Below are 55047 nucleotides of genomic sequence, written 5' to 3'. Positions count from 1 at the left end.
CAATTATGCAAACCTCCTATTCTACCAACCTCCTTCTAATTCTAACATTTAACAAACTCTTTCTAATTCTACCAACCCATTTCCAATTCTACCTAATTCTACCTACTTCTAATTCTAACAACCTCCTTCTGATTCTGCCAACATCTTTCTAATTCTCTTACCCTTCTTAAGGGATACTAACAAAAGGAAGGTCAGAATCACTGATATCAAAATATTTTTTTCCACTTCAGCAGCAAGAAAAGAAAATATTCTTTGTAATCATGCTATCTTAATGGGAGTCTTTATACATATACTGGGTGCCCCACAAAAAGTTTCTCTCTTTAAAGTTGATTTCTCAAGGCCTAAAAATTTCAAAAGAACCATCCCTTTTTCATTGGAGAGAAAAAAGATAAACTTAAAATTTTGATGGGTCATTTATTAAATTCTGTTTGTTATAAGATCAAAAATTATGCTCAATTGAATGAAAGTTACATTCAGAAAGTGCTCAAAAACGTTGAAAATCACTGTGTGTTTGGTATATTTCGATAATACTTTTCAGCATCAAACAAAAACATCAAACAGTCGAAGGGTCAGCAGTTGTGGTCAATTTTTGTCCAAACGTAATCGATGATCAACCCAGTTGAATCAAATTGAACCTACCTACAGCACTAATGTGACCTCGGATACTTGGCTAACAAGAATGCAAAATTTCTCCAACCAGGTTACTGAGTTGGAGTGTTGAATATATAATTATGTATAATTATAAGAAGTATAATTATAAAAATATTAGTTCCTTTTTATACTTAATCTTTTTTTAATCTCTCACTACTAACCCGATCACCATTCCTCACAGACATCTCCATTCCTCAACATTCCTCAGCGTTCCTCAAACGTTCCTCAGGAGTGGGAATATTTCAAAACTTTGTTTTAGCATTCTTAGATGATGAAAATGTTAATTTCATTAAAAAGTGCTGGTTAATTTTTTCATGAATCCCTTAAGTTTTGCGGCGCATTTTTTGCTTGTGAGTCAAGCAAACGATATAGGGCTTTCGCAGCATTAATCTTTTATACACATTTTTCGGCAGTACGCTACAGTGTGACTGACTGTTAAATGTAACAAAAAATGTATGACAAAAATTTGGGGAGACTTTCCCTTTAATTCATTCAACACAAAAGGTCTTTACAAATAGCCTGGAGATCCATGCTATGATTTCTGATGAAATGAATGAATAGCATGGTTTCTGTGATTTTTCTGTGAGTTTGAACTCACCAGCTGTAAACGAACTTGTTTTAATCTTAGTAAAGTGAGGACAGTGCTAAATTCGAATTTCTTACTGTAAATTTTTTAAGGCAGATCAGCCTCACAGCCCAAACCTGTCCTGTATACATCAGTTTATAAAAATGCAGGATATCGACAGGTCTCTCCTCTTCTCTTCCAAGCGGTGTCAACCGAACCCTATTGAACCGATTTTCGTAATTGAACCATCGAATTTTGTTGAACAAAATCGAACGATAGCTGTTCGATTACCAAACCCGATCGAACAGCTATCAAGCTTTACGAAAATTTCTTGATAATTTCGATTTAGTTTGATGACTGTTCTTTGTTCGATGAAGTTCGATTGATGTTCGATAGGGTTCGATTGATGTTCGATGAGTTTGATTTAAGTTCGATGTGGTTCGATGTTTGTGTCGGATTGATTTGACTTTTCTTTAACTTTCAGAAAATTACGAGGTTGTTTAATCAAAACGCAGGCGCCGTAATGTGCAGTGGAAATTAATCTTGTCGTCCAAAATAAGGATTCCCAGCCAGACAGTGATATAATTCGCATGGCAATTATGTACCTTCGCACGGGCCAACTCATATGACTGGGGGAATTGAGTAGACACAAAATCAAATCAAGAAGCTGTCAGTGATTGTGCTACATTTCCAAAACCTATTTTGGTTATTTTAGAGATACGGCACAGCCTATAGACCGCTCAATATAAACGGAAATTATCGCGTGGACGATAATTCAAGAGAGAAGTGCAAATCGCGAGAATGGCCCGTTAGCGGCCGCGAATACCGTAAGTTGGTCTATATATCGACATCCCTTGTCTAATTCCGACACCCTTCTTTAGAGAAAGGAATAATATGAAAGCTTGAATCACTGATTGGAAAAGGATTTTTCCTCTCTGACCACTAAGCAAAGAAAAACAGTTTCAAAGTTTCTATAAATTTCAGCTGATAAAAAGGGTGTCAGAATTAGACGAGGGATGATTCGAACTGATCGAACCTCAATCGGATTCATATCGAACTGCGATCAAACTTTATTGAACTATAATTGTATAATCGAATAGTCATCGAACTTTACGAAAGTTTTCCCGGTTCGATAGGTGTTCGATTGGGTTAGGTAATCGAACAGCCATCGTTCGATAGGGTTTGATTAAGTTTGATTAGTTCGATAATCAAACAGTTCGATTGACACCCACAAGTGTTACGCGCAAGCCAAATCGCGTATTACAAACAACCTCTAAATTGCCGAGTACAGGAGAAAAAAATCAAAATTCAAAATGGCGGCCAAGTCCACCCTGATAACTATCAAAAATCTTCGTTTTTCAATCAGCTATTGCAGCTCAATAAATCAATGAAATAATTTGAAATAAAAAGTAAACAAACCTTGAACCTTTCATGAATCCAAATAAATAAAATTATTCATTTAAAGTGAAGATTGCATTTCAAAATAAAATGATTTCCAAACCAACCTAAAGTCAGTGTCTGCCAACTAAAGATTTCTCTGCGGGGTCACTGGCAAGGAGTTACGACTTCAGACTTTAGATTCCAATTCTTGTATAGGCTGCAACTACACTGCCAAATGATCTTTATTACAAATACTTCCAAATGGGTCCATAAGTTAAGAACAGCGGTCAAAGCAAGATTTTCGTCTGAAAAATTAGCACATATTCTTGAAATTTTGGTGAATTATGTCGAATTTTGAGACGGAAAAGTCTCTCTATATACTTCTCTGAGACGGAAATCCGTCTGAGGCGGAAGAACTTTTAACACTGTAAGAAAATGAAATTATCATCTAGCACGGGGGTTTTGTTTTTAAAAACAAACTTCAAAATAAAATTGTTAAGGAACTTGTTACTTAAAATATCACTTACTTACATAATTTATTCATGATATAACACCCCTTTCTTAAATAAATGGCCTCTTAAAGTCTTTTATGTTTGCCGCAAGAAGGGAGAAAAATTTAATTTAATTATTAATTACGAGCGTGCTCATTTAGAATTGTTACGTAATCAAGCCTGGTTTTTATTACTTTACACTGGCACTTGGCTTGATTGCGGGCCTTCCGTAAATAAACATCCGGACTTATGGGTGGTAAAGAGGGCGTTGATAGTTGCCGCCTCATTGATTCGATGTTTGTTATTCAAATTAAGTGCTACCGCATCCGCAGTGAGGATATTATCACGATTCTCAGATTTACGGAAAACACCAGCTTTTTGCTGATTTTTGCCTTGATTGCCCAAAACCCGTAACCCATTTAGCTTGAGGGAAGAAAAAAATTAGAGTTTTTGGCTTTGCCAAAAAAACGCCTAGTCAAAATTTTTTCATCTTTGCAGGATCCATTCCAAACCTCAAAATACATCTTTTTTGTCTAGGGGTTTGTTTGGCAAGTTCTTCCTTCGAAGAATATCGATCACTTTCGTTTTCCCCTGAAGACCGTGAGAGAAAAAATATTAGGGCCCGCGCTCTAGGCGGGCGGATTAGACTCGCTTTCGTTTTGTATAATTTTATAATGACATATAAGGTAGGGTGAAATTCATGCAAAAATAATATGATAATCTTTTTGTTTTTATTTTCAGGTTTGCCGCCAAACATTGACGTCATCGTGTATGGATTTAGCATGAACAATAGGACCGACAGACTCGAAAAAAGGAACAAACAATAAGACGACCCGAGAATCTTACGATGAGGGCGTTTTGTCTCTGCCTGATATCACGCCCACAGAAGACGCTGTTTAGAAAGCGGGGGTAAAAATAGTAAGTAATGGCTTTTGTAAGTGTTTATTTTGCGAAATATATAACCATTTTCTAATATGGTCTACAAACTAGCATTTCTAGAATTTTGATAATGGAAACTTAAATATATAATGAAGAAAAAAACAAACCATTTCAATTTTATTTATACGTTTAACCCCCGGAAAAATCATGTATTACCTATTACGTAACTTTACATTTCCCGACTCACTAACTCCCAGAGGAATTCCGATTGTAAACCCGATTGGTCAATTTCGGAACATCTCCATAATGGCAGATAATTTAGAAGTGTCTAGTGGAAAGGTCGTGTGAATTTTTTGATGTCAGTATTGATTTTGTTGGTTGATGGCTTGTTGAATCTGGCAAGAAAAAAGTAAACAGGTATAGCTTTTTCTAACCAAGGATCTGAGGGATTCGAGCAACACTGATCCTCCCTTTTTTCAACTTCACGCCATTTTTGCAATTTAGTCTGTTTGTTTCTTGATGAAAACCGGCCCAAGTTGCTTCGTATTTTTCCCGCACAAGTCACTTTTATTACAAAACTGTTATCGTTTTAAACATGAGCAACTGACAGTTAGTCACACTAGCGTCCCGCCAAAATGCATTTCAAAGATTAATGCTGCAAAAGCGCTATATCGTTTACTCGACACTCAAGCAAAAAAATGCGCCGCAAAACTTCTAAAGGGATTCATGAAAAAATAACCCGGCGCTTTTTAATGAAATGAATATTTTCAAAAGCTTTGAGAAATTGCCTAAAATTTGAGCCATAGATGAAAAAATTTGAGCCAAGCCAATCTTGAAAACTAATTTGAAGATCAACTTTCCAAGAAAAAGATCTACGGGGGAAGCGGAACCCACCTAGATCCGCGCACCGCCGGATAGGCTGTTTCTCAGAAATTTTGTCGGACCTCAATATCATGATAATGTACGTTAGCGTATTATGTGATCACTTAATAGAACTAGAACTCAAACAATGACCCATTTACATGTGCGGAATTAATTTTACTTTAGCGTATAAACAAGGCCTTATAAATCGAAGCACTGTCTTGGGAATTGAATGACAAAATCTGGTTGGTTGATATTTGGCTGCTGCACGTTCGCAATCTGTGATTTTGTCTCATTTTAAGTTTTCAAGTTTTAATTGATTGTCTTGGGATCTTGAACTTGATTCAGGCAACTCTCATCCTTGTTGTTGCAAATACATCCTGTAGATGACTGATGTTGTTTTTTCTGAAAGCTTGATAATTCCTAGTGTGACTAACTGACTGATCCAGTAATTATTTTTACAACTCACACTTTTCAATTACATTAATTGACATCTTGGCATTACAGCTACCGTGAGTGGTCCTAAATCCGACATCCCTGCCTAAATCCGATGGGGTCTTTCAAAGATACCGTAAACGGCCATAACTTGCAACACGGACTTAACTTGCAACAGCTTTGTTTATTTACGTTTTCTCCACGTTGATTGCTTCGTTTTCTTTCATTTTTTCAGGGAATGTTCGAAATGTTAAACTACACGTTAATCAAGCAAAACAAGCCCGATTGAATAATTTGTTGCGAAGATGAAGATGAAAAAGTGAAAATAATTAGGTCACTCCAATAAACCCCCACGCATGGGAGATTGACGTTCTCTTACGATGCGATTTCTAGAAAGTTCGAAAGAAGAAAGACGAGGCCTTGCTGGGTCGAAATCCGCAGCTCGTACAGTTTTCCTTTCTTCCGTATTCTTCGATTGAAGTTGCTAGATTACATTTCACAACGAAGAGACGTTTCGATGCATAAATTGGATAATTACCAATGCTTACATGTTAAATCAATCAACCATGTAACTGAAGGATCTCAGCTGAAGTTCTGCTTCCTAATGTCCCATACGAAAACTAATCATGTTAATAACAAGACTGGTGTCATAAAAGTGCCTCACAAGAAATCAATAAAATCATTCGTCGTTAAACTGTAATCATCAATTTTACGATCAGGGGGTCAAGGATTGTTCAAGTGCGTTTCTTTTATAAGAAAAATTTAATTGAAATAAGTTCTACAACTCGTTGAATTTACGGAAGAAAAATGACCAAAAGACAGGATGGATAAAAAAAAGCAACTCTTCAGGAATGAGGAGTAAATATCAGAGCCAATTTTGTAAGAGTATAAGAAATGCAAGAAGGATAAGAGCTTCGGAAAAGAAAAACACCCTGTACACGCTAATTTTGAATTTTTCTTAAGAACTTTTTTAATCAAAAGTGATTATTTTTCCTACAAACCTGTTCCGAATTTAGTTAAGATACAGGGGTGTAAAAGAAAGTATATGTAACACTGGATATGGACGTTTCGTCGATCGATATAGATTGTGAGACAGGGGTGTGTGCAAAGTCAACGTCAAATGAGCGTTATGAGTATTCTGATGAAGATAAGATGAGTATTCTGATGAATATTCCGGTATCTCGTCAATGGGAACAAGAGAAGGAGTAGCGTATTAGACAATCATTTCTCAGTCTAAGAGGTGTCACTCTTTGCGAACGCAGAACTCCGGGCAGACAGTGACGGGATACATGGTAAAAAGTAAATATCCGTTTTCTTCTCGAATTTTTACAAATCTCCTATATATAAATACGGTAAATCATGCCGAAACACCTGTCTCAAAGCCCCGGTGGAATTTTTTCCCACAACGGGGCCAATAATTTCTATCAAAATCTCTATGGGGATAGGAATTCTATTGTTCCAAGCTTTAAAATACACAATGAAGATGGTTTTGGAGTGCAATTTTTTACATTGGATGGATTTCGAATGGGGATGAAATCAACGGGGACGAACTTTTTTGTATCTATTCAAAGATTCAATGCAAAAATTAGATTCTGTAATTATATAATACATAAGATCAAAAACACTCTCTCTCCTCTCTCACCCCGGAAGTAAAGTTCAATAGCAAAACGATGAATGAATTTGGCAAACTATGACGAGGATCGGGGATTCCAACGGTAGAAGACGAAAGACTTAAAACAAATAATATATTAAACCGTTATTTAAACGTATAAGCTTTCCCGAGCCTATAATCTTCCTCGAATGTCTTCATTTTGTGTTTTATCACCACCAAAAAAATGTGTCAAACTTATAATTTGAAAGAGCAAGGTGGTTGTTTTTTTGTGGAAACACGCAAATAGTGATACCCAATAATATTCGCTAAAGATTCTTCCCGAGAAAAATTTTACGTTTTTAATGTTCTATCCCTATGAAAGTATATATTATATATGATTGAATCTCTCCAGTCAAAAACATCTAGTACTATATTTCGATAAAACTTTCCATTTTGTTAAGGGAAGACTTCTTGCCTTACAAATTTGGCGAATTTGGCAACATTTTTCACTCAAAAATTTTCATGGAAATCCACCTATACGCTATTTCCAAATCCCATAAGATGGTAAATCACAATAAGGTACGGATGATGGTCCTTGATTTGTTACCGTAACCTGCCGTCGTAATCCCAACTTTTAATTCAATATTTTATTTCGTTTTCATCTCAACATACTTTAATTGGATTAATTTTTGTAAGCTGTAGTTTTGCGAGGCAAAAGGTTCGTTTTTTTGAATTTATATTCACTAATCGGCGATTGCAAAACGAAAGTTTTGCAAGTATTGAATTTCGCAACTCAGTTTTCTCTTGCAANTAAGACTTAGAACCGGGCTTAGACTTTGGGTCTCGGGATTTAAAAGCTCAAAATTGCTCAAATAAGCTTGGAATATAGTCTAGAAGCCACTGAACCCTATAAAATCGAAATATTCAATGAAAGAAAAGAGGAGGTGGTAAAAAGGGCAATCCTCGCTGAACTTTAAATCTGAAAAACGTTAAACATATAGTAAAACAAGAGCCCAAGATTTGGTTAAATATCCTCCAATAGCTCAGAGCATAGATTGTAGTCGCAGTCGAACCCACAGAGTTATCCTAAAGCCCCAACTAGTAACTTAAATTTATTAAAGCCTTTATATTAAGCAATATCCGATGCAAAACAAAATTTAACCATATTCCTGCTAAAAATTGTCTTTATTTCATAGACATGTTCACAGATGATATAAGTCTAAAAACTTGTTAAAAAATTGTATTTATGTGATAATATACCAAATTGTCAACCTTGAAATTGTCACATTTAGTTACAGTATTGCTGAATATTTACAACACTTTCCAGCAAACTTTTTTGTGAAATTTGTGTCTTGATAAACTAAACTCCATACATTTTATCATTGACCATTAAATCCATCTTGGAACATAGAGTTCCTTGGTTTAATTATTGCAAGAATGTTTATCTTTGTTCATATTCTCATTGTGTGCAACATTATCATTACATCATTGCCAGCAAGTTACATTGTATTGTCAGCTTTAGAGGTCGTCAAACTTTGTTGAATTTGTAATCCTGGCACCTGAATGTGAAAGAAAGAAAAATTCAAAATTTCATAATGGGAAATAATCTCTTACAGTAACAATGCCAAATGGGGTGCATTCGCTGAAATCTCCCAAAAAAAAAAGGCTTTAAAAAGGGTGGGACTCTGCTTGTGGTTTGACTTTGAGCTATGTTTGCCATGCATATAACTGAGCCATTAAAGACGTTTACGGAACGTACAAAAGGACCACAGGGTACGGACAATAAGGGGACAATAATACGGGAACTACAATAAGTTCACGGGTACAATAAGGTTCACGGGGAACTACAATAAGGTTCACCGGGACATACAATAAGGTCAGGGAACATACAATAAGGTTCACAGGGAACGTACAATACGTACAAGGGGAACTACAATAAGGTACAAGGGGAACGTACAATAAGGTACAGGGGAACGTAAGGTACACGGGAACGTACAACAAGGTACACGAGAACGTACAATAAGGTACACTGGGAAACGTACAATAATTTCACGGGGAACATACAATAAGGTATACTGGGAACGTACAGTAAGGTTCACAGGGAACATACAATAAGCTTACTACTTACTTACTGCACGGTTTAACGTCGTGTTCCCAGCAGCTGGGGTTGGACGCAATAAGGTTCACGAAAAAACATACAATAAGGTATACTGGGAACGACAATAGTAGCTGGTAATACAATAAGGTAGAACGGGAACATAAATAAGGTTCACGGGGAACGCACAATAAGGTACCAGGGAACCTACAGGGAACCTACAATAAGTATTATACACAGGGAACATACAATAGGTACTGGGGGAACGTACAATAAGGTACATGGGTACTACAAATGTATACGGGGAACGGCACAATAAGGTACCCAGAAACACACAAAAAGGACAAACGGAGAGCGTACAAAAGGTACCTGAAAGCATTCAAAAGGACCATGGGAAGGACAAAAAGGACCACCCAAACGTACCAGGACATGCCGACGCACGGACTTAACGAACACCGGACTTATTTTGCCGGTGTAGCGAAGGATACTTTTTGCCACCGGACAACTACACCAGTCAGTACGGTGCGTCGGCAGGGTCCTAACGTACCAAAGGATCCCAGAGAGCGCACACAAAAGATACAAGGGAGGGGCGCATACAAAAAGGTAACAGGGAGTAAAAGCATCTATTATGATGATCTAGTTTTCTTTTAGCATCTGGCCATCAAGGCTAAAAATGGGGCACTGAAAGAGTGCAAGCTTTTCCAAGTTTTGACCAGTAATCTAGACAATATATACATGATGGAAATCAGAAGAAAATTATGCTCCCTTCTTCTCAAGTCAAGATAGGAATGGATTGGATTTCCATGTGTTTCAGCTTCTTTCTCCACCCTTCTTCTTCTCCTTATGGGAAAAATAAATTCAGCACACACGCGAGAGAAACCTCAGGCAGTCCTCTGAGCTTTACCACACATCATTTGTTTAATAAAGCCCAAAAAAGCTGGTAAAACCCCTGCCATAGTTGATAGAGGATACTATTTTCTTCCCCGCTAAATCTTCGCGACTATTTTTAGTCACGTGACTGAAGAGCCTAGTCATAATGTGCAGCACGAATAAAGAAAACATTAACATCGAAAATGGAAGAAAAGACGGAAAAAGGCCGTTTTAACAAATATTCCCCTATAGTAGGGAAATATTTAAAAAATGTCAATATATTTCGACCATGATTGTAAGTTTATGTGGCCACTTTTTAAAACTACTTTTATTAAAGGGCTACATACACTACACAATATATTGTCAGGCAATATATTGATGATATATTGCTGAATGTCGACAATATATTGAAAAGGTGTCTGCAATATATTGTCAGCTCGATTTGCAATATTCCAACAATAAAGGGGGATTGTTTACAGAAAGAAAATTCCTTTTTATAATAGAGTACCAGTTGTTTACTTCGTACATTACGGTCCGCAAACCATATTGTCGAATATTGTTCGTCAATATATTGTGTAGTCTAAGTAGCCCTTAAGGGGTGTTGTTTCATTAAACAGTTTTCTGCCCGTTTTATTCGAAATACGGATTATTAGTCACATCCCCCTGTTTGAAAGCGATAAATTCTCCTTTCCTTTTTGTGAGGGGGGGGTAAATGAGACACACCCAAAGAAACAGACATAAATAACGTCACCGGCGCCATAGGGCTGGTACATCACGGTCCGCTAAAAGTGTAAGAGAAAAAAATAATGTTTTGTTGTGTGTGCAGCGCCTCAGAGGAAACCCCTAAACAGCAAGCTCACCATTTTTTCCTTCCCCTTTTATTACACTTTTTTTATAAGCAACTCCTATTTTCGGGCTTGCTTGGACGTTGCTTAGCGTTCTAGTTCAATTTCTGAAAAATATGTTTAGACCACCACCTATATATGCTTATTGGATTAAGGCAAGGGCTATTGTTTGCCATGGTTAGATTATCTAAAAAACTTTTACTTATATGGTATAAAAAGTTGGCTAATTCGAGGCCTGGAACCTCTTCAACCTTCAACGTTGCTTATAAAAAATGTGCCTCCTCTTTGGCGATTCATATTTTCGTTATATATATTTTTTTTGATACTCGTTGTCGGACAAAATTGTTGTCGGAATACTGACGCATCCGTCAAATCCAATGTCGGACATTTTTACTGTCGGACTAGAAAGTGTCGGACAACTGACGACCTCCCAATTATAGTACGAATAGTAAAAATAAACGAATTTTTTTTGTTTCAAAGACACTTCAAAGACAAGGAGGTATGGAGATACCAGCTGATTTCATTTTCAAAACGGTCAATGCAAAACTTTACAGTCAAATGAGAGAGAAAGTTCTCAAGGAACTGGAAACTTTTGAAGAAAAGAGAAAAGTTGGTCAAAATAAGAGTTTGAAAAAGAAAGAAAAAATAAATAAAAAGTACCAAAAAGTGTGTTTTTAATTTTTCAACCCCTAATTTAATACGATTTGATATCTCTTTTACTCTAATTATTAGTACGACAATCAACGTCAATTTCCAAGGTATTTTATTTCCTCTTATTATTAGTACGACCCCTTCAAAATAATTATTTTTTCCGGAGGATTAAATTAGAAGAATGACGGGTTATGAAGATATATCAATATTCTTTAGATTTTTGCATTTTTCCATCAAACTGGAAAAGAGCAAATGTTGTTCCTGTGTACAAAAACAAAGTGGACAAGAGCGTGGTAAAAGATTATAGACCAGTGTCTCTTCTGCCTATTTTTGGAAAAATCTTTGAAAAATGCATCTTTGACTCCGTCTACACCTATTTCGAAAACAACAATCTTTTCACAAATTCCCAGTCTGGTTTCCGCAAGGGTGACTCTTGTGTGTCTCAGCTGTTATCCATAACACACAACATCCTGAATGGTTGATCCACCCCTAGATACTCGTGGAGTGTTCCTTGATATCTCCAAAGCTTTTGACAGAGTTTGGCACGATGGTTTAATTTTCAAACTTAAGTCATATGGTGTTTCTGGCTCCCTTCTTTTATTAATCCAGAATTTTCTACATGGGAGACGGCAGCGGGTTGTTCTTGATGGTCAAGCTTCTGATTGGACGGAAGTCTTGGCAGGTGTATCTCAGGGATCTATTCTCGGACCCCTCTTTTTTTTTATTTACATTAATGACCTCCCTGAAGGAATCATTTCCATGATCAAAATTTTTGCTGATGACTCATCCTTGTTTTCGCTTATCCTAGACCATATTCGCTGTTCTCAAGAACTGAACAGTGACATGCAGAAGATAAGTGAGTGGGCTCATCAATGGAAAATGTCCTTCAACCCTGATCCTTCTAAAAACAGGCAGTTGAAGTGTACTTTACCCGGAGGTTAAATCCAGCTGACCCCCCAGAAATTATTTTCAATAATACAGCCATTGCAGTTCAGGATCATCAAAAACATCTTGGTCTCATACTTGATCAAAAGCTGGCCTTTGACCGTCACCTTGATGAAAAATAAAAAAAGCTAATCAAGGTATTGGTCTTATTCGCAGACTTCGTAAGTTTCTACCCAGGGAATCTCTTGTCACTATATACAAAACCTATGTTAAACCACACCTAGATTATGGAGATATCGTATATGATCGTCCTGGTAATTCTACATTTTCTGAAAAAATCGAGTCTGTTCAATATGATGCCTGTCTTGCAATTACTGGATGCTTCAGAGGAACATCCAGAGAAAAAACATACCTTGAGCTAGGCTTTGAAAGCCTGGCAGACAGACGGTTAATTAGAAGACTAGTATTTTTTTTATAAAATAATCAATGGCTTTGCTCCTGCTTCTTACGAATATTCTTCCTCCCCAGAGAGGAGAGGAAGAACGCAATGCAGGGCGAAGGATAAAACCACCACTCGAGGCACCTTTCTGTAGAACCGAGCGTTATCGTGCCTCTTTCTTTCCTTTTTGTATAAATGAATGGAATAACCTCGGAGATCATATACGAAATCTTCCCACTATTAAGTCTTTCAAGCAAGCAATTCTCCGATTTCTCAGACCCAGTGCTAACTCAATTTTCAGAGCTAGTGACAACGATGGTGTTGTTCTCCTTAACCGATTAAGGGTTGGTTTCAGTCACCTTCGTGAGCATAAGTTCAGGCATAATTTTGCAGACACAGTTGACCCCTTCTGCAACTGTCGACAAAATTCAGTAGAAACAACAAAGCATTTTTTGATGCATTGCTCTGATTACTCTAATGACAGACTTGTGATGTTTGACAGCCTTCTCCAACTTGACATAAACTTGTTTCCATTTAATCCCAAAACATTGTGTAGAATACTTCTTTATGGCGACCCCGATTTTAGCATTGTCCAAAATCACGATATATTGAGTATAACAATAAAATTTATCCGTGATACAAGCCGTTTTGGGGGACCGTTATTTTAGTCTTTTACTCTAACTGCTCTCCAAGCTCTTTTTGTTTTTGTTTTTTATTTTTTGTTAGTATTTATCCTCTGTAGTAAGTTTTTTTTTTTCCATGCATTTATCAATTGATTTATTAATTTATTGTTAGCTTAGTTTGGGTTCCTTCCTCCTGGCGGTATGATCTGGTGGTCCTTTTGCGGGAGGTTAGGAACCCTTAGTTTTGTACTATTTGTTCGTGTTACATATACTATAGATAAAAAAAAATAAATAAAAAAAAAAATTCAAACAACGTTTTTTTCTAGCGTCAACCAATTTTTTTCGCTTCAATGCAATCTCTTCAACAAATTTTTAGCACCTTGCGAGCGGGCCGCAAATCACCAAAAATTATTGTTTTTTTTCTGACGTTATTTTAGTCTCTTTGCTTCAATGCAACGTCTTCAATCCAATCCCGAGCGGGCTGGAAATGACGTTATTGCCCTATACCCGGGCGGTTAATGATATTTCAGCCCTCTGAAGCCTGGCGCTTTAGTTTCCTCAGCGCGGGTATGACAATTTGAATCACAAAACCTTTTAAATACCTCCCGCCGATTGGAACCTTTAATGGCTTACTTAATGACCGCTTTATGGATAATAATATACATTCTAGAAAAAATTTGGTTTTTATATTGGGCGCGTTCACACTGGAAAGTTTACTTAATTAAGTCTATCAAAGTTAAACGAAGAGATTTATGATGGATGAATACACTGGTTTATTAAAGTTCTTTGTAGGTTCACGAGATCTATTATAACACGGTAATTGATTTTGCTTAAGGCTTCTCATTGGTTGATTTTTTATTGAGAGTTTCGATTTCACCTGTGATTGGTTGATATTGGTATCCATAGATCACTTGAAATCCGCAAACATATTTGTTCTAATGGTTTTACTCAATAACTGCATTCATCTTACACATCAACAACACCGTTTGCACTATTTCTAATTTTTTCCTCAGTTCATTCGTTTTTGAAATCGTAAAACTTTTTGTTCACTGCACGCATTCTTTGTTTATGCTTCCTTAATAAAATCTTTTGTTTTAAGGGAAGCCTCTACCCTACCCTTAAAACAATAGAGCTTACGACTCTTATTAAGGAAGATCGATTAAAAATTACAATACTACGCGTTCGACTCTTTGTTAAATGCACGTTCTGTATTGTAGTCAACAAAAGATTCTCCTAACTACATTTTTATTAAGGAAGGTCTGTAGTGTGAACACGACCATTATTTAGTCGTTAGTAATTATTATAATTGTCTTTTGGGTAAATTAGTCAAGTGTACAAATGTGTTAATCATTTCACTGTATTTCCAAAATAATCATAATTTTTAGTTTTCATTTTCATTTTAAAGATTCTTTTTTAAATGTTATTGAAAATATTATCGTTCAGTAGCTGTTTTCTGACATTAGTGTTTTTTTAATGCACTGGGCTCGGACCAGCAGCCCACAACGCTGCACATGGCTAATCTATGTTATTTAATAAGTTCACCGATCAACATTCTTTTCTTTTCTTTCAGGTGTTGGTTCTTCTTTTAAGTTCCTGTTCGGTGGATTTTCGAGCTTTTAAATGTGATTCATTAGGACCATTAGGTCTTAGCTTTCAAACGCTGCTAATTTATTTCAAGTTGCGAGTTGGAGCTTAAAGTGAAACATTGAATTATCTTCGAATAATTTTTGGGGAATTAGAAAGAAGGTGTAGTTATAAAAAGAGCCCATATTCAACTAAAATAACCGTAATCTAGAATTTTAGGCAATCTTTCGATTGTTTTCACGGGGTGCACGAACAGCCTGCTCAGTTATCTATAAACATTTAAAGCAGCGGGGATTGGAGCTGAGAATCGTGAATCGCTTCCTAATAATGAGACTTTCCGCAGTCACAACAAGAACGGCAACGACAACGGCAAAACTTGTGAAATAACATATAGGTGTGAAAAAATAGAGAAGTTGCCGTTGTGGCTCATTTTTGATTCCGCAATTATTTTTCACAACGACAACGCCTATCATTTTTTTAAAGTAACAAAAAACGCAAAATCCTGCAGAAAATCTCGAAGCTTTTCTTTTTCAATGCAAACTAAAAATACTGTAATGATCAGAATTATTTTGTAATGTTATTAGTAACGAAATTAACAAACTGAACAAATTTAAAATCAGGATTTCAAAAATTCAATACTTGAAACTTACACATCTAGCACAAGAAAAAAAGCTAAAAAATGATAAAAAGTTTAAAGATTCTGAAAAATAATTTTCAAAATTGTCTTACTTTTTGCTTGATATTGATTTTTATGTTAGAAATCTCACGTTGTCTGACAACGCCAAAATGAGTGATTTGCCGTCGGGCACGAGAAGAGACAACGAGAAATTGGGGTTTACTCAGAGTTTTGACAAGTTTTGACAGCTCAAAGGTGTGAGTTTGATGTTTTCACGTTCTCGTTGTCGTACTCGTTGTGATTGCGGAAAGTGCCTAATAAACTTCTCGGACGGGAACTTTATATACATCCCATATATCAAAATCAATTCATAGGGTGCACGCACAGCCTAACTCTAATTGTATAAAATAAAAAGTGAGCTGTGATACTCACGTGTACTTTCACGTTTTAGTAGCATAATGGCGCTATAGATTAGATACACCAGGGTATTCTCTGGTCTCAATCAAATAGAAATAACGTAAATATAAAGCCTGGGATACGGGGACGATGTTGGTGCGAGCAATATAATGGTCATAAAATTTTGAAACTTATGGAGTCAAAAAATTGAAAAAAAGTCACTCTAAGGGTGGCAAAAACCGGCAAAATAACGTCGAAGGTTCAAAGGACGACTTTCGAACTTTTGCTCGCCGTCCCGCCACTCAAACAGAAACTCCACTCAAACACCAAGGTAGCCCCAAAATTAATGCAGCTTAGTCATATTTCCCGCCCTTACGAAATCTACGGAACCGAAATAATTAAGTCGTACGTTGATTTGTTGATGCACCGACTTTCAATCTCTATCATTTTCAATTTCGCTGAATAATGGTCATTTTAAAGCTTCTGACTTTTTTTGCCACTTTATTTTATTTCCAAATATTTCTGCTATTTTAACTTTCTCCAGTCAGTCAGTCTGTCAGTCAGTTAGACCACAATCACATCAATTTTAAAATGGAATAGGCTGTTCTTCAGGTTCGTATTCATTTGTTTAAATGGTTGTAAAAATCCAGGTTTTGTTTCATATTTGATAAAGTCAAATTTTTTTAACGCATGAAAACCATCAAGCAAGACACGTAGCAAGACCACCATCATCATCTTTTATTTATTTTCTTATAATCCAAAAAGAAATATTTACAGAACAACAAAAGCCTTTTAATAATTTTATGCCATTAAAAAATTCCACCAAGACAGAGTACACATGCATTGCATGTCAAACTTTCAAAACATGCAAACCTGAAAGCAGTAATTATGACGCCACACACATTCAGCGGGTTCAGATGATCAATGTTTTGATTTGATCGTTTGACGGTTCTATTCCTAGGAGAATAATTTACCATCAGCCGAATAAGGATTATTTTGTACCTTGCAGGTGATTTTTCAGCTTGAGTTTATGTCTAATGTTATGGTTTTTGGACGACCCTGCCTATGCCCCGGACAGTCCGGGGTAAATGTCTAGGGTCTGAAAAAAATAACTTTTTCCCCAGACCTACGTCCGGGGCTCCAACTTTTGCGCCATAAATTTACCCCGGACGTATATCGCCGAGCACACTTTAAACCCCCGGACATTTTATCCAGGTCTAAAACTCACCCCCTCACGCCCAAATTCCGAGATTATGTATGTGTGTTTTTCAGCGACGGAGACGGTAAGGTTCTAATTTGACTAGATCCTGACCAGCTGAGGATGACGGTAAATCAGCACTTTTACCGTCCTCGATATTGCGGGGCAGAACTCTGTCTGATCAGGATCCATTTTTCAGCTTTCGGTTAGATTTTAGAATTTGATTGCTGAACAAACCACGCTTGAGATTGAAGATTCAAATACAGGCCTCACACACGAAACGCCAAAATCAGGACATTACAAGATCTTTTGGAAGATGGCGTTTGTCCACGGAAGAATATTTCAATGAATTAGAAAAAAGCCCGCGCGGTCAGCGATTCTATAAAAGCGACCGCGCGGGCTGTCTGGGGGGTCCGGGGTAGTCTCTCAAAAACAAATAATACGGACCCCGGGCACGTATCAAAAAAACCCCGGACTGTCCGGGGCATAGGCAGGGTCGTGTTTTTGGAAGTGCTTGTTCTAAGAGATGAGCTAATTTGATTATTTCTAGTTTTCAAAAGAAGCAAATTTAATCTTTCCTCTACAGCGACCGTAGTGCAGTGGTAGAGCATCCGGCTACGGTTCGTGAGGTTGTGGGTTCAACCCCCAGCCGGGTCATACCAAAGATTTCCAAAATGGTACTTGCTCAGCAATTAAGAGAAGGATCAAGGGTAAGTGGAGCAATCCAGGGAGAAAGAGTGGCGCCCTCCCCTACCTTCAGGTAGATAGCTATCGAAAGAGGAGCCTTCGGGTCGCCTCCGATTGCAGTCGCAGACTTACTTACAAGATTAAACTTTAATATAATGCCAATTATGCATGTATATAAGTTTTATGTTAATACTTTCTTTTTGCATATGTTTTGCATACTTTCTAAGGGAATTTCACCACGGCAATTGGCCAAGGCTCGAAATAACCATTTCAAGTGGGTTGTGCAAAATGTTTGATCAGATTTGCTTTAGCTTGAAAATTATGATTTTTGGGTCGGACATGAAGCCAATTATAGGTCGGACAATGTCCGATGTCCAACCGTTATTTCGAGCCCTGTTTGCCCACCATAATTTTTGTATACAGTTCAATATGGCGGATAGAAAGGCAAAAAGGTCCATGGCTCGCACCCCCCCCCCCGCCTGAGCGGGGGGGGGCTACATCTAAAATTTGCCATATAAGAGGTGGGAGCTGCTTGTTTTTCCCAACAGGTGGGGGGAGCTCTATCTTGGGGGGGACCTGTATTAGTTTATGTAATTCTGGGGGCAAAATAACACTATTTTTCTTTACTGTTGGTTTTTAATTTCTCTAAACCTTTATGTTTTCATGCAAAGTGTGATCTGATCCTTAAAATGCAAAAATGAAGACATTCTATTGCATTCTCTAAAAGTGCACACACATTTAAATAGAGCTTTGTGAATGCCATAAAATTTTTCCCCTATACTGGGACCTAAAATTTTATCAGACTGGGGGGACCTAAATTTGGCAGGGGGACCTAGAACCCTAGTCGGAGGCATGAGGTCTATCAAACAGAATAAAACAAAAATTTCAATTGAATCAAACAAACGCAATCGAACACAATCGAAAAATTGTGATTCAATTGTCAAACGCAAACAAATATCAATCAAATCTGAAATTCTTGGTAAAATTCGATTGACAGATCTGATTCAATTGATATTTGATTGATGTTCGATTGCGTTCGATTGATGTTCAATTGGATTCGATTGACATTTATCTTTAATTCCCTTTAGTTTTGAGTGCATTTTTTTTCCAAGCCTCTAATCCTAACGCCTTTAATTTTCGCAAACCTCTTAAAATCTCTGTGTCATGCACCCAATAATTTTTGGCCGCCTTTGACTTTATTTACGCTCAAGCTTATTTCAAAAAAGAGAAGCAGCTTTTTTTTGCAGGGTAACGTGACGGTTGTGGGTCACTGTTTATTGTCTTCCTGCAATTCATCTTGCTTAACATAACCTCTCTATAAGTAAGCAAATGTTGAACGAAAACCAAAACACAGCCAATCGAACGTATTCGAAATAGGCAAATCAAACGTATTAGTCGAATCAATCGAATACAGGCACTAATTGAACGCAATCGAATCAATCAAGAAAATGCGGTAATATTCGATTGGCATTCCATTGTGTTTGGCAATTGAATTTCAATCATTCGATTGCGTTCGATTTCGTTAAATTGATTCGGCGTTCGTATTGTTCAATTGACAATTTGGCATTCGATTCGTTCAATTGACATCGTCTGGAGCAATTTGTTATTCAACCGTCTATTCCCCTAAAAACGTCCAGCGTTAAATAAATTTGTGCAGCTAAAATGATAACGTCACAATATTGAATTGATTTTTCTTTTTAAAAAGCACAGCTGTTACCTAGGGACAAAATAATTCATTCAGTTTTGTGTACTGTCAACAGTTCTACTTGGGACGATTGGTCGAAACATGGGACTGTTGATGTCTGGCCTGTATTTTCACTTACTGTTAAATCTCTTTGACAACAAATTTGTTTTGATAACTCCACCAAGTTTATCAATCATAATTTCTGTCATAACATGTCACGATAACTTTCACTGATTTTCACATGACTTTCACTGAGGCCCTTTTTAACTTTTTGTTTTTATTCAAAATGACCGGACGCTGATTGGCAGTATAGACCTAACTCTTCATTCAAAAATTGCGCAAAGGCGGGACAAAAATCAGTATTTTTTAATTTGGAAAAAAAGCCACATAGAAGACCTTTCAAATTCATTATGTGAATAGAGCAGTAAAAAAAATACAACTTTTCTATTTTCTCTTTTTTTTTGCGAAAGTTCTAGGAATGAAAATAAAGGGATAATGATCATTGAATACTATCCACTGATGATCCGCGGCACTATCATAAAGCTAGAAACGCTTCGCGTACTCTTCGCTTGAGAAAATGATTGACGGATTGAAGTTTTTTTCCACCCGCGCGGGAGCTTGCAGGCGTTCTGCGAGCGTTCTCGGCTCAATTCTTGGACCGCACTAAAAGTGGTAGACTGACCTGTGATAGATCATTTTGATGGAAGTTTTTGGAATGTTTACAAGGCTCTTGACAGAAAATCGTTTGTTTTATTGTCAATGATGACAGTGCAGTTATTAATTTTGCTAGATCTGAGAAATTGATGTTTGTAAGTGCACTTAATAGTTTTGATTCCCATATTGAAGAATCATATTCTGGTTTTCATGTTATTAGATGCTGTTTTAGAGCTTTAGAGCTAGCCTGATTGGAGAATTAGAGAACGCCCGCCGCCTATAACCGCCTATCGCCCGATGGGATGGCAATATGTCAAATTGTCGAACAAGTGGGTGTCGAACAACTATACAGTCGAACAAGTGGATGTCAAACAAATAAATGTCAAACAACTGGTCTGTCGAACAACTAAGCGATCAGTTGTTTGACAATGCATCAGTTCAACATTTTTTAAAGTTTTGTCGAACAAATGTACCGTCGAACAAGTATACTGTCGAACAAGTGGGATTTCCTCGATGGGATTAACAAATAGCGAGTATGTAACTTGCTGCACGAGTGACGTCAAACGCTCCATCGTTTTTCCACTAATATGGTCTTCTTCGTTCCAGACATTCACATAATATGTTCCACTACAGATTTCTTTCCTATTTCTATTTAAAAGCCTACTCTTTGCAAAAGAAAAATTGTGTATTTTTTAATACGCCGTTCATTATTTTATTTATTTTATTTTAGGTTCGCTATGGTGGCCGAATTGCCGTCCCATGTTTTGTTAGATTGTCCCAAGCTAGAGCAGTTGACGGTACTGGCTGAGAGAAATAATGTGCTGGAGTAATTTGTTTTTCAATAGGCTGTCACGTTTCTCCTGAATGAATACCATGACATCTGGCTGGTGTAACCAGTTGGGTGTTTAAGATAAAAACAGCAATTATTGCTCTTTTTGGCAACTATTGCCAAAAACGGCAATTTTTTTAACGATTAAATGTCAAGTCAGCAGAAATGTGCTGTCCTTATAAAGGCAAAGACGTCAAAAGGGTTTGAAAAATGCAAAATCATATCAAGGAAAGGTTTTTCGGATCTTTAAAAGTGACTTTTTCAATTTTTCATTGCTCAATAACATGAAAAGTTCTAAAAAGAAACGTAAAAAGATCCTGTATCAATGCCAAAACACAGCTAGAAGGAGAAAACAGAACCCACGTTGTAATTTTGTTTACATAATATGACTCGATTTTGCTAGTCTGCATATTTCTGACAAAAAAATAGTTGAAAACAAAAATAAACGAGGCAAAGTGGGCCTACTAATTGTTAGGGTGTCGAATACCACATGTTCAATGATAAGATCAACTTCTTTCCAAAAACAGCAATTTTCATTTATTTGCTTTTTTACTTTTCTGCTGATTCAGCATATTATTGTTGAAAAAAATGCTGTTTTTGGCAATAGTTGCCAAAAAGAGCAATAATTGCCATTTTTATCTTAAACACCCAACTGATAACTTGCATCAAAGAGAGGCTGACATGCATTGCCCTCAAATGAATAACCTGCCTGGTCATTAAAATAGCTGAATCAAAACAAACTTGATTTACAAAATTTATGGATTGTAAATGTATATCTCCCCTAATTATAATTCATAAACAGTCCGACACAAACAATGTTGATATTCAAAAAAAAAACTTAACATCCTTACAAAAGTTGTCTTTTTGATTTCACAAACATTGTTTCAAGCATTCACTTCCACAATAGTTATGTAATTACTCTTTCAGTTAGTCCGGTTCAAGATATACACGTGTTTTTAGTCGCTTGACTGAACTGCCTACTGAAACAAATCCGGGAGTAAGTGTCAAAGCAACACATACAGCAGATTATTCTTAAAGTAAAGAAATATCTTTTGGCATTGACAGTCAATATAATATATTACATTATATTTCCTTAAGGTATGTGGAAACCTTCGTTTGGAATTTTTATCAAAAAATTTTTTTTTGTTTAATCTGATGTAAAATTTCCAGAGCTTTCCAGACATGTAATTATTGTTTATTTATTCCAAATATTTTGGATGTTATGATAGAATTTGTATCTCTTCCTTGTTTCCCTTGTTTATAAATAAAATGTCTCTCTTCTCTAGTTCAATAAGACCGCCAAACAATGTTCAAAAAAGAAGAGGGGAACATTTGTGTTTTGCCCCTTTTTATATAAGAACGGCTGCTCGAAAAGAATTTCTTAGAACAGTCAATCTTGTGACCATAATCTTTCCGTCCATAATAGAGCCCTTTAGAAGTTACCAAAACAGATGAATGTATCATAATAAGGATATATGATTTATTTCGAAATACAATAGCGAAACTTTTTAGACAAGAATAATTTCATTAAATTTTCTTGTAAAAAATGTTAGAGAGAACAGAACTTCATATTTATAACTTTTGTTGTTTGATGAATAGTTTTGTTTAATCTTTGTGCAAACAAAAGATTAAGGGGAAAACTTAAATCGATGATATCTCAAGACAGAAAATTGGGATACCTAGGGTCATTCCACGAGTAATAAGTCTCCTTATCTCTGAGCTACGGACTTCATTTTTTCTTTATTGTACTCGTGAATGATAGATCTAAAAAACTTTGCCACGTTTTTCTTTCTTTTTGCCTTAAACTAAAGTTACGACCCTTTAAAGCAAAAAATCGCTATCAATTTAATGTTTTTTGTCGTTTTTTGACGTTTTATCGAATAATTCGAAAACTAAGCGTTTAGAAAAAAAAACGTGGCAACGTTTTTTTCGTCTTTTTTTCTGGATCATGATCATAATTATAAAAAGCTTTATTAAATTGCCAACATAAGGGGACTTATCACTCTCTGAAGATGACATGGTCATTTTTCCTTTGTCACCTTTTATTTCTTTGTCAAATTGACAAAATTTAATGTTGTCATTATCATTCGATAGAGAATTTAATAAGCTTTCCAAAAATATATACTTTTACTATTGAAATATATCTGTATCGAAAGCTATTAATAAAAGAGTCAGGTGTGGTGTAGAAGGTTTCCACATACCTTAAATATAAAAATTCATATAAAAACTAGCTATTATCCATAATATAAAGATTTTCGTAGAGTTCGATAGACCTGTGAAATATAATTCTATGAATATAAAATTTTACCTAAAGTACAGTATACCCAAAATGTATTTTTTTTTAATCATTATATTTAACTCTTTTATATTTTTCAGATGTTAACTAATATGATTACCACTAAATAAACCGGGTGTCCCAGAAAAAAGTTCTGCTCTTTGAAGTGAATTTTCTCGAGTTCTATGAATTTTTAAAAGATCAATTATTTTGCATTGGAAAGAGGAAAGATAAACTTAAATTTTGAGGGGTCATTTATCAAATTTGGTCAACTAGATGAAAAATTATGCTGAAATGAATAAAAATTTCACATTTTGAAAAGGCTCAAAAACGTTGAAAATCGACCTATCAAATTTTATAACCTAATTATTACTTTTTTGCAGGAATAAAGAGTTTAAAATGGACATGAAAACAAAAAAATGCTTGAAATAATTCTCTAAAGGACTAAAAATTTTCATTTGGGTAATTTCAAATTATTTTCTATGGAATTCAGCTTCAAGTTTTGGCTTAAGGACCCCTAAAGTCAAAAATAGCGCTGATTTCATCAGTGTAGCTATTGAAGTCAAATATCGGTTGGAATTATCAAATTTTTCAGTTTTTCAGATAAATTTCTTCGTTTCGCTTAAAATCTTACTTCGTTTTTCATAAAAAGATACTTCCATTAGGTTTTTATTGGTTCAACAATGAAAATCATGCTCCGTGCAATTATGCTTCTATAATAATTTGATAGGTCGATTTTCAACGTTTTTGAGCAATTACAAAAAAAAGAATTTTTATTCATTTTGGCTTAACTTTTGATCCAGTTGACTAAATTTGATAAATGACCCCTCAAAATTTAATTTTATCCTTCCTCTTTCTAATGCAAAAGGATTGATTGTTTAGAAATTCATAGAACTGGAGAAAATTCACTTCAAAGAGCGGAACTTTTTTCTGGGACACCCGGTACAATAACAATAATTATGGAAAATGCCGTGTAACATGCATTCAATCAATCAAGCATGATGATATTCAGTGTATCGAAAGAATATGGGCATCTTTGATAATCGACTAGAGCAGAGAATCCAATGCAGTCAGTGATGTGTTTTCTCAAGCCCAATCAGATTGTATTCTACTAGCAAACAACGCATACAACACATCTGACAGGAAAAATTTTAATACTAGCACGGTTAAAAAGCCAATCAAGCTGAATCAAGAATTGTAGTTCGATTGAGATCTCAAAAGCTCCCCTGGAGGAAAAGCAGAATTTGAACCTGAAATCCTAAAACATACAACTTTCAAGAAAAAACTGTGTGTGGGCTCACAGAGCAAAGAGGTTAACTGGTGTTAGTGGAAAAAAGGCGATTAAAGTAATTTCATTTATTTTCTCAAGAAAGCTGCCTACTTTCTTGCACAAATAAAGTTGAAGGTAAAAATTTTGTTAAAGATTAGGAAACATTACTACTGAATTTACCTGAATTTACTACTATTTATTACTACTGGCTACTGGATTTTATAAAACATGAACGCTGTTCACTTAGGTAAACATTAGTTATCACCTTTAAACCCAAGGCATTTCATATGGTTTTCTTTTTATTTCACAGAACTTGCAACTTTCAATAATTTAGAACTTTACAATCATGCTTTTCCGTGTAATGATGTACCGTACATTGTTAACCATTATTACCTTATAGGAATATACTTTTGGGCAAGCAATGTAACAGAGGGATCAAAGTCCACAAGATGATACTCAAAATCCTGAAACATTACAATGCGATGAATTTTTGAAACTGGCTCAACAGAAACAATTGCAGCTACAGACTTGCGTTTATCAACACTTCAATTGTAGAATTGATTTAAAAATCAAAACGTCCATAATGGTTTTGAGGTTTCTCAATCAAGATTTCAAGAATTACTAAAAAGTAGGTTACTAATTTGAAACTAACTTTTATTCAGCAGAAAAGGGCCGAAAACACCAGGCAACTAAATTTTAAACTGAAATATATCTTGACTGAAAAGTCTGCATGCATGGCTGTAGGATGCGTTGGTCAAAACTGTCTTTAAAGCTGTCTAGATTTCTTTCAAGTTATCGTGATTTCTTTCAAACTGTCGCGTTCCCAAAAAGTGTCGTGTTCCCAGAAATTGTCGCATTCCTAGAAATTGTCGCGTTCCTAGAAATTGTTGCGTTCCCAAAAGCTGTCGTGTTCCTAGAAATTATCGCGTTTCCAAAAACTGTTGTGTTTCCAGAAATTGTCGCATTCCCAAAAGGTGTCGCGTTCTCAAAATCTGACGTGTTCCCAGCCAGAGGCTCAATCAAAATTATTTAGGGTGATTCCCAAAGAAAGGCTGGAAATAATTTCCTACACTGGAGAATAATGTGGGAAGCGCCAGTTCAGTCAAGCCTAACTGTAATTTGCAAGTCCTCTATTAAATCAAAAGCTAATGAACGATGAATCCGACAGACTATGTTTATTTAGAAATGGCGGATCAAAAGAAAGTAAAAGCGGGTTGTCATTTTGGTCAAATACTTTAATTTTTTTTCAAATCAGTTTTTTTTTTTTTTTTTTTTCTTCTTTTTATTTTACCTTTTTAACGCTTATCAATATCACATACTTTAATGGGATAAACTTTCGCGGGGATTAAATTTCCCGGATTTCACGTATTTGGGTGTCATCCGCAAAATTATATCCCAATGGAAATTTGGAAGGGTCTTATCCGCGAAATATTTCTAAACAAAACTCAAAATATATCAAATAAATACTATTTCAATGGCTACTTGCATCAAAGAAGCGCAAATAAAACGTATTTCAACAACCAACATTCATTATTTGAAAATAATTCAAAATCGTGAAAATATTGCCACCCAATAGTGCCACCCGCGAAATTAAGTCCCTGCAAAATCTTTGAATTTCGCGGATAGGCCCAACCGCGAAATTTAATTCCCGCGAAAGTTTATCCCATTAAAGTATCTCATTGTACTCTTAGGTCACCATACTTAGCTCCCATCTGACAATTATGATTTGTAATTAAATTCTTAAAATCTTTTTTATTTACTTGTTTCAGGAGCTGAAACTGCGCATCAAGCCAAAGCAATAATTTCAAATTTTGACTGAAGTCGTTGCAGCTTCTCTCGAACATGTGTTCAACTTTAAATGTACATTCATTGTACAATAAATTTTCGTGGAAAGTCTTCTTGCAGAAAAATTTGCACTGACGTTAGATGCACTTTTGCTTCATCCCTGTCGACCCCTTATCAATGTTATGTCTGGAAGAAAAAGTGTGATCCGGTTCATTCACTTCCATCGCCAATTGATATTGGATTGTATAAAGATTTTGGAGAATTGTTTCAATCAGACTATATGCTCTTTTGGGAAGTGTTTTAGAACTCGTCTCTTGCAAATCTAAAAATGGATGCAAGACAAATTTTTGCTCAGGTAAAAAGGCTGGTTCCAATTGTTGTAGGACATGCCTTTGTCAGATTGCACGAATTAGTAGGGGGAATTTTGTTCAATTTTTTGAAATTGCTCGATTGTTTTGTTAGAAGCACTTGTGAAATATTTTTGGAAACTTCAAATCTAAATTACGATGTTCCCAATTTTTTCAGACACGTTGGTGTGATTTTCGGACAAATACCTTAAAAAGTGGATAAATTTTGGCGTGGATTTAATTTGGCGATTGGCCAAAATACGATTTTTGGCGGGGATTTGATTTGGCGATAGCTATCAATTTCGTAAAATTTGGCGAGGATTTAATTTGGCGATTTGGAAATTTTGTCACACTGAAATGGGTGAAAATTACTCAAAAATATACTAAAAAGTTGTGATTTTTCACATAATTCTCTTTTTGTTAAATTTGGCGGGGATTTAATTTAGCGAATTGCCGAATTTTGAAATTTTGGCGAGGATTTAATTTGGTGAATTTTGGCCAAATTCGCCAAATTCGCCAAATTTAATCCGCACCAAAATTTATCCACTTTTTAAGGTATGTATGACGGTCTTAGGCAAAAATCATAGGGTCAAAAATTAATGAAAATTTTAGCTTGAGAAAACGGAGACATGTTTTATATTTTTGGAAAGCTCTCAAAAAATTAAGATTAGAGATATATTGCCAGTATAGGTGATTTCTGTACCTAACTCGAGATATTAACCCTTGAAAGCCAGAAACGGCTGTTTTGTCCAGTTTTTTCGCTTTTTGAAGCTCGATATCTTGAGTTAGGTCTGGTTAGGTACTGAAATCACCTATACTTGCAATATATCTCTAATCATAATTTTTTGAGAGCTTTCCAAAAATATACAACAGGTCTCCGTTTTCTCAAGCTAAAATTTTCATTAATATTTGACCCTATGATTTTTGCCTGAAACCGTCATATTTGTCCGAAAATCACATCAAAGTGTCCGAAAAAAATTGGAAACATCGTAATTTAGATTTCTCTAAGGTTGAAGTTTCCAAAAATGTGTAACAAGTGTTTCTAACAAAACAATTGAGCGATTTTACAAAATGCCCTTTACTAAATGGTGATACTGATGAATTGCAAAACCATTCAAATGACTAGGAAGAGTAATTGTTGTTAAGAATGCTTTAAATTGCTAAAGAAGATAACCCCTTAATGGGACAAAGGCGATTCTTTAAAGTTTATTAGGATTTTTGAATAAAAATATAACATATTATCTACTATTTAATCGTTTTGATACAATTTTTACGATGTAAATAATTTAGATTAACCTTTATCATCTTACAACAACAATCAACAGAGCAAAAAAAGCTTTTTATTGCCCATTTTTCTGCATATTGGGAAAATATTTGACAAATTTAAAGTTTTTACTATAACAAGCCAAGATGAAGTGCAAATTTTATTTTTTTCCTATTCTATTCACGATATTTTGTAAGGAAACTGAAGGAAAATAAGATTTTGAAGCTTAATTTTGTCGATGATGAGCATTTTTCAAATATGTAAATGAAAATAACACCATGAATAAATGCAAAATCCAAGCCTTGTTTGTAATTTTATCCAGGATGACTTCTTTAGACCAATAATCAGCAAAACAAATTCCGATCCAACGGTGTATGATAATTCTATTCTGTTCCATGGTTGAGGAAAGCTGCTCCCACACTAAATTATTACGAGTTAAATTTAGTTTTGGTAGCTTTCTGTTTTGCAGATTGGATCAATGAATGATTTCCTTCTGAGGATAAGGTCACGCAATCCCAGTTTTACTGTTTGATAAGACTAATTTATCACAGAAATCTTTTGTTTGATCCTTTGAGCCTTTCGATTTCAATACATTCTTTCTTTAAGTTAACAGAGCTGCTAATGTTGATCAAATTCCTAATTTCATTTCAGAAGAAAACAAGAAAATGGTTTGAAATTAAGGAAGCTATTAAACTCGTCGAGGGGACCCCAGACGGCGATGGTGGTGACAACGGTGTATCTATCTGTACACCAGCAACATGTTTTGTTATGACAGGAATGAGGATTGAGAGATAGTGGTTAAGACATATTGAATAACCAAGACAGATGTGTCCATCCTATGGAATTCCGGCTGAATTGAGGACAAATTAATGGTCTTTTCATGCTAATCACAAAGACCCAACAAAATTGGTATGTAGGCATATTTAATGTTTCATTAGTTTCACATCCTTTTTGAAGGTCATGCCAAGTTTTACATGTCTTATTTTTGAACAGCTTTCGATTTCAAGGCTAGCTAGCTTCTCACTCTTGATTGAGTTATGTTTTAGTTTTAGAGGCAAGTTTCTTCTTTTTCTCTCTTCAGTCGATCAGGAAGGGACTTATATCCATTCTCGACACCTTGAGAACTAATTCTCAATTTCACTTGAGCTAGAATCTGACAATTTGCGACTTTCTATGTGTTACAAAAAATTTGATACAGCCTGAAGACTTCAAAAATGGTCGAATTTCGTTGAAATATCGTACAATTGTTCCTTGGATGAACTCCTTGGGATATTTTTTTCATTTTTTGAAAATTTTGATTTTTCGAGCCTGGAGACTAGACTAACTTTAGGTCAGCCTGGAGACCTCAAAAGTGGTGCGCTTGGCTGAAATTAAGCACGCTATTCCTTGGGGCCTGGGAACTAATCTTTCGGTTTATGCTACCATTGGTATAGGCCTACAGCTGTAAATAATTTGAAGATTCTGAAGTTGAACCCAGTGCGTTGCGCACCGGCTATTTTGATTATTTGTTGCTGAGGAAAATGTGTTTTTTCCCTTTGATGCCTTTTTCAATTGAATATCAATTGTACGGGGTATTGATTTTGACTATAAGAAGTCAAAATCTATTAATTTGGAGACATGGCAATCCTGCTCTATTTGCAGAAATTGAAATTATGCCATGATTTCTTCGGGAGACTGTTCTTCCTCTCCGATTTCTTGTGTTTACAATGAAATCACATCCTTTTTCAAGGCCATGCCAAGGTTTGCCTAACTTATTTTTAAATTACCTCAATTTCAAGCATAGCAAATTTGTTATTCTTGATTAGCTTTTTTCTTTCTAGAAGCTAGATACCTTTGTTTTTCTCTTCTGTCCACGAGAAAATCACTTAAATGCATTCCTAAATTTCTTGGGAATTTATTTTGATTGTTTGACATCACAATATCAGGGGAATTACCATCTCACTTCCTTATATTGTAGAAGGAGGTGTGTTTGAAGTCCATAGACTTCTTTTTTTACGTGTTTATTTTGATGCCTTTTTTATTGGCACTTTCATTTGTCCGTTTAACTGATTTTGTTTTTCAAACATCAAAATCTATCTTACCAGAAAAATATTAAACGATCATCTGGTAATCGTTTGAAATATTTGCTTTATTTCATATTTTTACGGTGACCTTTCCACAGATAATTCAATTTCATTTTGACTATAAGAAGTCAAAATCTATTAATTTGGAGACATGGCAATCATGCTCTATTTGCAGAAATTGAAATTATGCCATGAATTCTTCGGGAAACTGTTCTTCCTCTACGATTTCTTGTGTTTACAATGAAATCACATACTTTATTATCGTAGAATTATATAATGCTTTTACGTTAGGAGTTCAAGCAGTTTCCTGTCGCACAATTTGAATTTTTGTGTGATCTTCTTCTCATTAAATTGCAAAATTCTAATTTTGCTCCTCGATTAGACACATTTGTCAACGTTATCTCTTTATGTTGATCTTTGTTTTCGGAGATCTTTCGGAATATAAAAGTTTATTGATTCTGTAATGTTAACTTCTAATGATAATTAAAATTCAAATTTTTTTTCAGAAATTTAAATTTTCTCTAGAATGGTTTGAAAGAAATGCAGTTTCAACCCGCCCAGGGGACCCCGGAAGGGTCTAAATATGGAGTTGCGATCCAGGCGGATAACTTAGCAATAGAAACAACATTGGTGATTTGGCAGTTTGTATCTAAAAGATAAAGATCGTGACATGTGGATCAACCAAACCACTTGTTTTCTATGGAATTATTGGTTGTATTGGGGACGAGGATGGTTCTTTTATGCTGATCACCAACACTTATCAAAGTTGCACCATCCATCAACAAATTTATACTTCATGGAAATTTATGCAGATTTGATCAAATAAGAAGGAACCTAAAAATATGTGTTTCATTAGTCTCACTTCCTTTTTCAAGGCTATGCGAAGTTTGGCCTAACTTATCTTTATATTACCTCAATTCCAAGCATAGCAAATTTGTTATTCTTGATTAGCTTTTTTTTTTCTTTCCAGAAGCTAGATACCTGTGTTTTTCTCTTCTGTCTACGAGAAAATCACTTAAATTTATTCCTAAATTTCTTGGGAATTCATTTTGATTGTTTGACATCACAATATCAGGTGGTGAATTACTATCTCACTTCCTTATATTGTAGAAGGAGGTGTGTTTGAAGTCCATAGACTTCTTTTTTTACGTGTTTATTTTGATGCCTTTTTTATTGGCACTTTCATTTGTCCGTTTAACTGATTTTGTTTTTCAAACATCAAAATCTATCTTACCAGAAAAATATTAAACGATCATCTGGTAATCGTTTGAAATATTTGCTTTATTTCATATTTTTACGGTGACCTTTCCGCAGATAATTCAATTTCATTTTGACTATAAGAAGTCAAAATCTATTAATTTGGAGACATGGCAATCCTGCTCTATTGCAGAAATTGAAATTATGCCATGATTTCTTCGGGAGACTGTTCTTCCTCTCCGATTTCTTGTGTTTACAATGAAATCACATCCTTTTTCAAGGCCATGCCAAGGTTTGCCTAACTTATTTTTAAATTACCTCAATTTCAAGCATAGCAAATTTGTTATTCTTGATTAGCTTTTTTCTTTCTAGAAGCTAGATACCTTTGTTTTTCTCTTTTGTCCACGAGAAAATCACTTAAATTTATTCCTAAATTTCTTGGGAATTTATTTTGATTGTTTGACATCACAATATCAGGTGGTGAATTACCATCTCACTTCCTTATATTGTAGAAGGAGGTGTGTTTGAAGTCCATAGACTTCTTTTTTTACGTGTTTATTTTGATGCCTTTTTTATTGGCACTTTCATTTGTCCGTTTAACTGATTTTGTTTTTCAAACATCAAAATCTATCTTACCAGAAAAATATTAAACGATCATCTGGTAATCGTTTGAAATATTTGCTTTATTTCATATTTTTACGGTGACCTTTCCGCAGATAATTCAATTTCATTTTGACTATAAGAAGTCAAAATCTATTAATTTGGAGACATGGCAATCCTGCTCTATTTGCAGAAATTGAAATTATGCCATGAATTCTTCGGGAAACTGTTCTTCCTCTACGATTTCTTGTGTTTACAATGAAATCACATACTTTATTATCGTAGAATTATATAATGCTTTTACGTTAGGAGTTGAAGCAGTTTCCTGTCGCACAATTTGAATTTTTGTGTGATCTTCTTCTTCTCATTAAATTGCAAAATTCTAATTTTGCTCCTCGATTAGACACATTTGTCAACGTTATCTCTTTATGTTGATCTTTGTTTTCGGAGATCTTACGGAATATAAAAGTTTATTGATTCTGTAATGTTAACTTCTAATGATAATTAAAATTCAATTTTTTTTCAGAAATTTAAATTTTCTCTAGAATGGTTTGAAAGAAATGCAGTTTCAACCCGCCCAGGGGACCCCGGAAGGGTCTAAATATGGAGTTGCGATCCAGGCGGATAACTTAGCAATAGAAACAACATTGGTGATTGGCAGTTTGTATCTAAAAAATAAGATCGTGACATGTGGATCAACCAAACCACTTGTTTTCTATGGAATTATTGGTTGTATTGGGGACGAGAGGATGGTTCTTTCATGCTGATCACCAACACTTATCAAAGTTGCACCATCCATCAACAAATTTATACTTCATGGAAATTTATGCAGATTTGATCAAATAAGAAGGAACCTAAAAATATGTGTTTCATTAGTCTCACTTCCTTTTTCAAGGCTATGCGAAGTTTGGCCTAACTTATCTTTATATTACCTCAATTTCAAGCATAGCAAATTTGTTATTCTTGATTAGTTTTTTTTTCTTTCCAGAAGCTAGATACTATTGTTTTTCTCTTTTGTCCACGAGAAAATCACTTAAATTTATTCCTAAATTTCTTTGGAATTCATTTTGATTGTTTGACATCACAATATCAGGTGGTGAATTACTATCTCACTTCCTTATATTGTAGAAGGAGGTGTGTTTGAAGTCCATAGACTTCTTTTTTTACGTGTTTATTTTGATGCCTTTTTTATTGGCATTTTCATTTGTCCGTTTAACTGATTTTGGTTTTCAAACATCAAAATCTATCTTACCAGAAAAATATTAAACGATCATCTGGTAATCGTTTGAAATATTTGCTTTATTTCATATTTTTACGGTGACCTTTCCGCAGATAATTCAATTTCATTTTGACTATAAGAAGTCAAAATCTATTAATTTGGAGACATGGCAATCCTGCTCTATTTGCAGAAATTGAAATTATGCCATGATTTCTTCGGGAAACTGTTCTTCCTCTACGATTTCTTGTGTTTACAATGAAATCACATCCTTTTTCAAGGCCATGCCAAGGTTTGCCTAACTTATTTTTAAATTACCTCAATTTCAAGCATAGCAAATTTGTTATTCTTGATTAGCTTTTTTCTTTCTAGAAGCTAGATACCTTTGTTTTTCTCTTCTGTCCACGAGAAAATCACTTAAATGCATTCCTAAATTTCTTGGGAATTTATTTTGATTGTTTGACATCACAATATCAGGTGGTGAATTACCATCTCACTTCCTTATATTGTAGAAGGAGGTGTGTTTGAAGTCCATAGACTTCTTTTTTTACGTGTTTATTTTGATGCCTTTTTTATTGGCACTTTCATTTGTCCGTTTAACTGATTTTGTTTTTCAAACATCAAAATCTATCTTACCAGAAAAATATTAAACGATCATCTGGTAATCGTTTGAAATATTTGCTTTATTTCATATTTTTACGGTGACCTTTCCGCAGATAATTCAATTTCATTTTGACTATAAGAAGTCAAAATCTATTAATTTGGAGACATGGCAATCCTGCTCTATTTGCAGAAATTGAAATTATGCCATGATTTCTTCGGGAAACTGTTCTTCCTCTACGATTTCTTGTGTTTACAATGAAATCACATACTTTATTATCGTAGAATTATATAATGCTTTTACGTTAGGAGTTCAAGCAGTTTCCTGTCGCACAATTTGAATTTTTGTGTGATCTTCTTCTTCTCATTAAATTGCAAAATTCTAATTTTGCTCCTCGATTAGACACATTTGTCAACGTTATCTCTTTATGTTGATCTTTGTTTTCGGAGATCTTTCGGAATATAAAAGTTTATTGATTCTGTAATGTTAACTTCTAATGATAATTAAAATTCAATTTTTTTTTCAGAAATTTAAATTTTCTCTAGAATGGTTTGAAAGAAATGCAGTTTCAACCCGCCCAGGGGACCCCGGAAGGGTCTAAATATGGAGTTGCGATCCAGGCGGATAACTTAGCAATAGAAACAACATTGGTGATTTGGCAGTTTGTATCTAAAAGATAAAGATCGTGACATGTGGATCAACCAAACCACTTGTTTTCTATGGAATTATTGGTTGTATTGGGGACGAGAGGATGGTTCTTTCATGCTGATCACCAACCACTTATCAAAGTTGCACCATCCATCAACAAATTTATACTTCATGGAAATTTATGCAGATTTGATCAAATAAGAAGGAACCTAAAAATATGTGTTTCATTAGTCTCACTTCCTTTTTCAAGGCTATGCGAAGTTTGGCCTAACTTATCTTTATATTACCTCAATTTCAAGCATAGCAAATTTGTTATTCTTGATTAGTTTTTTTTTTTCTTTCCAGAAGCTAGATACCTTTGTTTTTCTCTTTTGTCCACGAGAAAATCACTTAAATTTATTCCTAAATTTCTTGGGAATTCATTTTGATTGTTTGACATCACAATATCAGGTGGTGAATTACTATCTCACTTCCTTATATTGTAGAAGGAGGTGTGTTTGAAGTCCATAGACTTCTTTTTTTACGTGTTTATTTTGATGCCTTTTTTATTGGCATTTTCATTTGTCCGTTTAACTGATTTTGGTTTTCAAACATCAAAATCTATCTTACCAGAAAAATATTAAACGATCATCTGGTAATCGTTTGAAATATTTGCTTTATTTCATATTTTTACGGTGACCTTTCCGCAGATAATTCAATTTCATTTTGACTATAAGAAGTCAAAATCTATTAATTTGGAGACATGGCAATCCTGCTCTATTTGCAGAAATTGAAATTATGCCATGATTTCTTCGGGAGACTGTTCTTCCTCTCCGATTTCTTGTGTTTACAATGAAATCACATCCTTTTTCAAGGCCATGCCAAGGTTTGCCTAACTTATTTTTAAATTACCTCAATTTCAAGCATAGCAAATTTGTTATTCTTGATTAGCTTTTTTCTTTCTAGAAGCTAGATACCTTTGTTTTTCTCTTCTGTCCACGAGATAATCACTTAAATGCATTCCTAAATTTCTTGGGAATTTATTTTGATTGTTTGACATCACAATATCAGGTGGTGAATTACCATCTCACTTCCTTATATTGTAGAAGGAGGTGTGTTTGAAGTCCGTAGACTTCTTTTTTTACGTGTTTATTTTGATGCCTTTTTTATTGGCACTTTCATTTGTCCGTTTAACTGATTTTGGTTTTCAAACATCAAAATCTATCTTACCAGAAAAATATTAAACGATCATCTGGTAATCGTTTGAAATATTTGCTTTATTTCATATTTTTACGGTGACCTTTCCGCAGATAATTCAATTTCATTTTGACTATAAGAAGTCAAAATCTATTAATTTGGAGACATGGCAATCCTGCTCTATTTGCAGAAATTGAAATTATGCCATGAATTCTTCGGGAAACTGTTCTTCCTCTACGATTTCTTGTGTTTACAATGAAATCACATACTTTATTATCGTAGAATTATATAATGCTTTTACGTTAGGAGTTCAAGCAGTTTCCTGTCGCACAATTTGAATTTTTGTGTGATCTTCTTCTTCTCATTAAATTGCAAAATTCTAATTTTGCTCCTCGATTAGACACATTTGTCAACGTTATCCCTTTATGTTGATCTTTGTTTTCGGAGATCTTACGGAATATAAAAGTTTATTGATTCTGTAATGTTAACTTCTAATGATAATTAAAATTCAAATTTTTTTCAGAAATTTAAATTTTCTCTAGAATGGTTTGAAAGAAATGCAGTTTCAACCCGCCCAGGGGACCCCGGAAGGGTCTAAATATGGAGTTGCGATCCAGGCGGATAACTTAGCAATAGAAACAACATTGGTGATTTGGCAGTTTGTATCTAAAAGATAAAGATCGTGACATGTGGATCAACCAAACCACTTGTTTTCTATGGAATTATTGGTTGTATTGGGGACGAGAGGATGGTTCTTTCATGCTGATCACCAACACTTATCAAAGTTGCACCATCCATCAACAAATTTATACTTAATGGAAATTTATGCAGATTTGATCAAATAAGAAGGAACCTAAAAATATGTGTTTCATTAGTCTCACTTCCTTTTTCAAGGCTATGCGAAGTTTGGCCTAACTTATCTTTATATTACCTCAATTTCAAGCATAGCAAATTTGTTATTCTTGATTAGCTTTTTTTTTTTCTTTCCAGAAGCTAGATACCTTTGTTTTTCTCTTTTGTCCACGAGAAAATCACTTAAATTTATTCCTAAATTTCTTGGGAATTCATTTTGATTGTTTGACATCACAATATCAGGTGGTGAATTACTATCTCACTTCCTTATATTGTAGAAGGAGGTGTGTTTGAAGTCCATAGACTTCTTTTTTTACGTGTTTATTTTGATGCCTTTTTTATTGGCATTTTCATTTGTCCGTTTAACTGATTTTGGTTTTCAAACATCAAAATCTATCTTACCAGAAAAATATTAAACGATCATCTGGTAATCGTTTGAAATATTTGCTTTATTTCATATTTTTACGGTGACCTTTCCGCAGATAATTCAATTTCATTTTGACTATAAGAAGTCAAAATCTATTAATTTGGAGACATGGCAATCCTGCTCTATTTGCAGAAATTGAAATTATGCCATGATTTCTTCGGGAGACTGTTCTTCCTCTCGATTTCTTGTGTTTACAATGAAATCACATCCTTTTTCAAGGCCATGCCAAGGTTTGCCTAACTTATTTTTAAATTACCTCAATTTCAAGCATAGCAAATTTGTTATTCTTGATTAGCTTTTTTCTTTCTAGAAGCTAGATACCTTTGTTTTCTCTTCTGTCCACGAGAAAATCACTTAAATTTATTCCTAAATTTCTTGGGAATTATTTTGATTGTTTGACATCACAATATCAGGTGGTGAATTACTATCTCACTTCCTATATTGTAGAAGGAGGTGTGTTTGAAGTCCATAGACTTCGTTTTTTACGTGTTTATTTTGAGCCTTTTTTATTGGCATTTTCATTTGTCCGTTTAACGGATTTTGGTTTAAACATCAAATCTATCTTACCAGAAATATTAAAAAACGATCATCATGGTAATCGTTGGAAATATTTGCTTTATTTCATATTTTTACGGTGACCTTTCCGCAGATATTCAATTTCATTTGACTATAAGAAGTCAAAATCTATTAATTTGGAGACATGGCAATCCTGTCTAAATTTGCAGAAATTGAAATTATGCCATGATTCTTCGGGAGACTGTTCTTCCTCTCCCGATTCTTGTGTTTACAATGAAATCACATCCTTTTTCAAGGCATGCCAAGGTTTTGTAACTTATTTTAAATTACCTCAATTTCAAGCATAGCAAATTTGTTATTCTTGATTAGCTTTTTTCTTTTAGAAGCTAGAACCTTTTTTTCTCTTCTGTCCACGAAAAATCACTTAAATGCATTCCTAAATTTCTTGGGATTTATTTTGATTGTCTTGACACATCACAATATCAGGTGGTGAATTACCATCTCACTTCCTTATATTGTAGAAGGAGGTGTGTTTGAAGTCCATAGACTTCTTTTTTTACGTGTTTATTTTGATGCCTTTTTTATTGGCATTTTCATTTGTCCGTTTAACTGATTTTGGTTTTCAAACATCAAAATCTATCTTACCAAAAAATATTAAACGATCATCTGGTAATCGTTTGAAATATTTGCTTTATTTCATATTTTTACGTGACCTTTCCGCAGATAATCAATTTCATTTTGACTATAAAAGTCAAAATCTATTAATTTGGAGACATGGCAATCCTGCTCTATTGCAGAAATTGAAATTATGCCATGAATTCCTTCGGGAAATGTTCTTCCTCTACGATTTCTTGTGTTTACAATGAATCACATACTTTATTATCGTAGAATTATATCATGCTTTTTACGTTAGGAGTTGAAGCAGTTTCCTGTCGCACAATTTGAATTTTGTGTGATCTTCATCTTCTCATTAAATTGCAAAATTCTAATTTTGCTCTCGATTAGACACATTTGTCAACGTTATCTCTTTATGTGATCTTTGTTTTCGGAGATCTTACGGAATATAAAAGTTTATTGATTCTGTAATGTTAACTTCTAATGATAATTAAAATTCAAATTTTTTTTCACAGAAATTTAAGATTTTCTCTAGAATGGTTTGAAAGAAATGCAGTTTCAACCCGCCCAGGGACCCCGAAGGGTCTAAATATGGAGTTGCGATCCAGGCGGTATAAATAGGCAAAGAAGAAACAACATGGTGATTGGCAGTTTGTATCTAAAAGATAAGATCGTGACATGTGGATCAACCAAACCACTTGTTTTCTATGAATTATTGGTTGTATTATGGGACGAGAGGATGGTTCTTTCAATGCTGATCACCAACACTTATCAAAGTTGCACCATATCAACAAATTTATATCATGGGAAATTTATGCAGATTTGATCAAATAAGAAGGAACCTAAAAATATGTGTTTCATTAGTCTCACTTCCTTTTTCAAGGCTATGCGAAGTTTGCCTAACTTATCTTTATATTACCTAATGTCAATTTCAAGCATAGGAATTTGTTATTTTGATAGTTTTTTTTCTTTCCAGAAGCTAGATACCTTTGTTTTCTCTTTTGTCCACGAGAAATCACTTAAATTTATTCCTAAATTTCTTGGGAATTCATTTTGATTGTTTGACATCACAATATCAGGTGGTGAATTACTATCTCACTTCCTTATATTGTAGAAGGTGTGTTTGAATCCATAGACTTCTTTTTTTACGTGTTATTTTTGATGCCTTTTTTATTGGCATTTTCATTGTCCGTTTTAACTGATTTTGGTTTTCAAACATCAAAATCTATCTTACCAGAAAAATATTAAACGATCATCTGGTAATCGTTTGAAATATTGCTTATTTCATATTTTTTACGGTGACCTTTCCGCAGATAATTCAATTTCATTTTGACTATAAGAAGTCAAAATCTATTAATTTGGAGACATGGCAATCCTGCTCTATTTGCAGAAATTGAAATTATGCCATGATTTTNATCTGGTAATCGTTTGAAATATTTGCTTTATTTCATATTTTTACGGTGACCTTCCACAGATAATTCAAATTCATTTGACTATAAGAAGTCAAAATCTATTATTGGAGACATGCATCCTGCGCTATTTGCAGAAATGAAATTAGGCCATGATTTCTTCGGGAAACTGTTCTTCCTCTAAACGATTTCTTGTGTTTACATGAAATCAGATACTTTTTTATCGTAGAATTATATGCTTTTACGTTAGGAGTCAAGCAGTTTCCTGTCGCACAATTTGAATGTTTTGTGTGATCTTCTTCTTCTCATTTAATTGCAAAATACTAATTTTGCTCCTCGATTAGACAAATTTGTCAACGTCATCTCTTTATGTTGATCTTTGTTTTCGGAGATCTTTCAGAATATAAAACTTTATTGATTCTGTAATGTTAACTTCTAATGATAATTAAAATTCAAATTTTATTTTAGAAATTGACTTTTTCTCTAGAATGGTTTGAAAGAAATGCAGTTTTGACCCGCCCAGGGGACCCCAGAGGGTCTAAATATGGAGTTGCGATCCAGGCGGATAACTTAGCAATAGAAACAACATTGGTGATTTGGCAGTTTGTATCTAAAAGAGGAAGATCGTGACATGTGGAACAACCAAAACATTGTTTCCTATGGAATTATTGGTTGTATTGGGGACGAGAGGATGGTCTTTTCATGCTGATCACCAACACTTATCAAAGTTGCACCATCCATCAACAAATGTACACTTCATGGATTTTTATGCAGATTTTATCAAATAAGATGGAACCTAAAAATTTATGCTAAATTGTTGACACATATATGTTTAATTAGTCTCACATCCTTTTTCAAGGCCATGCCAAGTTTTGGCTAACTTATTTTTAAAATACCTCAATTTCAAGCATAGCAAATTTGTTATTCTTGATTAGCTTATTTTTTTCTTTCTAGAAGCTAAATACCTTTGTTTTTCTCTTCTGTCCACGAGAAAATCACTTAAATACATTCCTAAATTTCTTGGGAATTCATTTTGATTGTTTGACATCACAATAACAGGTGGTGAATTACTATCTCACTTCCTTATATTGTAGAAGGAGGTGTGTTTGAAGTCCATAGACTTCTTTTTACGTGTTTATTTTGATGCCTTTTTTATTGGCATTTTCATTTGTCCGTTGAACTGATTTTGGTTTTCAAACATCAAAATCTATCTTACCAGAAAATTTTTAACGATCATCTGGTAATCGTTTGAAATATTTGCTTTATTTCATATTTTTACGGTGACCTTTCCACAGATAATTCAAATTCATTTTGACTATAAGAAGTCAAAATCTATTAATTTGGAGACATGGCAATCCTGCTCTATTTGCAGAAATTGAAATTATGCCATGATTTCTTCGGGAAACTGTTCTTCCTCTACGATTTCTTGTGTTTACAATGAAATCAGATACTTTATTATCGTATAATGCTTTTACGTTAGGAGTTCAAGCAGTTTCCTGTCGCACAATTTGAATTTTTGTGTGATCTTCTTCTTCTCATTAAATTGCAAAATACTAATTTTGCTCCTCGATTAGACAAATTTGTCAACGTCATCTCTTTATGTTGATCTTTGTTTTCGGAGATCTTTCAGAATATAAAACTTTATTGATTCTGTAATGTTAACTTCTAATGATAATTAAAATTCAAATTTTTATTTTAGAAATTGACTTTTTCTCTAGAATGGTTTGAAAGAAATGCAGTTTTGACCCGCCCAGGGGACCCCAGAGGGTCTAAATATGGAGTTGCGATCCAGGCGGATAACTTAGCAATAGAAACAACATTGGTGATTTGGCAGTTTGTATCTAAAAGAGGAAGATCGTGACATGTGGAACAACCAAAACACTTGTTTCCTATGGAATTATTGGTTGTATTGGGGACGAGAGGATGGTCTTTTCATGCTGATCACCAACACTTATCAAAGTTGCACCATCCATCAACAAATGTACACTTCATGGATTTTTATGCAGATTTTATCAAATAAGATGGAACCTAAAAATTTATGCTAAATTGTTGACACATATATGTTTAATTAGTCTCACATCCTTTTTCAAGGCCATGCCAAGTTTTGGCTAACTTATTTTTAAAATACCTCAATTTCAAGCATAGCAAATTTGTTATTCTTGATTAGCTTATTTTTTTCTTTCTAGAAGCTAAATACCTTTGTTTTTCTCTTCTGTCCACGAGAAAATCACTTAAATACATTCCTAAATTTCTTGGGAATTCATTTTGATTGTTTGACATCACAATAACAGGTGGTGAATTACTATCTCACTTCCTTATATTGTAGAAGGAGGTGTGTTTGAAGTCCATAGACTTCTTTTTACGTGTTTTTTTTATGCCTTTTTTATTGGCATTTTCATTTGTCCGTTGAACTGATTTTGGTTTTCAAACATCAAAATCTATCTTACCAGAAAAATATTAAACGATCATCTGGTAATCGTTTGAAATATTTGCTTTATTTCATATTTTTACGGTGACCTTTCCACAGATAATTCAAATTCATTTTGACTATAAGAAGTCAAAATCTATTAATTTGGAGACATGGCAATCCTGCTCTATTTGCAGAAATTGAAATTATGCCATGATTTCTTCGGGAAACTGTTCTTCCTCTACGATTTCTTGTGTTTACAATGAAATCACATACTTTTTTATCGTAGAATTATATAATGCTTTTACGTTAGGAGTTCAAGCAGTTTCCTGTCGCACAATTTGAATTTTTGTGTGATCTTCTTCTTCTCATTAAATTGCAAAATACTAATTTTGCTCCTCGATTAGACAAATTTGTCAACGTCATCTCTTTATGTTGATCTTTGTTTTCGGAGATCTTTCAGAATATAAAACTTTATTGATTCTGTAATGTTAACTTCTAATGATAATTAAAATTCAAATTTTATTTTAGAAATTGACTTTTTCTCTAGAATGGTTTGAAAGAAATGCAGTTTTGACCCGCCCAGGGGACCCCAGAGGGTCTAAATATGGAGTTGCGATCCAGGCGGATAACAATAGAAACAACATTGGTGATTTGGCAGTTTGTATCTAAAAGAGGAAGATCGTGACATGTGGAACAACCAAAACACTTGTTTCCTATGGAATTATTGGTTGTATTGGGGACGAGAGGATGGTCTTTTCATGCTGATCACCAACACTTATCAAAGTTGCACCATCCATCAACAAATGTACACTTCATGGATTTTTATGCAGATTTTATCAAATAAGATGGAACCTAAAAATTTATGCTAAATTGTTGACACATATATGTTTAATTAGTCTCACATCCTTTTTCAAGGCCATGCCAAGTTTTGGCTAACTTATTTTTAAAAAACCTCAATTTCAAGCATAGCAAATTTGTTATTCTTGATTAGCTTATTTTTTTCTTTCTAGAAGCTAAATACCTTTGTTTTTCTCTTCTGTCCACGAGAAAATCACTTAAATACATTCCTAAATTTCTTGGGAATTCATTTTGATTGTTTGACATCACAATAACAGGTGGTGAATTACTATCTCACTTCCTTATATTGTAGAAGGAGGTGTGTTTGAAGTCCATAGACTTCTTTTTACGTGTTTATTTTGATGCCTTTTTTATTGGCATTTTCATTTGTCCGTTGAACTGATTTTGGTTTTCAAACATCAAAATCTATCTTACCAGAAAAATATTAAACGATCATCTGGTAATCGTTTGAAATATTTGCTTTATTTCATATTTTTACGGTGACCTTTCCACAGATAATTCAAATTCATTTTGACTATAAGAAGTCAAAATCTATTAATTTGGAGACATGGCAATCCTGCTCTATTTGCAGAAATTGAAATTATGCCATGATTTCTTCGGGAAACTGTTCTTCCTCTACGATTTCTTGTGTTTACAATGAAATCAGATACTTTTTTATCGTAGAATTATATAATGCTTTTACGTTAGGAGTTCAAGCAGTTTCCTGTCGCACAATTTGAATTTTTGTGTGATCTTCTTCTTCTCATTAAATTGCAAAATACTAATTTTGCTCCTCGATTAGAAAAATTTTCAACGTCATCTCTTTATGTTGATCTTTGTTTTCGGAGATCTTTCAGAATATAAAACTTTATTGATTCTGTAATGTTAACTTCTAATGATAATTAAAATTCAAATTTTATTTTAGAAATTGACTTTTTCTCTAGAATGGTTTGAAAGAAATGCAGTTTTGACCCGCCCAGGGGACCCCAGAGGGTCTAAATATGGAGTTGCGATCCAGGCGGATAACTTAGCAATAGAAACAACATTGGTGATTTGGCAGTTTGTATCTAAAAGAGGAAGATCGTGACATGTGGAACAACCAAAACACTTGTTTCCTATGGAATTATTGGTTGTATTGGGGACGAGAGGATGGTTTTTCATGCTGATCACCAACACTTATCAAAGTTGCACCATCCATCAACAAATGTACACTTCATGGATTTTTATGCAGATTTTATCAAATAAGATGGAACCTAAAAATTTATGCTAAATTATTGGTAAATATGTATTTAATTAGTCTCACATCCTTTTTCAAGGCCATGCCAAGTTTTGCCTAACTTATTTTTAAAATACCTCAATTTCAAGCATAGCAAATTTGTTATTCTTGATTAGCTTATTTTTTTCTTTCTAGAAGCTAGATACCTTTGTTTTTCTCTCTCTGTCCACGAGAAAATCACTTAAATACATTCCTAAATTTCTTGGGAATTCATTTTGATTGTTTGACATCACAATAACAGGTGGTGAATTACTATCTCACTTCCTTATATTGTAGAAGGAGGTGTGTTTGAAGTCCATAGACTTCTTTTTACGTGTTTATTTTGATGCCTTTTTTATTGGCATTTTCATTTGTCCGTTGAACTGATTTTGGTTTTCAAACATCAAAATCTATCTTACCAGAAAAATATTAAACGATCATCTGGTAATCGTTTGAAATATTTGCTTTATTTCATATTTTTACGGTGACCTTTCCACAGATAATTCAAATTCATTTTGACTATAAGAAGTCAAAATCTATTAATTTGGAGACATGGCAATCCTGCTCTATTTGCAGAAATTGAAATTATGCCATGATTTCTTCGGGAAACTGTTCTTCCTCTACGATTCTTGTGTTTACAATGAAATCAGATACTTTTTTATCGTAGAATTATATAATGCTTTTACGTTAGGAGTTCAAGCAGTTTCCTGTCGCACAATTTGAATTTTTGTGTGATCTTCTTCTTCTCATTAAATTGCAAAATACTAATTTTGCTCCTCGATTAGAAAAATTTTCAACGTCATCTCTTTATGTTGATCTTTGTTTTCGGAGATCTTTCAGAATATAAAACTTTATTGATTCTGTAATGTTAACTTCTAATGATAATTAAAATTCAAATTTTATTTTAGAAATTGACTTTTTCTCTAGAATGGTTTGAAAGAAATGCAGTTTTGACCCGCCCAGGGGACCCCAGAGGGTCTAAATATGGAGTTGCGATCCAGGCGGATAACTTAGCAATAGAAACAACATTGGTGATTTGGCAGTTTGTATCTAAAAGAGGAAGATCGTGACATGTGGAACAACCAAAACACTTGTTTCCTATGGAATTATTGGTTGTATTGGGGACGAGAGGATGGTCTTTTTCATGCTGATCACCAACACTTATCAAAGTTGCACCATCCATCAACAATTTACACTTCATGGATTTTTATGCAGATTTTATCAAATAAGATGGAACCTAAAGATTTATGCTAAACTGTTGGTAAATATGTATTTAATTAGTCTCACATCCTTTTTCAAGGCCATGCCAAGTTTTGCCTAACTTATTTTTAAAATACCTCAATTTCAAGCATAGCAAATTTGTTATTCTTGATTAGCTTATTTTTTTTCTTTCTAGAAGCTAGATACCTTTGTTTTTCTCTTCTGTCCACGAGAAAATCACTTAAATACATTCCTAAATTTCTTGGGAATTCATTTTGATTGTTTGACATCACAATATCAGGTGGTAAATTACTATCTCACTTCCTTATATTGTAGAAGGAGGTGTGTTTGAAGTCCATAGACTTCTTTTTACGTGTTTATTTTTGATGCCTTTTTTATTGGCATTTTCATTTGTCCGTTGAACTGATTTTGGTTTTCAAACATCAAAATCTATCTTACCAGAAAAATATTAAACGATCATCTGGTAATCGTTTGAAATATTTGCTTTATTTCATATTTTTACGGTGACCTTTCCACAGATAATTCAAATTCATTTTGACTATAAGAAGTCAAAATCTATTAATTTGGAGACATGGCAATCCTGCTCTATTTGCAGAAATTGAAATTATGCCATGATTTCTTCGGGAAACTGTTCTTCCTCTACGATTTCTTGTGTTTACAATGAAATCAGATACTTTTTTATCGTAGAATTATATAATGCTTTTACGTTAGGAGTTCAAGCAGTTTCCTGTCGCACAATTTGAATTTTTGTGTGATCTTCTTCTTCTCATTAAATTGCAAAATACTAATTTTGCTCCTCGATTAGACAAATTTGTCAACGTCATCTCTTTATGTTGATCTTTGTTTTCGGAGATCTTTCAGAATATAAAAGTTTATTGATTCTGTAATGTTAACTTCTAATGATAATTAAATTCAAATTTTATTTTAGAAATTGACTTTTTCTCTAGAATGGTTTGAAAAGAATGCAGTTTTGACCCGCCCAGGGGACCCCAGAGGGTCTAAATATGGAGTTGCGATCCAGGCGGATAACTTAGCAATAGAAACAACATTGGTGATTTGGCAGTTTGTATCTAAAAGAGGAAGATCGTGACATGTGGAACAACCAAAACACTTGTTTCCTATGGAATTATTGGTTGTATTGGGGACGAGAGGATGGTCTTTTCATGCTGATCACCAACACTTATCAAAGTTGCACCATCCATCAACAAATTTACACTTCATGGATTTTTATGCAGATTTTATCAAATAAGAAGGAACCTAAAAATTTATGCTAAATTGTTGGTAAATATGTATTTAATTAGTCTCACATCCTTTTTCAAGGCCATGCCAAGTTTTGCCTAACTTATTTTTAAAATACCTCAATTTCAAGCATAGCAAATTTGTTATTCTTGATTAGCTTATTTTTTTCTTTCTAGAAGCTAGATACCTTTGTTTTTCTCTTCTGTCCACGAGAAAATCACTTAAATACATTCCTAAATTTCTTGGGAATTCATTTTGATTGTTTGACATCACAATATCAGGTGTGAATTACTATCTCACTTCCTTATATTGTAGAAGGAGGTGTGTTTGAAGTCCATAGACTTCTTTTTACGTGTTTATTTTGATGCCTTTTTTATTGGCATTTTCATTTGTCCGTTGAACTGATTTTGGTTTTCAAACATCAAAATCTATCTTACCAGAAAAATATTAAACGATCATCTGGTAATCGTTTGAAATATTTGCTTTATTTCATATTTTTACGGTGACCTTTCCACAGATAATTCAAATTCATTTTGACTATAAGAAGTCAAAATCTATTAATTTGGAGACATGGCAATCCTGCTCTATTTGCAGAAATTGAAATTATGCCATGATTTCTTCGGGAAACTGTTCTTCCTCTACGATTTCTTGTGTTTACAATGAAATCACATACTTTATTATCGTAGAATTATATAATGCTTTTACGTTAGGAGTTCAAGCAGTTTCCTGTCGCACAATTTGAATTTTTGTGTGATCTTCTTCTTCTCATTAAATTGCAAAATACTAATTTTGCTCCTCGATTAGACAAATTTGTCAACGTCATCTCTTTATGTTGATCTTTGTTTTCGGAGATCTTTCAGAATATAAAACTTTATTGATTATCTGGTAATCGTTTGAAATATTTGCTTTATTTCATATTTTTACGGTGACCTTTCCACAGATATTTCAAATTCATTTTGACTATAAGAAGTCAAAATCTATTAATTTGGAGACATGGCATTCCTGCTCTATTTGCAGAAATTGAAATTATGCCATGATTTCTTCGTGAAACTTTTCTTTCCTTACGATTTCTTGTGTTTACAATGAAATCACATACTTTATTATCGTAGAATTATATAATGCTTTTACGTTAGGAGTTCAAGCAGTTTCCTGTCACACAATTTGTGTGTGATCTTCTTCTTCTCATTAAATTGCAAAATACTAATTTTGCTCCTCGATTAGACAAATTTGTCAACGTCATCTCTTTATGTTGATCTTTGTTTTCGGAGATCTTTCAGAATATAAAACTTTATTGATTCTGTAATGTTAACTTCTAATGATAATTAAAATTCAAATTTTATTTTAGAAATTGACTTTTTCTCTAGAATGTTTTGAAAGAAATGCAGTTTTGACCCGCCCAGGGGACCCCAGAGGGGTCTAAATATGGAGTTGCGATCCATGCGGATAACTTAGCAACAGAAATAACATTGGCCATTTGGCAGTTTGTATCTAAAAGAGGAAAATCGTGACATGTGGAACAACCAAAACACTTGTTTCCTATGGAATTATTGGTTGTATTGGGGACGAGAGGATGGTCTTTTCATGCTGATCACCAACACTTATCAAAGTTGCACCATCCATCAACAAATTTACACTCCATGGATTTTTATGCAGATTTTATCAAATAAGAAGGAACCTAAAAATTTATACTAAATTGTTGGTAAATATGTATTTAATTAGTCTCACAACCTTTTTAAAGGCCATGCCAAGTTTTGCCTAACTTATTTTTAAAATACCTCAATTTCAAGCATAGCAAATTTGTTATTCTTGATTAGCTTATTTTTTTCTTTCTAGAAGCTAGATACCTTTGTTTTTCTCTTCTGTCCACGAGAAAATCACTTAAATACATTCCTAAATTTCTTAGGAATTCATTTTGATTGTTTGACATCACAATATCAGGTGTTGAATTACTATCTCACTTCCTTATATTGTAGAAGGAGGTGTGTTTGAAGTCCATAGACTTCTTTTTACGTGTTTATTTTGATGCCTTTTTTATTGGCATTTTCATTCGTCCGTTGAACTGATTTTGGTTTTCAAACATCAAAATCTATCTTACCAGAAAAATATTAAACGATCATCTGGTAATCGTTTGAAATATTTGCTTTATTTCATAATCTTACGGTGACCTTTCCACAGATAATTCAAATTCATTTTGACTATAAGAAGTCAAAATCTATTAATTTGGAGACATGGCAATCCTGCTCTATTTGCAGAAATTGAAATTATGCCATGATTTCTTCGGGAAACTGTTCTTCCTCTATGATTTCTTGTGTTTACAATGAAATCACATACTTTATTATCGTATAATGCTTTTACGTTAGGAGTTCAAGCAGTTTCCTGTCGCACAATTTGAATTTTTGTGTGATCTTCTTCTTCTCATTAAATTGCAAAATACTAATTTTGCTCCTCGATTAGACAAATTTGTCAACGTCATCTCTTTATGTTGATCTTTGTTTTCGGAGATCTTTCAGAATATAAAACTTTATTGATTCTGTAATGTTAACTTCTAATGATAATTAAAATTCAAATTTTATTTTAGAAATTGACTTTTTCTCTAGAATGGTTTGAAAGAAATGCAGTTTTGACCCGCCCAGGGGACCCCAGAGGGGTCTAAATATGGAGTTGCGATCCAGGCGGATAACTTAGCAACAGAAATAACATTGGCGATTTGGCAGTTTGTATCTAAAAGAGGAAGATCTTGACATGTGGAACAACCAAAACACTTGTTTCCTATGGAATTATTGGTTGTATTGGGGACGAGAGGATGGTCTTTTCATGCTGATCACCAACACTTATCAAAGTTGCGCCATCCATCAACAAATGTACACTTCATGGATTTTTATGCAGCATCACAATCTATCTTACGAGAAAAATCTTAAACGATAACCATCTATTTGAACTGCAAACCATTCAATTTAAGCCGGTCAGTTTTCCATCTATTGAGACTGCAAACTGTTCAGTTCAAAACCGTTCAGTTTTCACTCTATTTGGACTGCAAACCATCCAGTTCAAAACAGTCAGTTTTCATCTAATTGGACTGCAAACCACTCAGTTCAAACCATTCAGTTTTCATCTAATTGGACTTCAAACCATCCAGTTCAAAACTGTTCAGTTTTCCTTCTGTTCGGACTGTGAACCATCTAGTTCAAACCGGTCATTTTCCATCTATTTTTACTGCAAACCATCTAGTTCAATCCAGTCAGTTTTTCATCTGTTTGGACTTCAAACCATCTAGTTCAAACCGGTCAGTTTTTCATCTGTTGAGACTGCAAACTGTTCAGTTCAAAACCGTTCAGTTTTCACTCTATTTGGACTGCAAACCATTCAGTTCAAAGCGGTCAGGTTCTTTCTGTTTGGACTGCAAACCATCTAGTTCAAACTGGTCAGGTTTTCATCTATTTGGACTGCAAACCATCCAGTTCAAACCTGTTCATTTGTCCGTCTATTTTGACTGCAATCCCCTCAGTTCAAAAACCAGTCACTTTTCCATCCTTCTGGACTGCCAACATCCAGTTCAAACCGGTCAGTTCTCCATCTATTTGAACTGCAAACCCCTCAGTTCAATAACTAGTCAATTTTCCATCCTTCTGGACTGCAAACATCCAGTTCAAACCGGTCAGTTCTCCATCTATTTGAACTGCAAACCCCTCAGTTCAATAACTAGTCAATTTTCCATCCTTCTGGACTGCAAACCATCCAGTTCAAAACCGGTCAGTTCTCCATCTATTTGGACTGAAAACCAACCAGCTCAAAAACCGGTCACTTTTCCATCCTTCTGGACTGCAAACCTTTCAGTTCAAGCCGGTCAGTTTTCTATCTGTTCGGACTGAAAACCAAACAGTTCGAACTGGTCCGTTTTCCAACTATCTGACTGCACATTTTGTATATTCCAAGTATGTCAACACTATTGTTTGTAATCGATTCCAATTGATCTCGGCATTTTCCATAAGACGGGTCTATAGCCAGACCGTGTCAAAGGCTGCTTTGAAATGCATAAGTGGAATCTTAGTGGGATTGTTTTTCTTTTAGAGCAAAGAATTTAACTCTAAGAGAAATTTAAAACAGAGATGAACAAAGAGAAAGTGAGTTAAAGGTATGGTACGTTAAATATAAAAGGATTGAGTATAGTCATCACCTTCACCTCAAAGACAAATCAATAACGAAAATAAAGAAAGAAGATGTCTTTCACCAAGAACATGTTTTATGTACCCTTTGATTTTGAAAGAGATCATGCAGGATCTGGTCTAGATATCACCAACTTCATCTCAATGATCAAGATAAGAATCAAGAAATGAAACCAAAACATTTCCTACACTTTGTTGACTGTTGTAGTAATGGAAGAGGTATGTATTTTCATTTGTTTCTCTGATAGGTATTAATTAAACTTTTTGATCGAACTTGCTAAGAATTTCTTCATGTTCAATTCATAGAAAAGTCTAGACTTTAAAAGTGTTAGTTTCCAAAGCTTTTACATTGAAGCTTTTTTATTATGATTTTTTGGGATATTTGAATTTGCTGTTCAATGACATTGAGGCGAACAATAATCAGGGTAGTATAATGACTAGACTTTGTTTTATCTTTGCCGAAGACTTTTTGAAATGCATTTATGAATTTTGTAGAGCGTTCTGCACGTTGAAAGTCGAGTTCGAAACAACAATGGAGCTACCTTTCCACGTTTGACGTCACAATCAATGATGAATGGAATTTACAGAGAGTTCAACGGAAACAAAGGTATGATTATTTTGGCTAATCAACTGTGGGATTAGATTTTTTGTCAACTACAATCGGCGCCGAAAAAATTGGCATAAAAGGGGAATTACCTTAAAACTTTAAAACTGCAAGTGATTTTTAAGTGCTTTAATGTACGGTTAGAAAGTAGAGTTTTAACCCTGAGTCTCAACACTATTTATAGAAGCTTAGAATCTCACACATCTCAGGGTCTAAAAGCTCAAGAATGTTCCAATACGGCTGAAAACATAGCATAGAAGCCACTTAACCACTCCACTGGAACAAAGTGGAAGTACTGAAATTACAATTCTCGCCCGAGCTTTAAATTCTAGAAAACGTTAAAATACCCAAAATTGCCAATATATTTCGGCGCTAATTGTAGCAAAGAAAATGGTTTGTAGAGTATACACAAAGATCACCGAACTCGATTTTAGATAGAAGATAATGTATTCATTTTTAGCTGTATTATTTTTCGATTATTGATTGTTTCGGCGATTTCACCATCAACCAAATTGTAGTTTGACCTTCTACCAAATGGTGAAGTTTAATCGTGTATGAAATCTATTCAATATTATAAATCACAATTTTCAGGATTTGGTTTTTGTGGCTTGATGAACATTCAATGTGGAAAAGTGAAAGCAATTGGTCAATGGACCAATAAGTAAGACCATATTTATTTTGGAAGACACTTTATTGAACTTTGATTGATATTATTTGCTTATTGGACCTACCTAGAGATCCTATAAATTAACCTGTGTTCGTTCGTTTGTCTATTCCTTCGTTCGTCTGTTACCAAATTTTTTCGGGATTGAATCATAGGAATTTTGTGATTTTTCTGAACAAAACCAGGCTTCTTCATAATCCCTCTTTTTTGTTTCGAGCGTAACACTCTTACTCTTTGGGATTTAGAGAGTTTCAAACCTATTAAACCATTAAGCCAATCATCTGTGTTTTAAACATTCTTTTATTTGACCCAATGCTGAAGTTAAATCTTAAATGAAATCTATATAAATGACAATTTTCAGGATTTGGTTTTTGTGGCTTGATGAACATTCAACGTGGAAAAGGAAACAGTTGGTCAAGGCTCTACACTTAAGAAAACTTCTTGGATGGGTAAGACTTCATTCATCATTATTTTTTATTAAAACTAGGCTACGTCATATTTCCCTTTGTTTCGAACGTAAAACTCTTACATACTCTTCAAAACTAAGGTCTAAAAAACTAGGAGCTGTGTATTGTGTAGACTAGAAAAAAAACTAAAACGCTGAAAAATATCACCATAACCAGGCTTAAGAAACAACATCGAACAAAATGGATAAACTTAATACCTAGTAAAATGTTCTCATTCCATGCAAAGAGTAATAGTAGTTGCAAAACTTTTTAATCAAACCCATGTAACTTACTCTTAGATTTGACAGACGTGATGATTGGTACTCTAAGGTCCCGAATAGACGTCCCCCCCCGCTTATTAATTTTCGAAAAATTTCGGACCCCCCCCCCCCGTTCTTATTAGGACCCCCCCCCCCCCGTTTATTAATTTTCTAGTTTTTTGTTTTTGAGTTGAAGTGTAAATCAGGCTTAACGTTCGAATTTTGGTAAAAGGTAAAGGAAACTTCTAGATATTTTCAGACCCCCCCCCCGTTTATTCAGACCCCCCCGTTTATTATATTTTGCAACTTTGAAACAGAAGCTTTCATCTCCTCAGTGGGAAAAAGTTCCACCGGGGCTTTGATGTAGTTGTGTATGTTTCAATTCCGATACATGGTAATAAAAAATGCCTATCAGATATTGTTTAAGGTTTTTCATTCCTGTTGATTCATATAATTTGACATCTTTTTATAAGAAACTCAATTTTAGCTTCCGTCCTGCTTTTGCTTAGCTTTCTAGCTCTATGTTTGAAAAATGTGGTGCGATCACCCCTGATATTATACCATATTTATGCTTATTGGGTTAAGAGCTGTTGTTTGCCATGGTTAGATCTAAAAAATGTTATTACGAGATGATAAAAAAATGTGGCTAATTTCAGAGCTCAAGCCTAAGCAGTCTATAAGAAAAAGAAGTGTGTTCTTTCCTGTCTTTTTCCCTTTTCAATAGAATGGAAAACACAATGTATTGGACAGTTTCGGACACATTTAGCAATCAAACTCTACCATTTTGTCTGTGATGATACCAAAAATAATTTTAGTGTCTTTATTCAGCTTTACTAAAACTGTATAATTGTTGTCTTATACTAGGTTTCCATCAATTATGCTGACTGCATGGTTCGCACAGCAAACGGATTCAAATTAACTTCTATCAGCAACAGACCAGTCATAAAAGACCTATTAATTGCACCACTTGGGAACTCACCTTTCTGTGCGAAAAGGTAAGGCAATACTTACATGATTTCACTTTTTATCCGTGATATTCGAGATGTAATGTTTTATACCGAAGCACATATCGGATGTTTGCAACTACTTTTGAACTCGAAAAGTAAAACTAGTTGCAAACATCTGGGCTAGTTTTGAGTGTTTCCGTATAAAACATTACGTCATGAATATAATAACTGTTGAGTAACGAGACTTAATGAAACTGACGTTATAAATAGAAACGAGCATTCATACTAATCGTTGTCTAGTGAGGGATTTTCATTTTAGTTGAGAAAAGAAGGTAAAATAATTGTCAACAAAACCCATATCTTTACTCCGAAAATTTTATCGGTACACTGAGGATTCATGATATGCACCGTTGCAATGTCTTCGACGGACTCAACAACTGATTGGTCGCAAGTGACGTATTGATCGATTTTACGTCACAACCAATCAGCTGTCGAGTCTGTGATGTAATGTCAAAAGACATTACAACGGCGCATATCATCAAATGTAATTGTTAACAAATCTTGATTATGATGAAGTATTTCTCTCATTTTCAGGTCGCTTGATCTTGACATCAACAAAAACAACATATAAATTATGAATTTGGATTATGTCACGCAAAGTTCATCACGAATTGAATGAACAGGCAAGCGAAATACATCAGATATGAGGCACATGTACTTCGATGTAATTCTAGTTTCACTGGTTTTTGCCAATGAACATACGAACGATATTAACTAAATGGATTGGAAAGAAACCTCACACTAAGTTAATCAAAAGATACTTATTATACGAACTTCTGTCTGGAACTCATCCACTGAGTAAGATTGGACTTTCTGTTATGTTGTTTTGGCGACTATGATTTTGTTTTTCAAAGTATGTAGTTCTTTCATCAAATTAAGTTCAAAAAATGGATCACAGTACCTTTGTTTTTTCTTACAAACTAGCACGTTTTTTTATAAGAACACTCAAAAAATTTGAAGGATGTTCTTAACTTAAATTTTAAGCTTAAAAATATTTTTAACCTGTTTTTTTTTTTCACCATCTTATTTTTTTTGCGCAAGCTTCCTAAGAAATTTGGGTGTCAATAAAGCCTTAAAATGTTCTTACTTAATCTTAAAATTTTCTCATAAAGCATGGGTAAGAGGGACAACTTTGATTTTTTGATTTTTTAAATCTTTATTTTTGCTTTAACTCTGTACTCTATATTTACTGTTGAAATGTTCGTGGTAGATTTCAGAGCATCAACTATAAACCCAAATTCTTGTCGAAATAGCATTTATTTGCTTCACGAGAATTGAATGTTGCTTGGTTTTGTGTGTGGGAAAGTGAGGCAAGGCGATAAATGTTGCTTGGATTTGTGTGTGGGAAAGTGAGGCAAGGCGATAAATGTTGCTTGGATTTGTGTGTGGGAAAGTGAGGCAAGGCGATAAATGTTGCTTGGTTTTGTGTGTGGGAAAGTGAGGCAAGGCGATAAATGTTGCTTGGATTTGTGTGTGGGAAAGTGAGGCAAGGTGATAGCGTCGCGGTAAGAGTGTTAAGAAATGTTGTGAGTTGTGGTGTGAACGTCTTGTGTGCTGGGAAGGATAAAGAGAGCTTGAGTGTTGCAGTGAGGTAAGTGTCTGTGATTAAGTTGCTTTCAAAACCAGGTAACATTCAACTCGAAGCGAAGCAAATTGATGTTTTACTCTTTTTTCACAATCTTATGATGCTCTTCTCTACCACATCCTAATTTTGAATGAAAAACCCTTTTATTTTTCTTCTTTTATTCTCCTAGAAGTCGTTGGAATTGAG

At 34.4% G+C, this 55047-nt stretch overlaps 3 long non-coding RNA genes across 4 annotated transcripts; all 3 read left to right on the top strand.

Moving 5' to 3' along the window:
* The first annotated feature begins 23940 nt into the window (after positions 1–23940).
* Positions 23941–30756, top strand: LOC136803645 (uncharacterized). Of its 2 annotated transcripts, XR_010846174.1 has the most exons (5): positions 23941–24589; positions 24855–25082; positions 26224–26594; positions 28502–28759; positions 30439–30756. It is a non-coding gene; the product is annotated as an uncharacterized lncRNA (long non-coding RNA). The 2 variants fall into 2 exon arrangements; XR_010846173.1 differs by lacking the exons at positions 28502–28759; positions 30439–30756 and having other exon boundaries at positions 23943–24589; positions 26224–28214.
* Positions 30757–40623: 9867 nt separating this feature from the next.
* LOC136803644 (uncharacterized) lies at positions 40624–44695 on the top strand. Its single transcript, XR_010846172.1, has 2 exons — positions 40624–43694; positions 44600–44695. It is a non-coding gene; the product is annotated as an uncharacterized lncRNA (long non-coding RNA).
* Positions 44696–52595: 7900 nt separating this feature from the next.
* Positions 52596–54358, top strand: LOC136803643 (uncharacterized). Its single transcript, XR_010846170.1, has 3 exons — positions 52596–52663; positions 53134–53264; positions 53811–54358. It is a non-coding gene; the product is annotated as an uncharacterized lncRNA (long non-coding RNA).
* The last annotated feature ends 689 nt before the right edge of the window (positions 54359–55047 follow it).

The sequence above is a fragment of the Clytia hemisphaerica genome, unplaced genomic scaffold, assembly GCF_902728285.1.
Source record: "Clytia hemisphaerica strain Z4C2 unplaced genomic scaffold, Clytia hemisphaerica genome assembly, whole genome shotgun sequence".
In the NCBI taxonomy this organism is placed as follows: domain Eukaryota; kingdom Metazoa; phylum Cnidaria; class Hydrozoa; order Leptothecata; family Clytiidae; genus Clytia; species Clytia hemisphaerica.
Note: the sequence above shows the minus strand (reverse complement) of the source record. Positions and strands in the feature narration are given on the sequence as shown.